We start from the raw sequence: 72,089 nt of genomic DNA, 5'->3' as shown, positions 1-72,089 counted from the left end.
CCACGCACATTCTCCACTTCCCGTTGGATTTTTTGACTAATACAACATTAGAGAGCCACTCGGGATACATAATTTATCTTATATATTCAGCTTTTAATAGCTTGTTAACTTCCTCAACAATTACATCACTCCTCTCCTTATTTACAGGTCTTCTTTTTTGCTTTACAGGTCGGAATGATGGGTCTATGTTGAGGCGATGCACCATGATCTTTGGGTCGATGCCTGGCATGTCCTCGTGAGACCATGCGAAGACGTCCGAGTTGGACCTGAGTAAGTTGATCAACTCTTCCCTATCAGTGGCCCCCAGCTTAGTTCCTATGCTTACTTGTTTTTCAGGGCTAAGCAAGGGAACAAGCTCGAGCTCCTCGGTTGGTGCAGAGAACTGCCTTTTGGCTTCTCTAGGTAGGTCGGCCTCGGACTCTTGCAACTCGTCCCGAATTGTTTGTTCTTCCAGGGCGCATACTGACGACCCTTTAAGCACGGAGGCATAACACTCCCTTGAAGTCTTCTGCTCCCCTCGGACCCTGCCCACTCCATTGGGAGTTGAGTATTTCAAGACTTGATGAAGCGTTGAAGGAACGACCCGGAACGAATGGATGATAGGTCTCCCGAAGATGGCGTTGTAGGCCGATCTTCCGTCGATCACGACGAACTCGGCCATCTGAGTTACCTGTGTATCATCTTGCCCAATCGAAACCGGCAAGTCGATACACCCTTCTGGAGAGACCGATTCTCCAGAGAATCCAACCAAGGGTGTCGGACTCTTCTTCAGCTGCGACCTGGTCCATCCCAAGGCAAGATATGTTGAAAGGGACAAAATGTTGGCAGATGCGCCTCCATCTACCAGTACTCTTCGGACCAGGACGTGATCGATGAGAGGAGCGATCACAAGCGCGTCATTATGGGGCAAATGGACCCCCTCCAGGTCAGCATCATTGAAGGCAATGAAGGAGGTCGGTCTTTGCTCCTTGATGATGCACACCTTGCGTTTGGCTTCGCGAGCTAGCTCCTTTCTTTTATTCCCAGACTGGCCCTCACTTGGGCCTCCGAAAATGGTATTGATGACCGCAGGTCGGTCATCTCGGCGAGGTGGCGTCCTCGAACGCTTCCTCTCTTCTTTCTTTTCTGCCGAGTTGGACCTCGGTTTGCCTACAAAATTTTTGAAGTAGCCATCTTGAATGAGGTCTTCAATTTGGCGCTTCAATTCCCATTAATTTGATGTATTATGGCCGTGATCACGATGAAAATGACTATATTTGTCTTTATTATGCTTTTCTGGGTCTCCTCGGAGCTTCTCTTGATGGTGGCGAGGTGAGTCGCTGTCTTTCTATCGTAATGCCGAGAAGAGAATTGGCTAATAAATTCTTTCCTTAGCTGGGAGTAGGTCGAGATCGACCTGGCCGGCTGTCTTCGATACCACAAGCGAGCGCTGCCGGTGAGCGCGATCTGGAAGGCGCGACACTTGATTGCATCTGTTGCCACTTGAAAGTCCATGAGGCCTTCGAAGACCTCAACATAGTCTTTTGGGTCCTTGGACCCGTCATAAGGCTTCATGGTGGGAGTTATAAATTTTGGAGGGATCGGAGCCTCTAGGATGTCCTAGGTGAATGGTGATTCTCCCAGGTCGCCATCATCAAACAGACTTTCTTTTTTCTCGCACCTAGCCTTCAAGGCCTCAACCTGGGCATCAAATTTGCTCTTTTGCTGATCGAACTCCTCCCTTGTGATCACTCCGTGAGTTATTGGATTGTAGGAGGACTCTGCCTGTTGATTGGAGCTCTTGTGTGAGCAGGACGAAGACTGTCCCTTTCGGAGGGACGAGCTTCTCTTTCTGTTGAGATGCTCGCGGAGGTCACCCTTTGGTGAGTGTACTCCTCGTCCTCACCTCCCTCAGGGTGCCCTTCCTCGACTGGACCGAGGTGATGACCCCTTTGCTCGCGCATGTCATCGCGTGCCACTCGGTTTTCAGACCGAGATCCAGCGCCCGCAGCTTGCACCATCTCGTTGTACATTTCTTCCATGGTGCACATCTGAGTGCGCATTGCCTCCATTTCTTTCTGGAGTGCATCGAAATTCTCCCTTGTTGAAGCTGGGGCTGGTCCTCTTCGAAGCCCTACCTCTGCCGCGATTGGCCTTGGATGGCTTTGGATGTGCTGGTGGCAGAACGGGCGTGATGATGCGTGCCGACCTGCGGAGAGGCTCTGTCCCCAGGCCTTCATGACCCTGTCCTTCTACCACCTCTGCCCCGACCTCCCTCTGGTGGCCATCATTGGCCGCTAGAGCTCTTCGGTCGGCCGTGTTGGTTGAGTTTGCTGGCTGAACCATTTTTGTTCACACTTTTAAATCAGGATGCTTAGATCGTTCTTCCCACAGACGGCACCAAATTTTTATGCAAAGATCTGCACAACGATATTTCTTGAACCAAGCTCGAACCCGGTCTCCGGTCTCGACCTGAACACTAGAGTGGACCTGCACAAGTGGGTAAAACACTCCGACGCTCAAGTCAGTATAGGTCGGACTCCGTATTTTGTTCGAGGTGAGATTCGATACCTGAGCGTGAAATGAGGCCCTCTATTTATAGGTGGTCGATCTGACAGTACTCGCGACCGGCGGTTATATGTTTTTTTTCATGTCGAACCTGTCAGGTTCCAAGCAGATCGAGCCCCAGCTAGGTTGAACCTTGGCATCTATACTTAGCCTTTTTCAATGGACGAACCCGGTCTCCTCGGCAGGGCCGAGGTGGACCTGGGTAATTCCTTTTATTTAATTCTTCAAACACCAATAAGTGTTCTCCACGTGTCCTAGGTATTTTTACCCCCAAACAGACTTCTTGTCATCAACAGGGCTATCTTTGTTTAACTGCACATTATATTGATGCTGATTGGAAATTATGCAAACAAATTATATCATTTAAAATGGTTGAGTCTCCTCATACTAGTTATATAATAGGAAATGCCATATTAGAATCTCTCAAAAAATGGAATATTGTTGATGAAGTTTTATCTTTAACTCTAGATAATGCTAGTAATAATGATATAGCTACCTCATTTTTAAGTCATTATTTGAAATCACCACTAGGCATTAATTTTCGTATTCGTTGTTGTGCCCATGTTTTAAATTTAATTGTACAGGATGGTTTGTCGATTGTTTTTTATTCTATTTCAAAGTTAAGATCTTTAGTTCGTAATATTAATAGTTCTCAATTTAGACATGAATTATATTTTAAATGTTGTAAACAATTAAACAAAAAGAGAAGAAATATTAGAATTGATTTACCTCATAGATGGAATTCAACATTTGAAATGTTGAAAGTGGCAATAGCATATAAAGAAGTTTTAGATTTGTATTGTATTGAATTGCATAATAGTTCTCGTCATGTTAATATTGTACAACTTACTGAGCTTGATTGGAGATATACATCAGTTGTTCGAGATTTTTTAAATGTTTTTGATACTTCGACAAAATATTTTTGTTCGGTATATTCTTCTAGTATTTGTCAAGTTATACCAAATTTACTTAATATTTGCTGTATGTTTAAGAATTATTCAATTGTAGACTTATTTAAATCTATGATTGAAAAAATGAAGAAGAGTTTAATAAATATTTTGATGATTTGCATATTACGTTTTTGCTTGGAATGTTTTTTTGATCCTAGATATAAAAATCATTTTTTTGATACTTATTTAGATTTGTTGTTCGATAGTAATACTGATAAAATTAATGATACTATAAATTCATTTAATTCTAAATTATATGAGATATATGATTTTTATAAGAAAACATAAATAATTCTACTGCTACTGTTGGTGCATCTTCTTCTTCATCTACATATTCAATAAATCTTGATAATTTCTCAACATCACATTTAAGTGTTGCCATGATACTTTCTAAAAAGAAAGAAAAAAAATTATATGGATTTACCCACAATATCTATGGATACTATTGAACCTTTTAATATTTTGGATTGGTGGAAATTATATGAAAATACTTATCCTGTACTCTCTCTTATGGCACGGGATATACTAACTGTTGGGATTTTCTCTACCTTTAAAAAGATTAGAGACTCGTGCAAGCGCACACGGTCACAAGTAATACTCTGAAGTAATCCAATGTCGAATCCTCAGGGACTTGTTGCTTTTCAAAATCAAGTAATGCAGTGAAATAGTTCAAATATGCAATTGTGATTTACGAAGAAAATAATTGTGAAATGTTGTTGTTTGGGATTTTAACTATCAAGCAATTTAATGAAACTCAACCTCCTTGTCTCCTACCTTAGTTTTGATGCAAAACATGGAAAACACACTATGTTAGGAAAATGCACCAGGCGCAATTCCTGACTTTTCTTGGGATTTGAGTTCTACTCTTTCACTACCGCTTTTGGTTGCTGCAGAGGCTAGGGTAACCTACAATCATATTCCTATGTGTGATTACAATCTTAGAGAATATCTACCAACTCATTTGCATTATGGATTAGAGGGCCTATTCCTAGGACCATATTTTATGCGCTTATTCCTAAGTTACATCCCATATTGGTTTCCTATTATTTTACCTAACTCACCTTTCCTAAGGTTGGACTTTAGTGTATAAATCAAGTTCCCACTGGCCAAATGGAAAAAAGACGTAAAGACAAGTTTTTAGAAACCAACCCAAAAAAGTGTCAGGTGCAATATGGCCAAAATCCCGAGCGTGTTGAAAATCAAATCATTTGACTAAGGCATTCCACAAGGAGGTTGATAACTAATTTAGAACATAATTAAATGAAAGTAAATGTACGAAAACATAAAGAAGGTATTTTTCATTGAATTTAAATGAATAAATAAGCCGTACACGGAGTTCTAGCTTGACCCTCTTCTTTCTCGAGCGTGAGAGGAGTTGAAACTCGCTAAAGAACTTTAAAATAACAGAATGAATAAAGAACGGAAGTAAGAAACTGAATTAAAAGCACTACGAAAGGTAAAAGCGTGAAAAACAAAGAAATGAACAACTAGAACATGAACATAAACCCTAAAAACGTGTTCTACAACTAGAGAGCATCTAAAAGAAGATGAAATGAAGTTTTGAAGGGATGATTTGCTGAGGGATGAATGGCTTCCTTTTATAGCACCATAGGTTGGTTGAAACTCCCCTCCATTTTAGGTGGAAAAGGGTTGAGATTCACCTAACCACCTCACTTGGACTTGGACTCACGGTTTTGAACATGTGGGAAATGTCCTCCTTGCCCTTCATTAATCAAAACGTGCGTTTTGACAAATTGCCCTCCAAAAATGCGCCAGACGCAATTCTGCAAAAGACAGAATTTTGTTATTTTCTTCCAACTTTGACCGCATTTATCTCATATTTTTCCTAAAGTACCATAGTTTGACTTTTATGCATAAATAATCTATGTATGTTCTACTTTAAGAATATATGGTTCTTTTTGACAAATAATAATGAGAAATGGGTCAAAAACATGGTCAAACAGGCCTACTGACACATGTTTCTACAGTAAAAAGTCAACCCTAACACTAACAATTCCTGCTTCGACTGTAGCATCAGAATCAACTTTTAGTGCAGGGGGTCGAGTTATATCAGACACTAGAAGCAGCTTATCACCTTCAACCATTGAAGCATTAATATGTCTAAAAGACTTGGGTTTAGCGGAGAAAAGAATGCACGAAGAAGAAAATATTAAAAAAGTGGCTGAAGAAATGGAAAAGTTGAAATCATCGGTGTTGGAATTTAAGGACAATAGTTCTTCTGAAGAATGATTTTTTTTTTTTAATATTAGATTCCATTGTATTTATTTATTTTATTTGAGAAAATGCACATGATTAGCAAATGAATAGGTGCCAACCTAGTTGGGGTGTACTCATATTGTAGTGATGCAATAATTCTCAAAACAAAATATAAATAAACAAATAATAAAAGCATCTATTATATTTTTTTGTGAATATTTTTGTAGTTTTGTTTAGATAGGTTTATATTAATAAAGTTAAAAATTATAAATTTAATTTTTAAAAATAAAAAATATAATTTTTAAAAATAAGGCAACTTAAATTGGTAACATATGACATAATAAAATTTATGAGTAAGATTATAAAAATAACAAAAAAAGTACCAAAAATTATATAATAACACATATTTTAGAATTTAAAAATAAAAAACTTAGTTTGGAAATTATTTAAATTTTAAAATTTAATAATTAAAAATATATTAATATACGGGCCGATCGAAGCCCGATCCAACTTTGGCTCATCAACTTAGGCCCATGGATTGGGCTATGAGCCTAGGTTTGAGTGCTTGGGCCGGCCCAAGCTCGACCCAAACAATACTTGAGGCCCGTAGGGCTTGAGCCTGGTCCAAACTTGGGCCATTACTTCTTTGGCAGGGCCGGCCCGGCCCAGCCCAATGATGAGGTTGAGGTAGAGTTTCAATTCCACCGCCCAATGTTAAACTCAAAAGAGAAAAAGGAAACGATGAATGAACAAATGTAATGGTTAGGGGATATAGTTATTTATCAAACAAGTCAATGGAAAATAATGGTATAAAGATAAATATTTATTTCTAAAATTCACTTGTAGAAACATGGCCTTCAATGACAATTATAAACTGTCATAGACTTCATTTATGACCGTTAGAAAAAATTGTCATAAATACAATTACAACAACTGCTATATTTTGTCAAAAATAAATCATTCATCACACTTAAAAACTGTCACAAATAATATATTTGATGACAATTTATATTTGTCATGAAATAGAGCAAAAAACTTGTATATCAGTCGAATAAGACGTTTCCACGACAGTTTTTAATTGTCAAGAAAACTCTTTTAACGACATTATATTCATTGTCATGAAAATTTGTATAACGACAACTAATAATTGTCATAGTATATGTAATAACGACGTGTTTTAAGAATCACAAAAAATTATTTGGCGACAATTTAAATATTTTTTGTTGACCTTTACAACTGTCGTAAAACCTTTAACCATGACAGTAGTTGACTTTGGACATTGTCAAAAAAAGTTTATCAATGACAATTTAAATATTTTTTTGTTGACATTTATTGAAGTTTTTTAACTGTCATAACTTGAAATTGATGACAATTTTCATATAAATGAACAAAACCTATGATGACACGTTTTTTAAAGTTATTTTCCACAACTATAGCTAGTACCTGTCCATTATGACATATTTCACATACAAAATCCTATATAGTCTTACATCAACCTCATGCATTATTAAACTATATTCAAATGTAGATGAACCAAGTATATAAATAAAGTATTCATATGTAGTAAGATAATATATTGAAAGTTCGAAGTATTAATACACAATTTAAACAAACTATTCAACTGTACATCAATAACCTAGTGCATGCTAAGCCAACCAAAGAATTGCCACAATCACAATCTTCGAATGACGGTTCTCCATAGGGCATCTCGCAATACCTAAACAATGAAACAAATCAGAAACATTTATCCATATTATAGTAATTGTGAAAGGGTCAAAGTATAGTATATAACTAACATATCATTCTATGGAGTATCAATTGTTACCACATATCCGTCTACGGTATGCAAAATTTCGAAGATAAACCAATAGAGCTCGAGAGGATTTGGTGAGAATAGTTTCTCGAAGGTACACCAAGTCACTAAAAAAAGCATATTCGATTTGATTAACCATGTGTTTACTCAAATGTGATTGAAAATTATTATTGTTGTATCTTTCAAAAAAAATAGTTTTATGAAAAGCGACTTTTTTCGCATCTTATCTGTCAAGGTTTACCACTAGTTTGAGTATAATTTACAAAATTTTAGAATAGCATGCTAAAATTCTCAACTAGATAACAGTTATAATTGAAAATTTTAATTTCATATATAATAGTTAGTCCATCGAAATCAAACTGATTACTTCATGCTTTAGATAAATTTGATTATATGTAATAAAGAAAAAAAAATGGATGCACGCGGATTCTTCAGCAATGAAACCTTAGAACATTCATAAGGATGCACGTCACTTCTTGATCAAATATATAAACTAAAAGCTACTTATAAAGGCTTAAAGTGGCACGGGTGTGAAGCACAGCACCTAGTCTTGTAACGCAATTTTTGTAAAGCTTCATTGGATTAGGCTTTAAGATTTCAAAGTCTGGAAAGGAAAACCAAAAGGCAAAACCTTCTACACAACGCTCACCCATGGCTTTGACAAATACGCAACAACTTAGATCCACTTCCTCCTCGCTTAGATTGAAGTAATTCTTATAAAGTTCCACTTGACACTTAATCACTTTTCATTATGGTTATACACGGTCTTAGAGTTATCCCTCTATCTTCGTCTATCCCATTCCATATCGGTGACATGTAGTACTAGTTCTCATCTACCGTTGTTGATGGGTTTCCCATCACCGACGATTTTACTATCAATAAGAGAACCAGCACTAGTACCGCTCCAATTGTATTACTCTCTTTTGCCATTTTCTTGGTTTGCATGTTTCCCTCTTTCTTCCTCTTTGTCTTTTTTCGTTTTAAAAACTTGTCTTCTATTTTTCAAATGCAAGTTCATTATTTATTTATAGCCGCGATAGTGTTGAAGTCTAAATAATAGGAAATTAATTGCTCAAATGGATGTAGTAAAGAGAAGTGAATAACATTTGTAACTTATATGCATATTGATGAAATAAGTTTTGTTGTGGTACTAATTAATAGATAAATTTTTTTATTAATGATATGACGTGAACTATAAGTTAAATCTACCATAGGAGGGATGTTATAATAAATACAAAATTAAAATTGCAACTCCCATTCTCAAATAGTAAAAATATTCTTTATCTTTTAAGCATTAAGAACTTTGTCATTCAAAAAAAAAAAAAGAAGAAAATATTATTTTTCTATTTAATAAGATTGATTTTTATCTAAAACTATCTTTAAAAATTAGATAAAAAATATAAAGGAATTTATAAACAATAATACAACAAAGAGTTGCTGACACTAACATAGTTAAACTATTCAATAAATAATTGAACTCCAAAAAAATTTAGAGTTTTAATTCCACAGTCCAATGTTAAACTCAAAAGAGAAAAATGAAACGATATAGGAACAAAAGTTATGCTGAGTGGATATAGTTATTTATTAAACAAGACAATTGAAAATAGTGATATAAAGACAAATATTTATTTCTAAAATTCGAAAATAATGTAGAATTAAAATTCACCAAAAAACTAAATTTAACCAATAGAGAAAATGTAACATTTCTTAATCTGATAAGGTATTGTAAACTTCTTCTTAATTTTGTCTTCCTTTTGAAACTAAGAAAAAGAAAAGTGTTCTTATTTTCCATGAAGAGTTAGCGATGGAGTAGGTCAATTTTGTTTTAGATAAAGGTACTAAATCTAAAAGGGTTTAGAATAAAAAAATGATAAGGAAGATAAAATGATAAAGGTACTAAATTTAAAAGAGTTTAGAATAAGAAAAAAATGATAAGGAAGATAAAATAGATAAAAGAAAAAAAAAATTAGATATTAAAAAAAAATCTTGAGTAAGGGCTATCTACCAGACACCTAATGAAAAAAATGGCCATAAGTTTTATAATTTTCAGTAATGGCCAATATTTATTTTACGAAAATTATGGAATTAGTCCATTTCTCTTTTTACCCCACCCACACCTCCTTCCCTTAATTAATAATGAAAATTAGTTAATAGGTTGATTCTCAAATTTACCGTGCCCACATTACCACAAATAACACGAGATTCTGTTTCAAAGTAAAATGAATCCTAAAATCTCTAGGTAGATAAACATAATTACAAAATAAAACTAACTAATTGGGATTTTGTTTAAAAAATCAAACTAATTGAAATTCTGTTTCAAAATAAAAGAAAAAAATAATCTCTTAAATCCCTACAAATTACAAAATTCTACTAATTAATTCCTTACCTATTTAATTCTACCTATAGCCCATTTTTAGTTCTTAAATATTCTTATACCGATTTCACTAATTATACTATTCGTTTTAGTTTTTCATCTATAGTTTGGAATTCTAAATGAATCATTCTTTAGAATTCTTAAGCAATAAATGGAATCGCTAATAGTTCAATTCTATAGGATGGAATTTAGGATGAACGGAACAACTGACCCTACAAAACTTGTTTGATGCAGCTCCAAATATCTTCATTTCCTATAAGAAAAGAAAATCTTGTGTGTATTATTCACTCTAATTTTGTTTTTTCACTCTAGATATGTCGAAAACTTGTTTGATGCAGCTCCAAATATCTTCATTTCATATAAGAAAAGAAAATCTTGTGTGTATTATTCACTCTAATTTTGTTTTTTCACTCTAGATATGTTGAAGAATAATTCGTTGAATTTTGTTTAATTTCTAATAAACAATAAATCGTAAGTTTTCTTTTAATTGTTATTTGGCATTTAGTTGTTTCTATTAAATAATAGATAGAAATTTTTTCCAAGTATTCTCTGAGTCTCTAGATATTTTTCTATTCATCCTTAGACAAGATTTTCTATACATATGGGTATATACGTACTATGACACTGACAATTTGTATTATTACCCCAATCATAATCATAGTTGGTAGAGTAATTGAACAATAATTACCTAGAAATTCTTAATTTCTATTGATTACATAGTAGATGACCTAAATGGATGTAGATCCTTTATAGGGAGAACAAAAAATCTGTGTCTATGATATCCAAAAATTTGTTCTGAAGTTATTGTTGGCTTATTTTGTAAATTTGAATTTACACTTGGCTTTTAAGAGAATTTACACTTAGTTTATTTGGTAAATTTACACTTGGTTTACACTTGTCATGTTCTCCTTTTCCTGTTGGATAGTTGTGTGGCTATCTTGCAGGAAAGATAGCCAATTAAGACTTTAGTGTTTATACGTGTCATGCGTATAGTATAAAGTCTATTTGGATAATTGTGTGGTTTAAAGTTTAGTTGGATAATTGTGTGGCTATTCTGCAGTCAATTAAGACTTAGTGTTTATATGTGTCATGCTTATAGTATAAAGTTTAGTTGGTATGCTAGCTACAAATCACAATTTTTTGAACGAGTATTCATTCTGCACAAACCAATGTACGAAGTTAGATTAGTGTTTTCTTAATTGTTTGTTTTGAATATGTTGTTCAGCATGTGGGAACGAGAGTTGAAGGAAGTAGTAGCGAGAGTTTCTGTAATATGTTAGCTACATTTTGTAGTTCAACATTTCACGTTTACACGGTATGAACTCTAACAACATATAATAGTAATATGTTAGCTACATTTGTTGTAGTTTGACCTTTCGCAGATACTATTGTGAATTATTTGAGGTTTTTTTTCCATTGCTTAGGTTTTCCAAGAAGAGCCTGGAGAACCATGGCGTGTAGCTACTTGGAATATTTAAAAAATGACTGTTGGGCCATTTTTTATTGGGTTAGTAGTTACTTGGTATGTAGTTTGTTTATTACAGGCTTGATAGACATGAAAAACGTTCGTTGATGTATATATAATTTACTATATGTATACACTTTATATTTGCAAGTGGGTTGGTATATTAATGGATATATATGTTTTTGTATGTAAAATACGTCACAATTGACAGGTACTAGGTACAACTATGGAAAGCGATTTTTTAAAACATTTCAAAATATATTTATATGTAAAGTTACATTCATAAATGTCAACAAAATAGATTTCGTGACCAAAAAAAAAATTCAAAACCGTTTCGTGACAATTAAAAAATGTCATTGAAGGCCTTCTATTGACATTTCTGAAACACGAAAGTTGACATTATTAAGTATATCATGATAGTTTTAAATTGTCCTTGTAAAGTTTTCCGTGACGTGTATCGAATGTTATTATTTAATGTTGCATGACAATTTTAAGTTGTCATTATACAAATTTTCGTGATAGTTAAAACTGACAATATTAACTGTTAAAACTATCATTATAAAAGTTTTCATGACAATTATAAATAGTCGGTGTTAAGTTTTTCTTGAGTATGTAATTAGTCGTTAAAAAAAATTCCTGTCAATCTTGAACTATCGTTAAATACTAGTTGATGACAATTTATAAAATGTTGTCAGGCCTTCTATTCACATTTCTGAAACACGAAAGTTGACATTATTAAGTATATCATGATAGTTTTAAATTGTCGTTGTAAACTTTTCCGTGACATGTATCGAATGCCATTATTTAATGTTGCATGACATTTTTAAGTTGTCATTATACAAATTTTCGTGATAGTTAAAACTGGCAATATTGACGGTTAAAACTATCACTATAAAAGATTCTATGACAATTATAAATAGTCAATGTTAAGTTTTTCTTGACGTTTGTAATTAGTCGTTAAAAAACATTCATGTCAATCTTGAACTATCGTTAAATACTAGTTCATGACAATTTATAAACTGTCGTCTTTAGGTTTTTATTGATAGGAGGATAAAAATTTTTGATTATTTTAGTGACACTTATAAATTGTATTTAAATGACTTTTTGTGACATTTATTAATTGTGATAGATAAAAAATATATTCATGACAAAGTATAACTTTAGTTGTAAATGCATTGATGTCAATTGTTCAAATTTGTCATCTTCCCCTCTTTCTTGATGCCTTAATAGATGACAATTAGATAATTGTCATGAATTATGTTAATAACATATTTTCACTGTCATTGAAGGCCGACTTTCTACTAGTGGATTTAGTTGAAATCTAAGACATAAGGTTTAAACTGTGGTTGTTTTAATATTGTTTAGATATGCCAATTTTTTAGTAAAGGATTACACAATCCCAAATCTTTCTTTTAAAACTACATGTTGTGTATATATTGGGTAAATCTAATTCATGTTATCTTGGAACCCTACCTTATTATCAAATATTTCTTTTGAGTAAAGTGTATAATTTTAAACTACACTATTTATCCCAGACCACTTTAAATTTTGAGATGTACTAATTTTTGTGATTAGATTTTGTCACCATATTTACTTTTAGTTATTGGTGTTGTCTAGTATGATGCAATGGATGTTGTTCAATTACTCTACCAACTATGATTATGGTTGAGATAAAAATACAAATTATTTAGGGTAATAGTATGTGTATATACTGTATGAATAGAAAATGGTGTTGTTTCCTGTAAGGATGAACAAAAGAATATCTAGAGACTCTAACAATAATTGGAAAAATAATTTTTTTATTTAATAGAAGCAACTAACTTTTCTAAATATCAATTAAAAGAAAATTCATTGTTTTATTGTTCAATGGAAATTAAAAGTTTCTACCAAATTATTCTACAATTACTACTCTACCAACTATAGGCCCTCTAACCCATAATGCAAGTGAGTTGCTAGATATTCTCTAGGATTGTAATCACACATAGGCATATGATTGTAGATTACCCTAGCCTCTGCAGCAACCAAAATCGGTAGTGAAAGAGTATAACTCGAATCCCAAGAAAAGTCAGGAATTGCACCTAGCGCAATTTCCCCAACATAGCGCATTACTTGATTTTGAAAGCAACAAGTCTCTCAAGATTTGACATTGGATTACTTTTGAGTATTACTTTTGACCATGTGAGCTTGCACATGTCTCTAATCTTTTTGAAGGTAGAAAAAGTCCCAACAAGTTTTTGACGCTGTTGCCGGGGAATTATTTTTCAAAACTGTTTTGTTTTCAAGTGAATTGTTTCATGTTGTGATTGTTGCATGCCTCTATTCCTCATGATTAAATGTTATATCTAACCTGAAAGGGCCAATTTTTTTTTAGCACAAATACTTTCTTGCAGGAGTCTTTAAGGAGGTCAAGGTGAGAATAGAGGTCAAGAAAACAAAAGAAAAACTAAAAAAAGAGAAATGAAAAAAAAGAAAGGTTACTTGTATTGAACCACCAACAAGCAGGAGTATTCAAAATGGAGTCTCAATTTATGTGTAATCTTCCAATGGGAAGTAACATGTTCATAGCTTCTGTTAATCAATTTTGTTTATATTGTGGTGATATTTGTCATTCAATGGAATATTGTCCATCTAATCCTTCATCTTTTTATTATCTAGGTCCGACAGGAAACCAGCAAGCCCTTATTCAACTCCATATAACCAAGATTTGAGGGATCATTCAAATTTCTATTGCGGAGAGCATCAAGCTGAGAGTATCCATCCATACGAGCATGCATTTCCACCAGAATTCCCAACACAACCTCACCATGAATGTGAATAACCACAGATGCCAGAGCAAATGCAATCATTCATTTCTAGCCTTGAAGAAAGAATGATAAATTTTATGGCAGGAACTAATGAAGCGTTACGTACGCTGCAAAGCCAAATTGAGCAAGTGGTCGATGAGTTGAGGAATAGTCCACCAGAAGCATTGCCTACCAATATGGAAGAGCAAGGTAAGGCATTCAATGAAAGGAGCGAGCTTGAATATGGCGAAACTGAGCTCCTAGTGGACAACGATGATTCACCAACCTTTGAAGTGATAAATGAGGTATGGAACAATAAGGATGTTGAACACGAGAAATCGGTAGAGGTAATTGAGCACGAGGTTGCAATGGACCTAAACCTATCACCTCTCAACATTGAACCACTTTCCCTTTCCCTCAACATTCTTTGGAGACCTATGAAGGCATCAAGAAGGGAGAGCTCACCAAATCTCTCAAAGATCAAGTAGAGGAAGAAATAGGAGAAGATGAGATAGGTTCAAATGACGGATTTTACGTTAAAGTTGCACCCCAAATTCCACTTTTTAACAACCAATACATACAAGTAAGTCGCCTCCCCCTGGAACTGGACCTTCAAGCATATTGTGCTTTGAAGAAGTGAAACTACAACATGGCAGTAGTAGAAGAGAGGTCCAATGAGCTTGAGGAGAATAATTGAAAGTTGAACGCCTTTAATGTTCTATAAAGACTGAAGTACATAAGAGAATAAATAAGGTTTGCATGATAAGAAAATCATGAATAAGAAGTTGGAACCTGGAGTGTAACGCCCTCAAATTTCAAACAACTCAAAGTGGGCACGTTACTAAAATGCCTCTATTCACTCAACACCATCAACAGAGAATAACTACATTTTGTCCAACAACATTAATTAAAGCAACTCAATCAACATTTTTACCACTATAACCTATCCACTAAGATAAACTTAAATACTCGAATGGCAATGGAACAAACTCATTTAATTAATGTCAACCTCAAAAGTTCAAATTCTCACAACTCGATCAAATAATCAAAACTAGAGTTCTCAAAATTGTTAACCGATAATTTTAAAGCATTCTTTAAGTAGGAAACTAAACAAACTAATCCATTATCCAAGCAACAACTCACACTAGAAAGTAACACTCCAACTATCCTATCCAAAAAGAAAAAAAATTCTAACGCAACACTAAATATGGTCTCTCTGGTAAAGTCTTCCCCTCGCCATCACCATTGTCGTGAGTGACCTCGTTACCTGCAAGATCTGGAGGGAAAAAGAAGGGGTGAGTACAACCACGGTACCCAGTAAGAAGTCCATACTTGAAGGTCGTGCACAAACAACATGCTTCACAAAAAGTTCGAACGACATGTTTATCAATTCACCATGCTTTACATAATAAGAAAATAAAGACATGTCTAAACATGCAACCTACATGCATAACCCATCATCACATCTCAACTCACTAGTTATCTTTCCCGTTTCTCCATGACTTTCTCCTTTGAGTCGTACCGACCCCTGACCACCTATAGCCAAGGCCTCAAGATTCTTTAAACTCACTAGTTCTCTTTTCTTTACCTCAAACACTCACTCATTCGAGTTGTACCGACCCCTGACCATGCATAGCCAAGGCATCGACACTCTTCTACAACGTTTGGCGTTCAACCCTTGACCATGCATAACCAGGGCCTCGAACTGTTGCAACGACCCCTAACCATGCATAGTTAAGGCATCGATGGCTTTGCAAGCCATTGGCCTTTGTCCATCTCTCTCAAGGCTCCAATGCTTGCCTTCAACTAAGACTCACTACGCCGATCCCTAGCCACGCATAGTTAAGGCCACGACACTCATATTTATCCAAAATTGGCGTATCGATCCCTGATCTTTGTACCCAGAGCTTTAGCACCCAACTAGTGACGTATCAGCCTACTAGCCCTGATACTCACCCTTTCACTTCATTACAAAACCAAACTCCCACCAGAGTCCCACTATATGCTTTCTAGGCTATGACCCGTGCAGCACAAAACTCACAATAAAACCAGCACGCTTCTAGAACCAAAAACGGTAAGCTAATAATGAAATGACATGTCCAACATACATGCACAACGTAACAAATTTGTCCCACATTATTTCAGTATGCTTTTATGAATACAACCATACAACAATGAAACCATTCATAATCCATAATGCTTTCATAAATACCAATAAGCATCAAATCCAACAACACAAAGCAAACCAGTTATAAACAACCAGAACCAACATGATTTCATTCAAACTACTCGTAAACATTAGCCAATATTCTCCAAGAGACAATCAACTTATGTATTAATGAATAATAAACACACCGATGGCACCAAACAATTCATACATATTCAAACAACAAACATCCCCGAGTAAGAACTACTTACACCAAGCTCCCTACGCGCTACTAAGCTCATAAGAGGGTTCCTAAAACAAAAGAGATCAATCGTGGGTTAGAATCCAAACGTAAACACTTAAATCGAAACCAAAAGTGGGTTTAAGCGAGTCAATACTTTATAAGTCACACCTAACCCAGTTGGGTTAAGAGTGGGTCGATATCGAAGGAGTCCGACGCTCCAAAACAGAGTTCGAAAACCTTCAAACTTACTGGTCCAACACCGAGAGGGAATGGGCAACACTGATTTTGGTCGTAAGAGGGGTGGGTCATTGTCGCACGTGCTTAAAAAGCTACTAAAACATGAATCGCTGCTGGAACATCACTGGTCGCTCGGGGGTACGTTCTGTTTGTTAAGTATAGTCGCGGGTCGTGAGCCACCGCCACCAATCGCCATCGACGAAAAGTCCTACCTACTACAAGACGCACCGTCGCAGTGATTCGCTGCAGATCTCGTCTTACTGCGTTGATAGCAATTGATATCATCAATTTCTGAAGGAGGTACGCTGCTCTAGGGGACTGGAGCTCGGACTGTGGTGAAGTATTGTAGGGGTACTACCGCGCCGCTCGTTCCGATAAGAGGTTGTCCCCGGCCGTCGAACTCGAACAAATCCTGTAAATAGCGCAGGTGGGGGCTGAAAACATGTGGGTTCCGTCGCACCCTGTGGAGAGGGACAGTGTAACGACCCAGAATTTCCCCCACACTTCTAGGTCACGTTAACTACCCAACTGATTAAACTTAACCCCAAACGCATGATGCCAACTCCCTATGCAACAATTATATAAAATCAAGTTCCACCTCTGGTCAATTCAACAATAAATCAATTTCATAGAATATCAATCAACAACATCCGTGGACAACCTCACGGGGCAATTTTATTATTCAAACTAGGCAAAACTCAATGAGTGGTAGAGAACTAAGATAGACACCTATCCTGAAATAAAATCAATAACAAGTGGGAACCTCCAAATTATTCAAATACGAACAAATAGTTTATTGACCATAACATAAGGTCTTAACTAATAACTTAAGCTAAGCAAGAGTGACTAAGCAGCCTATGGTCCTCCCTCGTCATGTCTCCTCCGTCTCATCACCATGGTCGCCCACGAGTCCTTCACCTGAAACAATCATTGTAGAGGGGGGGGGGGGTGAGTATATAAAATATACTCCGTAAGTAGCCCTCACCAACAACACACACATCATGCTCAACTAAATCATGAAACATTCATAGTCATGCCTTTCATCACATTATGCATTCAAACATATACACATTCCATAAAATTTGGTGACAACCACAACCAGGAACACGTTAACTACTGACTAGGCGTTTATGCTGAACGCACGCACTAAGCGTGGTAACAATTATATAGATGCAAGCGCACACCTGTCAGAGTAATATAAAATGGATGGAGTATCCAAGTATCGATCCTCAAGGACTTCTAAATAATTTCCAAACTCTGAAGTTTTAAAGAATAGTGAATGTTGAAATGAGTGATTCTTGTAAAATGGGAAGTGGTCACAAATAATGGTTTTGGATTTGGGATTTGGACTTATAATAATAAAACCTAGCCCGAATTACTTCAAGTTAGCCAACAAAGAATCAAGGACATGCTAAGGACAATATGCATTTTACTTTAGAAACCAACGACTACGCTTCTCACTTGACTTATGTCTAAGCAAGTTCAAAGTCCTAAGACATTCCCTAATATGTCTATTATGAGATATATCTTAGTTTTAGGATGGAAATAGTCGCAACCTCGGGTTAAGGTCCTATGTCTAGGCTACTTAAGCGGAACCCTTACGTCTAAGGCACTCCTCTCCTCGGTTTAACCACTCAACAATGCAAATAAGCAACCTTTTCAGTATTGACTTGTTAAGACTTACAGTGGCCTTCTCTAAATCCTAACTTTTTGGGAAAACATGTTGAGCAATGAATGGAAAGCAAAAACACTACTTCTTAGCAACCCTTGTTAGACATAAAAGGCTAACTATCCATAACCGGGCTAGAGACGGGAATTTAGAAAGACATATTGAAGAAAATATAGTAAGTAAAATGGTTGAAATTGGAATGCATGTGTGAAAAACAAAAGTTAACTAACGGAGAGTTTTTATCGGGGTTGAGAGCTTCGCCCTTCTCTTTCAAGCAAGGGGGAGTGTCACGTGCTCTTTCCTCCAAAAACACAACTCTCTTAACTAAAAATAAAGTAAAGGCAAAGGGAAGATAAGCAAAGTGCTAAATTTTTATATATTTGAATAAGTAGAAAATAACTAAGTACAAATGGAAACAAAACAAAGCTCAATAAAAGAATGTAAAGTACTCGGGATTTAAAAACCAAAAGTAACTAATGAAAGCAACTCAAAAGTACTTAGAAAGCAACAAAGAAACACTAAAAATGATCAAGAGAAGGAATCAAGGCTTGATGAATTTGGTGGAGAAGTTGCTGGAATTTATAGCTGTGCAGAATTGGTTAGGTAGGTCCTAAAACGATGGTGAATCACCCATTTCCAACTCTTTTGACTTACCAAATCGTGCTCAAACTGATAGTGGAACACTTCTTCTACACGTATGCATCGGTTGGAACCACCAAAACGCATTGGAAGACGCGTTTCATTAAGGGCAAAGTTGGAAGAAAACCAGTTTTTCTGCAGGCTTCCCAGGCGCCTGGCGCCTCCCATGATGCTTTTTTCGTCTTTTTGCTTCTTTTGATTAATTTGCACTCCCAAATGGTCCTAAAATGTCATAAATACAATATAAGCCAACCACAAACCATAATATATGAATTTTGCATGAATTGGAACTCAAACGACCGAGAAAAATCCGAAACAAAGCTGAAACATTGTAAAAACAGCATCTAAAACCTTCTTTTTACGCATGTAAACAAGCGTAATCAACTACCAACCTCTAGTCTCCCTAACATCTCAAGTACCTATACGCTTATCACAGCTATCCTAGCCTTCCACAGTTAACTCCTTCGAGTAGAGTCGGCCTCTGACCATTTTTATCCAGAGCCCCGACACTACTGCATCAGCCCTCGACCATTTTTACCCGAGGCCCCAATGACTTCACCATCTATTGGCCCTTGACCATTTTTACCCAAGGCCCCAATAGCCTTCCTTCTAAAGGACTCCTCGTATCGACCCTCGACCATTTTTACCTGAGGCCTCGATACTCAATTAGTGACGTATCAGTCCCCGACTATTTATACCCGAGGCCCTGACACTCACTCATTCATTTCCTCCAAGAATCCAACTCTCACCAGAGTCTTACTATATACTTTCTTAAGCCATTACCCCTGCATCTTTCTGTTGGGTGTGTTGCCCTAAACTCGTAGTTTGTATTTTGTAAAAACAAAAGTCTATTTAATAAAGTTTTATTCAATAAATTTGTTGTTGAATCATAGCTTTGCATTGTCCAAAATCCAATAAACTAAACATCCAAGGTTATTTGTGATGTAATTGGGACAGTATATATACTGAGTATATAGTTGATATACGGGGTATATATTTGATATACCCCTCATATATGAATGGATAATGTCCCGTGAATAACCTAAAGGGTCTATAGTATATGGATAAGGTTGGGTACCTTATCCTGGCAACACTATGGATACGGCCCACTCTGTAAAGGTTACAGACGACTTGATCCAGGTCGTTCGTATGGAGAATGCGAGTGGGGGTATCCTATACAATGAGTTTGTATAAGACCGGACCACGAAATAGGCAATCTTTAGATGTAACACCGTTAACTAATAGGTTGCTATTTCTTAGGATGACCAGGCAACTCATTCTCAATCTTGAGTGAGTTATGGACTCCTGCCCGTGAGGGCTCGTCCTTTGATCTGTATGGGTGAGAGTGGCCCGAGTCGCCGACTCAACATTCCTACCATTTTTTAGACGAGACCAAGTGGGGAGCTGGGAACATAACTTCACAAGATGAAATTCACTCCTCCCTGACTTTAGGGGAGTAGATGAGTGTTCCCTTAAATGCTGACTCCGGGACTTGAACAAGGGGCCCCACCCTCTCATTGGCCGAGAGGGACTTCCGGTTATTGGTTGGACCATAACCGGGTTGTTCATTAGAGCAGCAGTGGTGTTTAAGGAGTAAGATGTAACTCAGGGGTAAAACTGTAATTTGACCCAACTTGAGTTACGAACACTCGTGAAGGATTGACTCATCATTAATGGTCGAATATCCATGGACACGAAAACATTCTGCAGTGAGAAGAGTGCAACTGCGGGTCTTTAGTGGAATGACCCGTAGTTAACGAATCTAGATTAACTCGGTCAATGAGTTTGACTGATTAATCTTGCATCGTTGAAGCTTCGGATCTGTAGGTCCATTAGGTCCCCTTGCTAGCTCATAACGGGTAAAACGAGGATCAAGTTTTTGGAAGAATTTGAATTGTTCAAATTACTTAAGGGATTATATGTATATTCATACATTATAATATATAGTTAATTATAAATTAAAAACTATATAGTATGAGAGAAATTATTTGAATAAGATTCAAATAAAATTAATATGAATATGATTCATATTAAAACTATAGGTTAAAAATAATGTGCATAAGATGTACATTACAACTATAGGTTATGCGAGAGAAATGTTTTAGAATATGATTCTAATTTTATAATAAATAATTAAGTATTAATTATTTATTTGATTTATATATATATATATATATTAATTAATATGATTAATTAATAAATTAATATATATAATATTAATTATTATATATATATTAATTATTATTATTAATTAATATATAAATTAATAATTAACTCCCCTGCAAAATTGCAGGGGTGGGCAGCTAAGTGACGTGGGGTAACTCCCTACGTCACTGCTTTTTGTTCTTCTTCCTTTGCAGTTCTGCAAAACAAAAGAAAAACAGAACAAAAAAAAGGGACTGCCAATTTCTTTCTCAAGCTCACTCTCTCAAACTCTCCCCCTCATTCCAAACAAGGTGCTCCCACAAGCACGATTCTCGAAATCCAAGAGGATAGCAAGGGAGATATTTTGGTGGTGTTCGTTGGGAAAAAGTTGAAGAAACGTTCTTCTAAGGTAATGGTTTCCCCTGTATTTTCCCTCTTTCAATTTCGATTTTGTATCCCTAAAATCAGCAATGAAAATCCGCTTCTGCTCCGGGAATCACATCCCTTCACTTTCAACTCACAAATACAATTCAGCATGCTTCCACAACATAAACAACATTCTAATAAATGAAATAATAAACCAATCATGCTCTCACAATATAACTTTTCTTAACAATGGCTCCACAATGAGTTTCGTCGCAACAAAGCATAATCAAACAAATTTTAAACCATTGGAGTCCGACATAGTTCACCCAAAACACTTAATATCCGGCATCAATATTCAATAAGCATTACTAAGTATAATAACACACAAGGCACGCCGAACAACTCATGCATATTCAGACAACAAAAATTTCCATAGCAATACTCAGCAGTTTAGCAAAGCAGAAACCACACCATTTTCACCGACACATATCCAACACTACTCCAAGTATACCGATTAACACAACGAGAGTTATTTATGTAACGACCCAGAAATTTCCGCGCACCTCTAGGTCACATGAACTACCCAACTAATCAGTTTTAGCCCCGATTACAACCTGCCAACTTCCTGTGCACATAAACTTATAAAATCAAGCTCCAAACCTCATCAAATTAACGATAAACCAATCTAAAAAAAAACATGCAACAACCTTCGTGAACTACTTCACGAGGCAAGTTTATTATTCAATCTAAATGAATCTAAACAAATGGGATAAAGCTCAAATAGGCACCTAACCCGAGGCATAACTAACAACAAGGGAAAAATCTCCCAATTATTCAAAGGTACATAATCCGTTTATTGGCCACAACATAAGGCCCTAACAAAAGAATTAGACTAAATAAGGAAAACTAAGCAGCCTATAGTCCTCGTTTGTCAGGTCTCCCCCGTCCCATCAGCATGGTCACCCTCGAGTCCTTCACCTGAAACAATCATTGTAGCAGGGGGGGGGGTGAGTACATACAATATACTCCGTAAGTAGCCCTCACCAAGCACTCACAAACATCATGCTCATAACCATAAAGGAAAAACATGCATCGTCATGCTCTATCATTACAGTATGCGAACAACCATAGACATGCTTTACTGGTACATTATATATTCATCCATAAACATGCTCTATAATACCCAATACTAACCACAAACTTTATAAAAACAATTACCGTCCACCTGGCTTCCCGACACCTCAAATACAACTATGATCACCTCAGTTGTTCGAGCTCTTCGAAACCATTCTTTTGGTAGTGTCAGCCCCTGACCATTTATACCCAGAGCCCCGACACTAGTGCATCGACTCTCGACCATTTATATTCGAGGCCTCGATGTCTTACAATCTATTGGCCCTTTACCATTTATACCCAAGGCCCCAATAGTTCTTCTTCCGAAAGACTCCTCGCATCGACCCCCGATCATTTATACCCGAGGCCTCGATACCCAATTAGTGACGTATCAGCCCCCGACCATTTATTCCCGAGGCCCTGACACTCACCCATTCACTTCATAATTTGCAAAACTCCACATATCGTTTCTAGCCTCCAACCAAGATTCCAGTACTAACCCCTTAATAACACCAACCACCACAACGCCCATCAACAACACCACCACTAGTATGATTTCAATGCATCTCACAACTCACCAACACATTTCAGCATGCTTCCACAACATAAACATCATTCTAATAGCAAAACAATAAATCAAGCATGCTTTCACAACATACCAAATCCTAACAACAACGCCACAGTGAGTTTAGTCATAACAGAGCATAGTCAACAAATTTCAAACGATTGGAGCCCGACCCAATTCATCCAAACTCTTAATATCCCACGTCCAAATTCAATAAGCACTGCTAGATATAATAAATATTAATGAGACACACCAAACATTCCATACGAATTCAGACAACGAACATTTCCAAAATAGATTCACTTTAACGAACATTCCCTACAATCATACATCATTCTACAACAGATCTCAGTAGCTCAACAACACAAAATTCACACTATTATCACTGACGGACATTCAACACTAACCAGACATACAAAACTACATAAACAGGAGTTAACTGCACAACCACGCATCAGAACCAATATTACGCATCATAAACAGTACATCGGCAACCAAATAACAAACATCAACGCACGCACCCGCCCCCGTGCTACTTACAAACACTTGTCCTAAAGCTCCTAAGCTCGTTGAGCACTTCCTACTACAAAAGAGCATGATCTCGAGGTTAGTAACCAATTAGAAACATTTAGTTATAAACGAAACCGAGTTTAGGTAGAGTCGTTACCTACTAACCCACACTAAAACAACTTGGGTTAGGAGTGGGTTGACGTCGAAGGGGTTCGGGCTCCCAATCTAAGTTCAAAAGGCCTTAAGCTTGCTGTCCCGACGTCTAAAAGTGATGAGTAATGCTGATTTGGGTCCGATTAGAGGTGGGTCAACGCCGAACCCATGCCGAAAAGAGTGGGTAAATAGATTGAGCTTCGGTTGCGTGTGAGGCAGCGTCAAACTTCACCAGATGGCTACTGTTCACGTTGAAGGGAGTGCTGTTGGGCGTCGGATTTCGGAGGCTGTTCTGCTGCCGCCGTTCGTGGTTCGTGGAGCGTGCCGGCCGATCGTGGAGTCGTCGGAGAGTCGCCGCGCCGTGGTTCGTGCGAAGACGCTGCGCCGCCGTGGAGAGCCGATTCGTGCGCTGCTATTCGCGGAGTCGGGCCGCCGGCGTGGAGCTGTTGTGCCGCTAAGCCGGAGAAGAAGGGGCCACCGGCGTGGGCTGCTCCAAGAAGAAGAAGAAGTTTGGGGGGGGGGGGTTGTCGGTTAGGGCTAGGAATGGGGAAGAAGAAAAAAGGAGGGAAAAGGAAGAAGAAATGAAGGAATGGGCTAGGGTTTTGTCTTTGTTTCCTTCCTTTTTCCCTTTGTTTTAAAAACAAAATAACCCAAAGGGGCCCAATAAGTCCAAGCCCAAAGATAAGAAATCTACCCCCCTCCTAAACGAGACCCATCACACGGGATCCATAAATTATTAATTTAATTGGATTTTATAGCCCCATAAAAATAAATAAATTCAATTAACGTTCACTTTGAAAATTAAAAGAAAAATCTCCCGATTCGAGACTAACTAACCTGAGGGACTCGGGGCTCTGGATAAAAATGGTCAGAGGCCGACTCTACTCGAAGGAGTTAACTGTGGAAGGCTAGGATAGCTGTGATAAGCGTATAGGTACTTGAGATGTTAGGGAGACTAGAGGTTGGTAGTTGATTACGCTTGTTTACATGCGTAAAAAGAAGGTTTTAGATGCTGTTTTTACAATGTTTCAGCTTTGTTTCGGATTTTTCTCGGTCGTTTGAGTTCCAATTCATGCAAAATTCATATATTATGGTTTGTGGTTGGCTTATATTGTATTTATGACATTTTAGGACCATTTGGGAGTGCAAATTAATCAAAAGAAGCAAAAAGACGAAAAAAGCATCATGGGAGGCGCCAGGCGCCTGGGAAGCCTGCAGAAAAACTGGTTTTCTTCCAACTTTGCCCTTAATGAAACGCGTCTTCCAATGCGTTTTGGTGGTTCCAACCGATGCATACGTGTAGAAGAAGTGTTCCACTATCAGTTTGAGCACGATTTGGTAAGTCAAAAGAGTTGGAAATGGGTGATTCACCATCGTTTTAGGACCTACCTAACCAATTCTGCACAGCTATAAATTCCAGCAACTTCTCCACCAAATTCATCAAGCCTTGATTCCTTCTCTTGATCATTTTTAGTGTTTCTTTGTTGCTTTCTAAGTACTTTTGAGTTGCTTTCATTAGTTACTTTTGGTTTTTAAATCCCGAGTACTTTACATTCTTTTATTGAGCTTTGTTTTGTTTCCATTTGTACTTAGTTATTTTCTACTTATTCAAATATATAAAAATTTAGCACTTTGCTTATCTTCCCTTTGCCTTTACTTTATTTTTAGTTAAGAGAGTTGTGTTTTTGGAGGAAAGAGCACGTGACACTCCCCCTTGCTTGAAAGAGAAGGGCGAAGCTCTCAACCCCGATAAAAACTCTCCGTTAGTTAACTTTTGTTTTTCACACATGCATTCCAATTTCAACCATTTTACTTACTATATTTTCTTCAATATGTCTTTCTAAATTCCCGTCTCTAGCCCGGTTATGGATAGTTAGCCTTTTATGTCTAACAAGGGTTGCTAAGAAGTAGTGTTTTTGCTTTCCATTCATTGCTCAACATGTTTTCCCAAAAAGTTAGGATTTAGAGAAGGCCACTGTAAGTCTTAACAAGTCAATACTGAAAAGGTTGCTTATTTGCATTGTTGAGTGGTTAAATCGAGGAGAGGAGTGCCTTAGACGTAAGGGTTCCGCTTAAGTAGCCTAGACATAGGACCTTAACCCGAGGTTGCGACTATTTCCATCCTAAAACTAAGATATATCTCATAATAGACATATTAGGGAATGTCTTAGGACTTTGAACTTGCTTAGACATAAGTCAAGTGAGAAGCGTAGTCGTTGGTTTCTAAAGTAAAATGCATATTGTCCTTAGCATGTCCTTGATTCTTTGTTGGCTAACTTGAAGTAATTCGGGCTAGGTTTTATTATTATAAGTCCAAATCCCAAATCCAAAACCATTATTTGTGACCACTTCCCATTTTACAAGAATCACTCATTTCAACATTCACTATTCTTTAAAACTTCAGAGTTTGGAAATTATTTAGAAGTCCTTGAGGATCGATACTTGGATACTCCATCCATTTTATATTACTCTGACAGGTGTGCGCTTGCATCTATATAATTTTTACCACGCTTAGTGCGTGCGTTCAGCATAAACGCCCAGTCAAGTTTTTGGCGCCCAGCGAATCGTCCGGTTCCTTAACAACTTGGTTTCTTTTGCCAAAATTTCGACAGGTACCTCTTCGTAGCACAAGGACTCATCTAGTTGTAATGGTTCAGGGTCCAAAACGTGCGAAGGGTCATGAATGTACCTCCTCAGCATAGACACGTGAAACACATTGTCAACCGCTGCCAACGATGGTGGCAAAGCCAACCTATACGCGACTGGGCCGATACGTTCCAAAATTTCAAAAGGCCCAATGAACCTTGCACTGAGCTTCCCCTTCTTCCCAAATCGTAAAATTCCCTTCACGGGTGCCACACGAAGAAACACCCGCTCACCTACCACAAACTCGAGCTCCCTTCGCCTGAAGTCTGCGTAACTCTTTTGACGGCTCTATCCAATTTGCATCCTTCCCCTGATCTTTTGAATGGCACTGTTAGTCGCCTGCACCAAATCCGGTCCCAAGAGAACTCTTTCTCCGACTTTGTCCCAATTAACCGGAGACCGACACTCCTTGCCATACAGTGCCTCGTATGGGGCCATCCCAATTGTGGCCTGAATACTGTTATTATAAGCGCTCTATTAGGTAGAGGTACTTGTCCCAACTACCACCAAAGTCTAACATGCAAGCTCTGAGCATGTCCTCTAAAACCTGGTTTACACGCTCCGTCTGGCCATCGGTTTGGGGGTGAAACGTCGTGCTAAAGTCCAACTTAGTGCCCAGGGACTTGTGTAAAGTCCGCCAAAAAGTCGAGGTGAAACGCGGGTCGCGATCGGACACTATGGATACCGGTATACCATGTAGCCTGACAATTTCCTGTAAATACAGTTCCGCCCATTTTTCTACTGTATACGTGGCCTTGCCGGGAATAATGTGAGCAGACTTGGTCAAACGATCTACAACTACCCAAATCACCGTGAATCCCTTAACCGTCCTTGGTAGTCCTGTAATGAAGTCCATAGCCACATCGTCCCACTTCCAAACTGGTATGCTCAAATGTTGTAGCAATCCAGCAGGTCTTTGTCTTGAAGCCTTTACCTGTTGGCATGTAAAACACTTGCTAACAAACTGAGCTATTGTAACGCCCCGAGTCCCTCAGGTTAGTTAGTCTCGAATCAGGAGATTTTTCAATTAATTTTAAATTGATTGTTAATTAAATTTATCTATATTTATCGGGCTCTAAACTCCAATTAAATTCTTAATTACCGGACTCCGTGTGGTGGGTCTTGTTTTAAGGGGGGGATGGACTTCTTTTCTCTTGGGCTTGGGCTTGTTGGGCCTCTATTTAGGTAATATGGTTTTAAAACAAAACAAAAAGAAAAAGAAAAGGAAAACCCTAAGCTCCCTCTTCTCCTTCATTCTTACTCTAGCTCCCCACCACCCCTCTCCTTCTCGTTGTAAAGTGCGGCAGCCACCAGAACGTTTCCCGGCAAAGTGCAGCGGTGGTCGATGACGACACGATGGTGGAGCAGCAACCCACGAGCGGCGGCGCTTCTTCGGATCGGACCGCAACGGCGGCGGCTCCTTTGGATGGAGCAGTGGCAGCGGCGGCGCGACTTCCCCGACGTTCCGGTGGTCTGCAGCAGCGGTGATGCGTTCCCCGGCAGTCTGCAACGAACCAGCACCGCTCCTCCTCGCGGTGGCACACGGCGACGGGCCAGATCCGCGGCAGCGCACAGCGAACGGGCTGTAGAACCGGCGTCGACCTGCTGCTACAATCCGACGAACGACAACTCCAGCGGCAGGGTTTGTGCGTTACAACAGTGTTTAGGACATTTGGAGGTGACCCACATCCGTTCGAAGCTCGATTTAGGCTACCCACACCTTGGCGGGCTAGATCTAGGTGACCCACATCTATACGAAGTCGGTTTTGGTGGTAATGAGTCATTCGAACTCTTTTAGAATTGATTTCGAAGGCTAAATAGTGTACGTAACTTGCTGTATTTTTCTGGTGTGAGGTTGACGCAAAACTTAAAGGCGCGGTTGTGAGTAAGTAGACAAGGGGCGTGTGCGTGCGTTAATGTATGCTAAATGATCTCTAACATGCTGATTTTGTGGCGTTTAATGCTAATTTTGTTACGTCATTGTGCTAAATAATTCTCGTTGTGTTAGTCGATATACTTGGAGTAGTGATGGATATTTGTCGATGAAAATGGTGAGTTTTCTACTTTGCTAAACCGTTGAGTATTGCTGTGGTAATGTTTGTTGCCTGGATATGCATGAATTGTTCGGCGTGTTTTGTGAGCTATTATCCTTAGTAATACTTGTTAAACAATGATGTTGGATATTGAACATGATTAGGTTATTATCTCGTTATTAGAAAGTTGTCTATGTCGTGGAAGCATGCTGAATTGTACTTGTGAGTTGAAAGATGCAGGGTTAGTGGTATAAGAAAGTATATAGTAAGACTCTGGTGAAAGTTGGATTCTTGGAGGGAATGAAAGAGTGGGTGTCAGGGCCTCGGGTATAAATGGTCGGGGGCTGATACGTCACTAATGGAGTGAATGAGTGAGTGTCAGGGCCTCGGGTATAAATGGTCGGGGACTGATACGTCACTAATTGAGTATGGAGGCCTCGGGTAAAAACGGTCGAGGGTTGATACGAGGAGTCCTTTGGAAGGAAGGCTATTGGGGCCTTGGGTAAAAATGGTCAAGGGCCAATAGATGGTGAAGTCATCGGGGCCTCGAGTAAAAATGGTCGAGGGCTGATGCAGCAGTGTCGGGGCTCTGGGTAAAAATGGTCAGGGGCCGACTCTACTCGAAGGAGTTAACTGTGGAAGGCTAGGATAGCTGTGATAAGCGTAGAGGTACTTGAAATGTTAGGGAGACTAAAGGTTGGTAGTTAATGTGTTCTTGGTTGTGGTTGTCACCAAATTTTATGGAATGTGTTTATGTTTGAATGCATAATGTATTGAAAAGCATGACTATGAATGTTTCTTGATATAGTTGAGCATGATGTGTGTGTGTGTTGGTAAGGGCTACTTACGGAGTATATTTTATATACTCACCCCCCTCTACAATGATTGTTTCAGGTGATGGACACGTGGGCGACCATGGTGATTGGACGGAGGAGACATGACGAGCGAGGACCATAGGCTTCTTAGTCACTCTTGATTAGCTTAAGTGATTAGTTAAGACCTTATGTTAGGGTCAATAAACTATTTGTTCGTATTTGAATATTTGGGAGATTCCCTCTTGTTGTTAGTTTCATTTTGGGATAGGTGCCTATTTTAGTTTTATTCCATGCATTGAGTTTTGCCTAGTTTGAATAATAAACTTGCCTCGTGGGGTGGTCCACGAATGTGGTTGAATGATATTCTATGAGATTGAGTTATCGTTAAATTGATGAGAATTGGAACTTGATTATATATATATTTGTTTGTATAGGGAGTTGGCATGACGTATTTGGGGGTTAAGTTTAATTAGTTGGGTAGTTAACATGACCTAGAATTGTGTGGGAAATTCTGGGTCGTTACAATTGGTATCAGAGCGGAGTTGTTCCTGTAGACTGTCCTAGAACCTAGGTCGATAGGGTTTGGTCCTTGTCAGTCTCCTCGTCATCACCAGGTACGTTTCCTAGTTCTGTTGTTCGATCGTGAATATCTTACATTACTTATGATTGAGATGTCATTGTTGTCTGATATTAGATAGATTGGCGTGTTTTTCCTTGGTTCGTTATATAGACTTGTTTGAACTTCGCACTTGTGTTGTGCCCTGGTTAGTGCATTAATGACCTTGGTGCTCTGTTCTTTTAGACAATGGCTTTTCGGCGGAACATGAGAGCTCACATGAGGAACCGAATCCTAGGGGTGAGGGAGCAGCGGATTCGAATGTTCCCCCGGCAGTTCCTTGAGGGGTAGCACCCCCGGGCCCTCAGGCAGCTCCTGAGGGAGTTCCCAACGTGAATCCCCAGGTGGCGTTGCTAGCTGAGGCTTTGCAAGTATTGCTGGATAATGCGAATGGAGCCGGTGGAGCTCAGGTGCAGCAGCCTCGCCGGGCACAAATTTCGCAAGAGGAGGTTCAGTTTATCAGGGATTTCAAACGCTTTGGGCCACCCGTTTTCAACGGGGTGAGTGAGAGGCCTACGGCGACCGAGGAATGTGTATTTGGGATGCTCCGACGATTTCAAGGTTCGGGGAGCAGTGTTTATGCTTCGGGGAGAAGCAGTAAATTGGTGGGAGTCGGTGGCGGCAGCGGAGGATCACGCCAACGTACCCGTCACATGGGCAGGTTTAAGGACCTACTGTATGAGTACTATTTCCCCGTGACTGTCAGGAATGAAAAACAGGCAGAGTTTCTCCGTCTCATTCAAGGAAGCCTAACTGTGGCCCAATACGAGAGGAAGTTCACGGAGCTGTCCCGTTTTGGAATGCAATATATTTCTACTGAGCAATTAAAGATTGACAAGTTCATTGACGGTTTGCATAGGGAGATCAAGGGGCTACTTGTTCTCAAGGAACCAACTTCATATGCAGCGTAGTCAGGTGTGCGTTGGTTATGGACAAATGTCTCGAGTAGCCTCAGTCTCAGCAGGTGATAGGCTCCAGCTCGGGGTTCAAGAGGAAATTTGCATCGTTCTCCTCTAGTCAACCCTCAAGAGGACACCAACATCATGTGCAAAGGCAGATTTCTTCTCCGATGTGCCCCTCTTGTAAGAAGAGCCATGCTGGGCCATGTTGGGCGGGAAAAAGAATATGTTACAGGTGCTAGAAAGAAGGACATTTCACAAGGGAGTGTCCGATGACCGGCTCGAATACCCAAGCCTTTGGCTAGAGGATCCCTGCGACAGCGGCAGCTGAAGGTGGGACCCATAGGGCGCGCGTCTTCGCTCTCTCCAGGGGGGATGTTGAACATGCCGAGGCGGTGGTCACAGGTACCTTTTCTTTGCGAGTCTTGAGCTGTGTGTATATGCTTGTGCTTTATTGCATACGTGTTACTTTTGCAGGGACTGTTTTAGTGCTTAGTATGCCTGCTTACGCATTATTTGACTCTGGATCTAGTCATTCTTTCATTGCTTCTACCTTTGTTCGACATGTGGACCTAGAGCTAGAATCGTTAGGCTTTTTGTTGTCGGTATCCATACCGTCAGGATCTGTATTGGTCACTAGTCAAGTGGTGAAAGGAGGCCAACTCTCTTTCGATGGTCAGACCTTGGAAGTAAAGTTAATCCAACTGGATATGCAGGATTTCGATGTGATACTAGGCATGGATTGGTTGGCGGCTAACCGAGCTAGTATTGATAGCTCGAAGAAGGAAGTAAGCTTCCGCTTGCCCTTCGGACAAAACTTTACCTTTAAAGGAGTCAAGGCCAGGGTTCCGAGGGTGGTGTCGGCATTGAAGGCCAGCCATTTTTTCCCTACGTGGTGCTTGGGCCTATTTGGCTAGCATTGTGGATGCAAGGAAGGTTGTGTCGAGCATTGAGGCAGTTCGTGTGGTTAATGAGTTCACTGACGTGTTCCCTGAGGACCTCCTCGGCTTGCCTCCGTCTCTTGAAGTGGACTTTTGTATAGAGTTGCTGCCAGGGACGACTCCCATCTCGAAAGCACCTTATCGAATGGCTCCGGCAGAGCTGAAAGAGCTGAAGCTACAGTTGGAAGAACTACTCGACAAGGGTTTCATCCGCCCAAGCGTGTCCCCTTGGGGTGCGCCCGTGCTCTTTGTCAAAAAGAAAGACGGTTCTATGCGACTTTGTATAGATTACAGGGAACTAAACAAAGTTACGGTTAAGAATAAGTATCCCCTACCTCGCATCGATGACCTTTTTGATCAGCTTAAGGGAGCGAAGGTGTTCTCGAAGATAGACTTGCGTTCGGGGTACCACCAGTTAAGGCTAAAGGAGGCTGACATTCCAAAGACAGCGTTTAGAACAAGGTATGGGCACTATGAGTTCATCGTGATGTCTTTTGGACTCACAAATGCTCCGGCAACCTTTATGGATCTAATGAATCGAGTCTTTAGGGAGTATTTATATTCATTTGTCATTGTGTTTATCGATGACATCCTGATATGCTTCAAGACTGAATAGTGTCACGAGGAGCATCTCAGACAGGTTCTGACTACACTACGGGAAAATAAATTGTATGCAAAGTTTTCAAAGTGTGAGTTCTGGCTGGACAAAGTGGCTTTCCTAGGACACATAGTCACCAGGGAGGGTATTGCAGTAGACCCCGCCAATGTAGAGGCTGTTAGCAATTGGCCAAGACCTAGTTCAGTTACAGAGATTCGTAGTTTCCTCGGCTTGGCTGGTTACTACAGGAAGTTCATTCAGAATTTCTCTCGGATAGCGGCACCGTTGACGCAGTTGACTCGTAAGAACGCTCCCTTCACTTGGAGCAGCGAGTGTGAGGAGACTTTTCAAGAACTAAAGAGGCGTTTGGTGTCTGCACCGGTGTTAACTGTCCCCGATGGGATGTGAGGTTTGGTGGTTTACAGCGACGCCTCGCGAAAAGGCTTGGGATGTGTGCTGATGCAACATGGGAAAGTTATAGCTTATGCTTCTCGACAATTGAAAGTGCATGAGCTTAACTACCCCACTAATGACTTAGAACTAGCAGCAGTTGTCTTCACCTTAAAGTTGTGGAGGCACTACCTTTACGGAGAAAGAATTCTGGTCTTCACGGATCATAAGAGTTTGAAATACCTTTTCACTCAGAAGGAGCTTAACTTAAGACAGAGACGGTGGCTAGAGTTGGTGAAGGATTATGATTGTGAGATTAGTTACCATCCAGGTAAAGAAAATGTGGTGGCCGATGTTCTTAGTAAAAGGGCGGCAAGTGTGGCATCTCTTGTAGCGGTTTGCAGTCCAATACATAGCGAGTTGGAACGTTTGGAGGTAGAGCTGACGGTGGATGATGTCTCCGCGTTGTAGGATCGACTCTCAGTGGAACGTAGCCTGAGACAGAGGATCATTGTTGCCCAAAAGGAAGACCCTAGCTTGGCCAAAGGCTTTAGTATGGTGGGCCATGGGGATTTCACTCTCTCGGGTGACGCAGCTTTGCTTTTTCTCGGAAGGTTGTGTCTGCCAAAAGATTATTCTTTGAGGAAGGACTTACTGGGAGAGGCACACAATATTCTATACTCGGTCCATCTAGGAAGCACCAAAATGGACCAAGACCTTAAGAAACATTACTGGTGGCATAACATGAAGAGGGAAATAGCTCAGTTTGTTAGCAAGTGTTTGACGTGTCAACGGGTAAAGGCTTCAAAACACAGACCTGCGGGATTGCTGCAACCTTTGAGCATACCAGTTTGGAAGTGGGACGATGTGGCTATGGACTTCATTACAGGACTACCAAGGACGGTTAAAGGATTCACGTGATTTGGGTAGTTGTAGATTGTTTGACCAAGTTTGCTCACTTTATTCCCGGCAAGGCCACGTATACAGTAGAAAATGGGCGGAACTGTATTTACAGTAAATTGTCAGGCTACATGGTATACCGGTATCCATAGTGTCCGATCGCGACCCGCGTTTCACCTCGACTTTTTGGCGGACTTTACACAAGTCCCTGGGCACTAAGTTGGACTTTAGCACGACGTTTCACCCCTAAACCGATGGCCAGACGGAGCGTGTGAACCAGGTTTTAGAGGACATGCTCAGAGCTTGCATGTTAGACTTTGGTGGTAGTTGGGACAAGTACCTCTACCTAATAGAGTTCGCTTATAATAACAGTTTTCAGGCCACGATTGGGATGGCCCCATACGAAGCAGTGTATGGCAAGGAGTGTCGGTCTCCGGTTAATTGGGACGAAGTCGGAGAAAGAGTTCTCTTGGGACCGGATTTGGTGTAGGCGACTAACAGTGCCATTCAAAAGTTCAGGGGAAGGATGCAAGTTGCACAGAGCCGTCAAAAGAGTTATGCAGACGTCAGGCGTAGGGAGCTCGAGTTTGTGGTAGGTGAGCGGGTGTTTCTTCGTGTGGCACCCGTGAAGGGAATTTTGCGATTTGGGAAGAAGGGAAAGCTCAATGCAAGGTTCATTGGGCCTTTTGAAATTTTGGAATGTATCGGCCCGGTCGCGTATAGGTTGCCTTGCCACCATCGTTGGCAGTGGTTCACAATGTGTTTCACGTGTCTATGCTGAGGAAGTAGATTCATAACCCTTCGCACGTTTTGGACCCTGAACCATTACAACTAGATGAGTCCTTGTGCTACGAAGAGGTATCGTCAAGATTTTGGCAAATGAAACCAAGTTGTTGAGGAACTGGACGATTCGCTTGGTTAAGGTTTTGTGGAGAAACCACCAAGTGGAAGAAGCTACTTGGGAGCGGGAGGACGAGATACCCTGAACTGTTGAGACAGTCAAATTGCGGTGACGAAAGTTATTGAAGGAGGGAAGTCTATAACGCCCCGAGTCCCTCAGGTTAGTTAGTCTCGAATCAGGAGATTTTTCATTTAATTTTAAATTGATTGTTAATTGAATTTATCTATATTTATCAGGCTCTAAACTCCAATTAAATTCAAATTACCGGACTCCGTGTGGTGGGTCTTGTTTTAAGGGGGGAATAGACTTCTTTTCTCTTGGGCCTTCATTTAGGTAATTTGGTTTTAAAACAAAACAAAAAGAAAAAGAAAAGGAAAACCTTAAGCTCCCTCTTCTCCTTTATTCTTACCCTAGCCGCCCACCACCCCCCTCCTTCTCGTTGTAAAGTTCGGCAGCCACAAGAACATTTCCCGGCGAACTGCAGCGGTGGCCGACGACGACATGACGGTGGAGCAGCAACCCACGAGCGACGGCGCTTCTTCGGATTGAGCAGCAGCAGCGGCGGCGCTGCGGCGCTTCTTCGGATCGGACAACAGCGGCGGCGGCGCTCCTTCGGATCGAGCAGCGGCAGTGGCGGCGCGACTTCTCCGACGTCCCGGCGGTCTGCAGCAGCGGCGACGCGTTCCCCGGCGGTCTGCAACGAACCAGCACCGCTCATCCTCGCGGCAGCACACGGCGACGGGCCAGATCCGCGTGTTTTGTCGTAATGTTTGTTGCCTGGATATGCATGAATTGTTCGGCGTGTTTCGTGAGCTATTATCCTTAGTAATACTTGTTAAATAATGATGTTGGATATTGAGCATGATTGGGTTATTATCTCGTTATTAGAAAGTTGTCTATGTTGTGGAAGCATGCTGAATTGTACTTGTGAGTTGAAAGATGCAGGGTTAGTGGTATAAGAAAGTATATAGTAAGACTCTGGTGAAAGTTGGATTCTTGGAGGGAATGAAAGAGTGGGTGTCAGGGCCTCGGGTATAAATGGTCGGGGGCTGATACGTCACTAATGAAGTGAATGAGTGAGTGTCAGGGCCTCGAGTATAAATGGTCGGGGGCTGATACGTCACTGATGGAGTATCGAGGCCTCGGGTATAAATGGTCGAGGGTCGATACGGGGAGTCCTTTGCAAGGAAGGTTATTGGGGCCTTGGGTATAAATGGTTAAGGGCCAATAGATGGTGAAGTCATCGGGGCCTCGGGTATAAATGGTCGAGGTCCGATGCAACTCGAAGGAGATAACTGTGGAAGGGTAGGATAACTGTGATAAGCGTAGAGGTACTTGTGATGTTAAGGAGACTAGAGGTTGGTTGTTAACGTGCTTCCTGGTTGTAGTTGTCACTAAATTTTATGGAATGTGTTTATGTTTGAATGCATAATGTATTGAAAAGCATGACTACGAATGTTTCTTGATATAGTTGAGCATGGTGTGTGTGTGTGTTGGTGAGGGCTACTTACGGAGTAGATTTTATATACTCACCCCCCCTCTACAATGATTGTTTCAGGTGAAGGACTCGTGGGCGACCATGGTGATGGGACGGAGGAGACATGACGAGCGAGGACCATAGGCTGCTTAGTAACTCTTGCTTAGCTTAAGTGATTAGTTAAGACCTTATGTTAGGGTCAATAAACTATTTGTTCGTATTTGAATATTTGGGAGATTCCCCCTTGTTGTTAGTTTTATTTCGGGATAGGTGCCTATTTTAGTTTTATTCCATGCATTGAGTTTTGCCTAGTTTGAATAATAAACTTGCCTCGTGGGGTGGTCCACAAATGTGGTTGAATGATATTCTATGAGATTGAGTTATCATTAAATTGATGAGAATTGGAACTTGATTTTATATATATTTGTTTGTATAGGGAGTTGGCATGACGTATTTGGGGGTTAAGTTTAATTAGTTGGGTAGTTAACCTGACCTAGAATTGTGTGGGAAATTGTGGGTCGTTACAGCTATTTCCCTCTTCATGTTATGCCACCAATAATGTTTCTTAAGGTCTTTGTACATTTTGGTGCTTCCTAAATGGACCGAGTATGGAGTATCGTGTGCCTCTCCCAGTAAGTCCTTCCTCAAAGAATAATCTTTTGGCACACACAACCTTTCGCGAAAAAGCAAAGCTACCTCACCCGAAAGAGTGAAATCTCCATGGCCCACCATACTAAAGCCTTTGGCAAAGCTAGGGTATTCCTTTTAGGCAACAATGATCCTCTGTCTCAGGCTAGGTTCCACTGAGAGTCGAGCCAACAACGCGGAGACATCATCCACCCTCAGCTCCATCTCCAAGCGTTCCAACTCGCTGTGCATTGGACAGCAGACCGCTACAAGAGATGCCACACTTGCCGCCCTTCTACTAAGAGCATCGGCCACCACGTTTGCTTTACCCGGATGGTAACTAATCTCACAATCATAGTCCTTCACCAACTCTAGCCACCGTCTCTGTCTTAAGTTAAGGTCCTTTTGAGTGAAAAGGTACTTCAAACTCTGATGATCCATGGAGACCTAAATTCTTTCTCCGTAAAGGTACGGCCTCCATAACTTTAAGGCGAAGACCACTGCTGCTAGTTCTAAGTCATGAGTGGGGTAGTTAAGCTCATGCACCTTCAGCTGTCGAGAAGCATAAGCTATAACCTTCCCATGTTGCATCAGCACACATCCGAAGCCCTTTCGCGAGGCGTCGCTGTAAACCACCAAACCTCCCGTCCCATCGGGGACAGTTAACACCGGTGCAGACACCAAACGGTTCTTTAATTCTTGAAAAGTCTCCTCACACTCGTTGCTCCAAGTGAAGGTAGCATTCTTACGAGTCAACTGCGTCAACGGTGCCGCTATCCGAGAGAAATTCTGGATGAATTTCCTGTAGTGACCAGCCAAGCCGAGGAAACTACGAATCTCTGTACCTGAACTAGGTCTTGGCCAATTGCTAACAACCTCTACCTTGGATCCAGAACACGTCAGTGAACTTCAGTGAACTCATTAACCACACAAACCGCCTCAATGCTTGGCACAACCTTCCTTGCATCCAGAACGCTAGCCAAATAGGCCGAAGCACCACGCTGAAAAAGATGGCTGGCCTTCAATGCTGACACCACCCTTGGGACCCCGGCCTTAACTCCTTTAAAGGTAAAGTTTTGTCCGGAGGGCAAGCGAAAGCTAACTTCCTTCTTCGAGCAATCAATATTAGCCCGGTTAGCAGCTAACCAATCCATGCCTAGTATCACATCGAAATCCTGCAAATCCAGTTGGATTAACTTCACCTCCAAGGTCTGACCATCGAAAGAGAGCTGGCCTTCTTTCACCACTTGACTAGTGACCAACACAGATCCTGACGGTGTGGATACCAACAACAAAAAGCCTAACGATTCTAGCTCTAGGTCCGCATGTCGAACAAAGGTAGAAGCAATGAAAGAATGACTAGATCGAGAGTCAAATAATGCGTAAGCAGGCATACTAAGCACGAAAACAGTCCCTGCAAAAGTAACACGCATGCAATAAAGCACAAGCATATACACACAGCTCAAGACTCGCAAAGAGAAGGTACCTATGACCACCGCCTCGGCATGCTTAACATCCCCCCTGGTGAGAGCGAAGACGCGCGCCCTATGGGTCCCACCTTGAGATGCGGCTGTAGCAGGGATCCTCTGGCCTAAAGCTTTGGTATTCGAGCCGGTCATCGGACACTCCCTTGCGAAATGTCCTTCCTTCTGGCACCTGTAACATATTCTTTTTCCCATCCAACATGGCTCAGCATGGCTCTTCTTACAAGAGGGGCACACCGGAGGAGCAGTCTGTCTTTGCACATGATGCTGGTGTCCTCTTGAGGGTTGACTGGAGGAGAACGATGCAAATTTCCTCTTGACCTCCGAGCTAGAGCCTATCTCCTGCTGAGACTGAGGCTCCTCGAGACATTTGTCCATAACCAACGCACACCTGACTGCCGCTGCATATGTAGTTGGTTCCTTGAGAACAAGTAGCCCATTGATCTCCCTACGCAAACCGTCAATGAACTTGTCAATCTTTAATTGGTCAGTAGGAATATATTGCATTCCGAAACGGGACAGCTCAGTGAAGTTCCTCTCGTATTGGGCCACAGTTAGGCTCCCTTGAGTGAGACGGAGAAACTCTGCCAGTTTTTCATTCCTGACAGTCACGGGGAAATAGTACTCATAAAGTAGGTCCTTTAATCTTGCCCATGTGACGGGTACGTTGGCGTGATCCTCCGCTGCCGCCACCAACTCCCACCAATTTACTGCTTCTCCCCGAAGCATAAACACTGCTCCCCAGACCTTGAAATCATCGGAGCATCCCAAATAAACATAAAGGGCTTCCAACTCCCTGACCCATTCCTCGGCCGCAGTAGGCCTCTCACTCACCCCGTTGAAAACGGGTGGCCCAAAGCGTTTGAAATCCCTGAAAAACTGAACTTCATCTTGCGGAATTTGTGCCCGGCAAGGCTGCTGCACTTGAGCTCTACTGGCTCCGTTCGCATTATTCAACAACACTTGCAATGCCTCATCTAGCAACTCCACCTGGGGATTCACCTGGGGAACTCCCTGAGGAGCTGCCTGAGGGCCCGGGGGTGCTACCCCTCCAGGAACTGCCGAGGGAACATTCGGATCCGCTGCTCCCTCACCCCTAGGATTCGGTTCCTCATAGTTTTGAGCTCTCGTGTTCCGCCGAAAAGCCATTGACTAAAAGAACAGAGCACCAAGGACATTAACGCACTAACCGGGGCACAACACAAGTGCGAAGTTCAAACAAGTCTATATAATGAACCAGGGAAAACACGCCAACCTATATAATATCAGACAACAATGACATCTCAACCATAAGCAATGTAAGATATTCATGATCGAACAACATAACTAGGAAACGTACCTGGTGATGACGAGGAGACTGACAAGGACCAAACCCTATCGACCTAGGTTCTAGGACAGTCTACAGGAACAACTCCGCTTTGATACCAATTGTAACGACCCAGAATTTCCCCCACACTTCTAGGTCACGTTAACTACCCAACTGATTAAACTTAACCCCAAACGCATGATGCCAACTCCCTATGCAACAATTATATAAAATCAAGTTCCACCACTGGTCAATTCAACAATAAATCAATTTCATAGAATATCAATCAACAACATCCGTGGACAACCTCACGGGGCAATTTTATTATTCAAACTAGGCAAAACTCAATGAATGGTAGAGAACTAAGATAGACACCTATCCTGAAATAAAATCAATAACAAGTGGGAACCTCCCAATTATTCAAATACGAACAAATAGTTTATTGACCATAACATAAGGTCTTAACTAATAACTTAAGCTAAGCAAGAGTGACTAAGCAGCCTATGGTCCTCCCTCGTCATGTCTCCTCCGTCTCATCACCATGGTCGCCCACGAGTCCTTCACCTGAAACAATCATTGTAGAGGGGGGGGGGTGAGTATATAAAATATACTCCGTAAGTAGCCCTCACCAACAACACACACACACATCATGCTCAATTAAATCATGAAACATTCATAGTCATGCCTTTCATCACATTATGCATTCAAACATAGACACATTCCATAAAATTTGGTGACAACCACAACCAGGAACACGTTAACTACCAACCTCTAGTCTCCCTAACATCTCAAGTACCTCTACGCTTATCACAGCTATCCTAGCCTTCCACAGTTAACTCCTTTGAGTAGAGTCGGCCTCTGACCATTTTTACCCAGAGCCCCGACACTGCTGCATCAGCCCTCGACCATTTTTACCCGAGGCCCCGATGACTTGACCATCTATTGGCCCTTGACAATTTTTACCCAAGGCCCGAATAGCCTTCCTTCCAAAGGACTCCTCGTATCGACCCTCGACCGTTTTTACCCGAGGCCTCGATACTCAATTAGTGACGTATCAGCCCCCGACCATTTATACCCGACGCCCTGACACTCACTCATTCATTTCCTCCAAGAATCCAACTCTCACCAGAGTGTTTACTATATACTTTCTTAAGCCATTACCCCTGCATCTTTCAACTCACAAATACAATTCAGCATGCTTCCACAATATAAACAACATTCTAATAAATGAAATAATAAACCAATCATGCTCTCACAATATAACTTTTCTTAACAACGGCTCCACAATGAGTTTTGTCGCAACAAAGCATAACCAAACAAAACACAAGGCACACCGAACAACTTTTCTTAACGACGACATACTTCACCCAAAACACTTAGTATCCAGCATCAATATTCAATAAGCATTACTAAGTATAATAACATACAAGGCACGCCGAACAACTCATGCATATTCAGACAACAAAAATTTCCACAGCAATACTCAGCAGTTTAGAAAAGGAGAAGCCTCACCATTTTCACCGACACATATCCAACACTACTCAAAGTATACCGATTAACACAACGAGAGTTATTTAGCACAACGACGTAACAAAATTAATATTAAACGCCACAAAACCAGCACACTAGAGACCATTTAACATACATTAACGCACGCACACGCCCCTTGTCTACTTACTCACAACCGCGCCCTTAAGTTTTGCGTCGACCTCACACCTAAGCACTAAAACAGAAAAATACAGCATGTTACGTACACTATTTAGCCTTCGAAATCAATTCTAAAAGGGTTCAAATGACTCATTACCACCAAAACCGACTTCGTATAGGTGTGGGTCACCTAGATCTAGCTCGCCAAGGTGTGGGTAGCCTAAATCGAGCTTCAAACGGATGTGGGTCACCGCCAAACGTCCTAAACGCTGCTCTAACACACAAATCCTGCCACTGGAGTTGCTGTTCGTCGGATCGTAGCAGCAGGTCGTCGAGGTTCGCCGCGGATCTCATCCGTTCGCCGTGCGCCACCGATTCGCCGCGGATTTGACCCATTCGCCGTGCGCCGCCGCGAGGAACGCTGCTGGTTTGTTGTAGACCGCTGGGGTTCGTGGAGGACGCTGGGCCGTTCGCCGGAGAACACGTCGCCGTAGGAAATCACTCCGCCGCTGCTGTTTGGGTCGAAGTCGCGCCGCCGCTGCTGCTGCTACGAACGTGGTCGCCAGCCGCCGCTGCTGCTGTTTCGAGAAGGCGCCGCCGCTTCCGTCGCAGCCGTGGGGTGTGGTCGCCGGTGAACAAGAAGAAGAAGAGGGGTGGGTGACGGCTAGGACAACAAGGGAGGAGAGAAGAAGAAGATGAAGTCCTTTTTGTTTTCTTTTTCCTCTTTTCCTTTGGTTTAAAACCAACTTAACCAATAAAGGCCCAACAAGTCCAAGCCCAAGAGAACAGAAATCCATTCCATCTTAAAACAAGACCCACTACACGAAGTCCGGTAAATATAAATTCAATTGGAGTTTAGAGCCCGATAAATATGTATAAATTTAATTAACAATTAATTTAAAAATTAAATGAAAAATCTCCTGATTCGAGACTAACTAACCTGAGGGACTCGGGGCGTTACAGACGGGTCTGCTGCTACCGTCGTGTGCCGCTGCCAGTGGAGTCGTCCGCCGCCACTGCCTTGCCGGGGAAGAATAGTTGTGGGTGGCGACTGGTAGGGAGGAAGAAGAACGAGAAGCAGAATAGGATGAAAGGTTACGATTATGATTTCATGTTTTCCTTTTGTTTTGTTTTCTTTATTTACTAACCTTATTTTAAAAAACAAAAACCTTTTTCCTCAAATTTTAAAGAGGCCTAACTAAATAAAACTAACGGCCCAAAACAAGGAGTCGAAAAATTATATTTTATTAATTACAGTAAATCCCAAAACAACCCAAAATAAGATAATTTTCCTTAACTCTAAAACCCATGAATTAAATCCGAAAAAGTAAGAATCAAATATCCCAAAAACCTCGGATCTAAGATTTAACTAAAGGTATGCTACAAACTCGAAAACTTAATTTATGTTAATCCATAAAATTTACTTGAATCGTAAATTAAATTCCAACTTACCCAAAATTGGAGCTATAATATCTAGAAAATCCAATAACTTAAATTATCAGCTTAGGGGGAAAATCAAAACGCACTATTTATCTCTTAAAATAAACGGGCAGAGAATGCTGGGCGTTACAGACTACCCATCTTAAAAAAAACTTTCGTCCTCGAAGTTGACCGGTCGCACAACTCTAACACTAGGGCGTTACAGACTACCCACCTTAAGAATTTTCGTTCTTGAAAGTTGACTAGTCAATGATCCTTAGTGCTTGTCCAAAATCTTCTTAGACTGCTTAGTTACTTCCTTGCAACAACCTTACTATAGAAAATTTCTTGCCTCCTTAGAGTTTTAGTTTCTCTAACCAAGATCTTAATAGGTCTCCCTAGGCCGAAGAGTTTCCACCTTTCTATGCTACTAGCTGCCCTGCTCCTCTTTTTGCCTTTCAAGAAGTTGCTTGATTCTTCATAACTGCATTTACATAGAGCTTTCACCCACTTCACTAATTAACTACTAGCACCGATTCCGACGGTGTGAGGGCCTACAACGAACAACCCAACAGTTCCAACTAAAGGCTCACTTAACAAACAAAAGTAGAGAGAATCAATGAATAAATCACAAAGTCAAGAACACTCAAAGCTATGGTAATTCCAATAATATCACTTTCAAGAGGGGAGAGCATAAACAAGCGAGGATAGGGTACGAGTACCTGTAACAATAGCATTCTCTACTTTTTCCTGAGTTAGGGAAAAGACGCGTGCCTTCCGAATACTTTCCGTTACTAGTGCCTTCGGAGCTAACCTTTGAGTGTTTGAATTAGGCATTGGACATTCTCTATAATAGTGACCTTCATTTCCGCACTTAAAACAAACCCTTTTTCGATACCAGCATAGACCAAAGTGATGCCTCTGACAAGTGGGAGACAATGGGGAATCAACGTGCCTTTGACTCTTTTATTGAGGGGTGGTCTTTAAAGGTTGACTATCAGATGATGGAGGAACCTTTCTTTGTACTCCTTAGGAGGACCCGACTTCCTATTGTTGTTGAGCCTTATCAGTGTTGTCCTTATCCATAACCAAGGCACCCATACTATTTCCGCGTAAGTGGTTAGCTACCGAAGGTCAACTGGTCCTTTAATCCCCTTACACAGGCTGTTAATGAACCTTTTAATCTTCCTCGCCTCGGTGGGAATTAAATCCAGGGCAAAACGAGAGAATTCCACGAACTTCTTGTCATACTGGGCTACCGTCATAGAGCCTAGAGTCAACTGGAGAAACTTTGCCTCCTCAGCGTCCTTCATTATCTCCGAGAAGTAATAGTCATATAGCAAGTCCTTGAATCTCGCCTAGGTGATAGGTACATTAGCATGGTCTTCTGCAATTGCCAGTGAATCCCACCATTTAAGAGCTTTTCCTCTTAACATAAAGACTGCACCTTTGACCTTGAACTGATCATTGCAGGCTACATACGCGTACAGAGCTTCTAATTCCCTGACCCACTCCTCTGCTGCTGTAGTTTTCTCGCTTCCTCCGTCAAAGGTAGGAAGTCTATAATGCTTGAAATCCTTGATGAACTGGGCCTCATTCTGAGGAGCTTGAAATTGTTGGGGCTGCCGAGCTTGTGAACCACCGCAAGGCTACTTGAGGGTTCGCTTGAGGAACTACCGGGGGAGTTGGAGGAACCACCTTCTCTGAGCAACTACCAGAGGAGTTGGAGGGTCTGCTACATTCTCGCCTTCGAGAGCTGGATTAACGTTAGTGCGAGTTCTCATGCTACGACAGGGAGGCATTATCTACAAAGGAAAATAATACTAGAGTCACTAGCTAAGTTATTAACACCCTAGGCTAACATGAACCCTACGTACAAGGTACAACCCAAAACCACAACAGAGAATAAGCACAAAGTTAGGCAAATCTATTTCGTGAACCAGGGAGCATCCCAAGCCTAACTCACAAGTGATTACGCTGGTTTACATGCGTAAAAAGAAGGTTTTAGATGTTGTTTTTACTATGTCTTAACTTTGTTCAGACTTTTTCTCGGTCGTTTGAGTTCCAATTCATGCAAAATTCATATATGATGGTTTGTGGTTGGCTTATATTGTATTTATGACATTTTAGGACCATTTGGGAGTGCAAATTAATCAAAAGATGTTAGTGACTCCGACTCTAGAACAGCTCGGTGAGGCTCTAGAATGTGTTGGGAAGCCCTCTGCCACTTGGGATTTGACTACTCATGGCAAGGTACGACTAAAATCTGAGGATGTTTCACTAGCTGCTGCAGGATGGTTATATATAGTCAAAAACAGAATTCTGCCAACGGAGCAGGATGAGCATGTCACTCGGGATAGAGCACTGCTTGTTTATGCCATGCTAAAGGGATGCTAAAGTCGGAGAATTATCGCCCATGCGCTACAAAGAAGGGATGGTACCGGGACGTCTCCTACATCGGAGATCCACCGTCTCCAAGAGGAGAACCAATAGCTGCGAGATTAGGTTCGAGAAGTCGTGCAACATATCTACAACTTGAGGGCTTCATTGGATTTTGCGGTTTTACCTTCATGGCCTCCAGCACTAGCTGCTATCCTTGGTCATCCATCTTCCAGTACCGATACTGATCCTAGTCCACAACCTCCAACTTCATGAAGGGGAGGTTCCTTCTTTCCTATTTTTTTGTGTATTATTCTTTTGGTTAATGACGTAGTTTACATATTCTAGCCTTACTACGCATGTTTTTTGTATTGATTATGTTTCGAGCTCAGTTGAAGCATGTATAAATTAGTATCGTTTATCTTTTGATCACTTAAAGTATGCCTTCACTTAACCTTAGTTTAGCTTTTCACATGCCTACTTTGAAGCATCTGTGCTATGCATGTGATTTCATGTCAATGATGATTCTAAGAGATTGTTGAGTTTTTTGTTCTATGCCTGACTAAGCTTTGAGCTATTTCCTTCGTTTATGTGATAAACTCATTTTCTTTTATGTCTTTTTGATCTTTACAGACTTTAAGCTTTTTCTTTGCCCCTATATAGGAAGTCCTTGTCGTTTTTACTGTTCAGCCTTTTTCATCCGATGCAAAAGTCTTTTCCCAGTGAGGACACTATCTCTCTTAAGTTTTGGGGGACAGTCGTTGTGTCAGTCATTGTTTCAGAAAGATAAAGTGTTATTTATATTTGAAAAATCATGCTATTTTCTTTTGAAAAAGAGTCAGTTGGAAAGAAAGAAAGTGTTGAAAAGCACTTAGTTTAAAAAAAAAATAAAACAAAAAAACAAAAGTTGCAAAAGAGTAAAAAGAGTCTTGTTGAGAGAAAATAAGAGTGGGGAAAATACTTGTGTTAGAAAGAAAAGAATGGTAAAAACAATGAGAGTTAAAGAAAATGTATTTATGATTTCCGAGTCCTACTGTAGACACCCATTTAGTTTTAGGTTGGGTGTTGATTTTGAAAATGGCAGTAAGGATGGTGATAAGTGACTTCGTGTTTCTCATTGTCGTCGTCTTATGACCTAGCTGTTAGTTTCAAAGTCTTTCTACGAGTAGCTGTGGTTGAAACCGATGTTAGTGTGTGGAAACCTCAGGGGCTAGTAGCCGGTCTTTCAGATGTAAAAGTTCGATGTAAAAAGGGAGTGTGCAGATTCCTTAGGAGTATTTGAAAACGTTTTCTGTTTTTGAAAGGAAAAAGGATTTTGAAAGAGAAAGTTTTTATCATTTCAAACTTGGTTTATAGTTACTAAGCTTACAAAGGCAATAGAATGGTAGGCTTTGACATCTTTTCCCTGAGACAATTTATGATTGAACATCTCGGTTGCTTTTGCTTTACCTTGTCCATGTGTTAGAAAGCTGATTAAAGTTGCTAAGTTTTGCTTGAGAACAAGCAAAAAGTTAAGTTTGGGGGTGTGATTACGCTGGTTTACATGCGTAAAAAGAAGGTTTTAGATGCTGTTTTAACTATGTTTTAACTTTGATTCGGACTTTTTCTCGGTCGTTTGAGTTCCAATTCATGCAAAATTCATATATGATGGTTTGTGGTTGGCTTATATTGTATTTATGACATTTTAGGACCATTTGGGAGTGCAAATTAATCAAAAGAAGCAAAAAGACGGAAAAACCACATGGGAGGCGCCAGGCGCCTGGGAGGCTGCAGAATTCCTGATTTTCTTCCAACTTTGCCCTTAATGAAACGCGTCTTCCAATGCGTTTTCGTGGTTCCAACCGATGCATACGTGTAGAAGAAGTGTTCCACTATCAGTTTGAGCACGATTTAGTCAGTCAAAGGAGTTGGAAATGGGTGATCCACCAGTGTTTTAGGACCTACCTAACCAATTCTGCACAACTATAAATTCCAGCAGCTTCTCCACCAAATGGATCAAGCCTTGCTTCCTTCTCTTGATCATTCTTAGTGTTTCTTTGTTGCTTTCTAAGTACTTTTCAGTTGCTTTCATTAGTTGCTTTTAGTTTTTAAATCCCGAGCACTTTACATTCCTTTATTAAGCTTTGTTTTGTTTCCGTTGTTACTTAGTTATTTTCTACCCATTCAAATTTATAAAAATCCAGCACTTAGCTTATCTTACTCTGCCTTTACTTTATTTTTAGTTAAGAGAATTGTGTTTTTTGGAGGAAAGAGCACGTGACACTCCCCCTTGCTTGAAAGAGAAGGGTGAAGCTCTCAATCCCGAGCAAAACTCTCCGTTAGTTAACTTTTGTTTTTCACACATGCATTTCAATTTCAACCATTTTACTTGCTGTATTTTCTTCAATATGTCTTTCCAAATTCCCGTCTCTAGCTCGGTTATGGATAGTTAGCCTTTTATTTATAAAAAGGGTTGCTAAGAAGTAGTGTTTTTGCTTTCCACTCATTGCTCAACATGTTTTCCCAAAAACTTAGGATTTAGAGAAGGCCACTGTAAGTCTTAACAAGTCAATACTGAAAAGGTTGCTTATTTGCATTGTTGAGTGGTTAAACTGATGAGAGGAGCGCCTTAGACATAAGGGTTCCGGTTAAGTAGCCTAGACATAGGACCTTAACCCGAGGTTGCGACTATTTCCATCCTAAAACTAAGATATCTCTCATAATAGATATATTAGGGAATGTCTTAGGACTTTGAACTTGCTTAGACATAAGTCAAGTGAGAAGCGTAGTCGTTGGTTCCTAAAGTAAAATGCATGTCGTCATTAGCGTATCCTTGATTCTTTGTTGGCTAACTTGAAGTAATTCGGGCTAGGTTTTACCATCATAAGACCAAATCCCAAATCCAAAACCATTATTTGTGACTACTTCCCATTTTACAAGAATCACTCATTTCAACGTTCACTATTCATTAAAACTTTAGAGTTTGGAAATTATTTAGAAGTCCTTGAGGATCGATACTTGGATACTCCATCCATTTTATATTACTCTGACAGGTGTGCGCTTGCATCTATAGAATTGTTACCACGCTTAGTCCGTGCGTTCAACATAACCTTAGTCAACAAGCATCAACATAACAAATCACAAGGCAAATATGTTACACATATGCAACTAAGTTAAACATAAGAGAATGATTAGCCCATAAATCTATGTCTCAAGTCAACGTACATGGTGATGAGGAGGAGACTAAGAAAGACCACAACAATAAACGACCTAGTTTCTAGGCCAATTTAGAGAACCAACTCCACTCCGATACCATATGGCATGCTTTGTCCTCACTCACATGCTTCCTAGTAAAGCAAGTAGGAGGTCACCCAACCCAAGATTGCTCCAATCCAAGCACGCTTAACTTTGAAGTTCTTATGATTGAGTCACCGAAAAGGAAGGTGCGCCTTGTTGGTATAGGTAGTGACCATCCATTCTTTTAAGTTCATTCATGTACTCCTCCTCTCTAGTCGGGCGTCACATGCCCACCAGCTTTCTTCTTGGTTCGTCCCCAAACCACATCATAAAAGAAATGATAGTCACTGTTTATACCAATAAGGTGCACTTTCTTTTTTGGTGGCTCAATCGTAAGAACTCACAGATTAAGTGTGCTTTGCTTAAGGCAATCTTGGGTTGGGTGACCTTCTAGTTACTTTACTAGGAAGCATTTGAGTGACGACAAAGCATGCTGGAAGGACTCGTGTTGGTCTGTAGCGGCAGTCTACGCTCTTCTAAGTGGCTCAGAGTTTGATGGTGGCACGGCCAGGTCGTAGGGGAATGTCGGGGCAATGAGCTGATTCCCACAAGGACCATAACGAGTTGGTGTATTTGTATGGATTACAAAAAATTGAACAGGGCAACCAAGATTGACCACTTTCCACTACCATTCATTGATTAGATGTTAGATCGCTTGGTTGGGCAAGAATACTATTGTTTCTTGGACGGATACAGTGGCTACAACCAAATTACCATAACCGCTCAAGACCAGCAAAAGACTACATTCACTTGCCCATATGGTACGTTTTCATTTAGGAGAATGCCCTTTGGATTGTGCAATACTCCATCAACATTCTAGAGATGTATGATGGCAATCTTCTCGAACTTAATAGAAACTGTGGTTGAGGTCTTCATGGACGATTTCTCAGTCTTCAGAAGGGACGTCAACGAATATTTGAGCAATGTGGAGCAAGTGTTGAAGAGGTGTGAGGACACCAATTTAGTGCTCAACTAGGAAAAATGCCACTTCATGGTGAAGGAAGGAATAGTGTTAGGCCATAAAGTACCCAAGAATGGAATAGAAGTGGATAGAGCCAAGATCGAAGTCATAGAGAAGCTGGGCATGCAGGGTTTTACAGGGGATTCATAAAAAATTTCTCAAAATTCTCTAAACCTTTATGCTCTCTATTAGGAAATGAACAATTTTTTTACTTTTCTTCCGATTGTTTTCAGGCTTTCACTACGTTAGAAGCAACTCTTGTCCAGGCCTTCATAATGACAGCTTCGAACTAGAAGGAACCTTTCGTGGTCATGTGTGACGCTAGTGATTATATGGTAGGAGCAGTGTTGGGACAAAGGAAAGGGAAGCTAATTCACCCAATTTATTACGCCAGCAGAACATTGGTGGAAGCTCGACTCAATTACACTACCACTGAGCAATAGCTACTACAGTGGTCTTTGCGTTCGAAATTCAGAGCTTACCTTATTGGAAAGAAGGTAGTTGTATACACAGACCACGTAACTATCAAGTTTTTGCTCGCCAAGAAGAACGCCAAGCCAAGGCTAATTAGATGGGTGTTCCTTCTACAAGAACTTGATTTAGATAGAAGAGACAAGAAAGGTATAGAGAATCAAGTGACAGACCATTTATCGAGAGTGGAAGGGCAGACGGCTATACGAGATGCATTCCCTGATGAGCAGTTGTTAGTGGTGACAGAAAAGAGGAAAGAATTGGAGCCATGGTTTGTTGATATGGCCAACTACGTGACTAGTGTAATTTTACCACCGGACATGAAGAAGCAGTCGCTAAAACGGTTCATTCATGACAGTAAGTTTTATTACTGGGATTACCCTTATCTGTACAAGCTATGCCCAGAATGCAAGATCGACCGGGGCAGAAGTGGAAAAGATATAGAAAAGGCAGATCCCAAGTCCAAGGACAAGGGATCCTTTTCCAGCGGCCGAGCTGAGTATCGGAGGGCGGAGAACGGACCTACCAGGAGCCGACCTTACGAACGCTTCACCCCGACCACGATTCCCATTTCCGAGATCCTAACGAACATCGAGGAGTCTGGAATGGAAAAACTACTCAAACGTCCTGAGAAGCTTCGGGGAGCCCCGGAGAGGTGCAGCAAGGACAAGTATTGCCGCTTCCATCGGGAGCACGACCATAACACGTCGGACTGCTGGGAGTTGAAGCGCCAAATTGAGGATCTAATTCAAGATGGCTACTTCAAGAAATTTGTGGGAAAGCCGAGGACCAGTTCGGCAGAGAAAAAGGAAGAGCGGAAGCGTTCGAGGACGCCGCCCCGGCGCACTGACCGACCTGCGGTCATCAATACCATTTTCGGAGGGCCAAGCGGGGGTCAGTCCGGACATAAAAGAAAGGAGTTAGCTCGTGCAGCCAGGCGCGAGGTATGCATCATCAGGGAGCAGAGGCCGACCTGCTCAATCACCTTCGACGGTGCAGACTTGAAGGAGGTCCACCTGCCCCACAATGATGCACTTGTGATCGCTCCCTTGATTGATCATGTGGTGGTCAGGAGGGTGCTGGTAGACGGAGGCGCATCTGCTAACATCCTGTCCTTACCGACCTACCTCGCCCTGGGATGGACGAGGTCGCAATTGAAGAAAAGCCCAACACCGCTGGTTGAATTCTCTGGAGAATCGGTCATCCCAGAGGGTTGCATCGACTTGCCGGTCACGCTTGGGCAGGACCAAACTCGGGTCACCCAAATGGCCGAGTTCGTGGTGATTGACGGTAGATCGGCCTATAACGCCATCTTTGAGAGACCCATCATCCACTCATTTCGGGCCATTCCCTCGACACTCCATCAAGTTCTGAAGTATTCCACCCCCAATGGCGTGGGCACGGTCCGAGGAGAACAGACCGCTTCAAGGGAGTGCTTTGCCTCTGCACTCAAAGGCTCATCGGTCTGCGCCCTTGAAACTCTCGCCAGTAGGGATGGGACGCTCGAGTTCAAGGCCGACCTGCCGAGGAGGGAGTTTGCCGCACCCACTGAGGAGCTCGAGCTTGTTCCTCTGCTTAGTCCCGAGAAGCAAGTAAGCATAGGAACCAAGCTGGGGGCCACGGACAGAGAGGAGATAATCCACTTCCTCAGATCCAACTCGAATGTCTTTGCATGGTCCCATGAGGACATGCCTGGCATTGACCCGAAAATTATGACGCATCGCCTCAGCATAGATCTGTCATTCCGACCTGTAAAGCAAAAAAGAAGACCTATAAACAAGGAGCGGGGTGATGTAATTGTTGAGGAGGTTAGCAAACTTTTGAAACCTGAATACATAAGAGAAATTTCATATCCCGAGTAGCTCTCCAATGTTGTATTAGTTAAAAAATCGAAAAAGTGGAGAATGTGCGTAGATTTTACGAACTTAAATAAGGCATGCCCGAAAGATTGCTTCCCACTGCCGAGGATTGATCAGCTCGTGGACGCCACAGCCGGGCACGAACTGCTCACCTTCATGGACGCCTACTCTGGGTACAACCAAATCAAGATGCATGTCCCAGATCAAGGTCATACCGCATTCATAACAGACCAAGGTCTCTACTGTTACAAGGTCATGCCCTTCGGGTTAAAGGACGCAGAGCGACCTACCAGAGAATGGTGAACAAAATGTTCGCCAAGCAGATCGGCCGGAATATGCAAGTGTATGTGGACGACATGCTTGTCAACAGCAAGCAGTCTAAGTCGCATCTCTCCGATCTGACCGAAGCCTTCGAGGTTCTGAGGACATATCAAATGAAGCTCAACCCAGCTAAATATGCCTTTGGAGTCTCTTCGGGAAAATTCCTTCGCTTCATGGTGAACAACCGGGGAATCGAGGCCAACCCCGAAAAGATTAAAGCCATGCTCGAGATGGAGGCACCTAAGACGCTGAAGCAGCTTCAGTGCCTCAATGGCAGGATTGCGGCCCTGAACCGGTTTGTTTCAAGATCGACAGATAAGTGCCTTCCTTTCTTCAAAGTCCAACGGAGGAAAGGGCCGTTTGAATGGACAGCGGAGTGCGAGCAAGCATTTCAGCAGTTGAAAAGCTACCTCTGTTCGGCACCTTTGCTCGCCAAGCCCATGCCGGGGGACAAGCTTCAATTGTACTTAGCAGTGTCTGACAGCGCCGTCAGCTCGGCCCTAATCAGGCAAGAGGAAGCGCGGCAAAACCCGGTCTACTACACAAGCAAGGCTATGACCGAAGCCGAGACCAGATACCCTCAAATGGAAAAGTTGGCTCTGGCTTTAGTCACCTCGGCCCGACGGCTTAGACCATACTTCCAAGCCCATACTGTGGTGGTGCTCACTAACTTGCCTCTAAAAAACATCTTCCATAAGCCAGAAGCTTCTGGACGCCTGATGAAGTGGGCAATGGAGCTAAGTGACTACGACATGCAGTTCGAACCCATAACTGCGTTGAAAGGACAAGCAGCGGCATATTTCATAGCCGAGCTCACACCACCTTCCGAGCTGAGTGAGTCCGACCTACCGTGGACAATCTATATCGACGGATCCTCCAATGAGAAAGGGTGCGGGGCCGGGGTCCTCTTGCTCGGACCAGGAGGCGAGCGATTTGAGTATGCCTTGCGGTTCGACTTCCGGACTTCTAACAACGAGGCTGAGTATGAAGCATTTATTGCCGACCTGCGAATCGCTAGAGCATTGGGGGCCTCTTGTGTTAAGGTCTTCAGCGACTCCCAACTGGTTGTGAGCCAGATCAAGGAAGAGTACCAAGCCAAAGACTCCCGAATGGAGAAGTATTTGGGCAAGGTCAGATCGTACCTCGCCCAATTTCGAACTTACGAAGTAAGTCGGGTTCCCCGAGCAGAAAATTCTAATGCTGACGCCTTGACCAAGTTAGCGTCGGCGTACGAGACCGACTTGGCCAGGTCGGTCCCCGTCGAGATCTTAGATAATCCCTCGATCTCAGAGCCAGATCTGATGGAGATCGGCGCTCCAGAGTCCTCATGGATGGACCCGATTGCGGACTTCATTAGGGGCAACTCACCACAAGATCCCAAGGAGCGCAGAAAGTTGGCAAGGCGAGCAGCTCGGTTCGTGGTCCGAGGTGGAGCATTATACCGACGCGGCTTTTCCCTCCCTCTATTGAGATGCCTAACCCCTGAAGAGGGCTTGTACGTCCTCAAAGAAATCCACGAAGAAGTGTGCGGCAATCACTCAGGCGCCCGGTCACTGTCAGCCAAAGTGATCCGACAAGGATACTATTGGCCGACCCTCTGACTGGGATGTTTATGCTGAACGCACGCGCTAAGCGTGGTAACAATTATATAGATGCAAGCGCACACCTGTCAGAGTAATATAAAATGGATGGAGTATCCAAGTATCGATCCTCAAGGACTTCTAAACAATTTCCAAACTCTAAAGTTTTAAAGAATAGTGAATGTTGGAATGAGTGATTCTTGTAGAATGGGAAGCGGTCACAAATAATGGTTTGGATTTGGGATTTGGACTTATAATAATAAAACCTAGCCCGAATTACTTCAAGTTAGCCAACAAAGAATCAAGGGCATGCTAAGGATAATATGCATTTTACTTTAGAAACTAACGACTACGCTTCTCACTTTACTTATGTCTAAGCAAATTCAAAGTCCTAAGACATTCCCTAATATGTCTATTATGAGATATATCTTAGTTTTAGGATGAAAATAGTCGCAACCTCGGGTTAAGGTCCTATGTCTAGGCTACTTAAGCGGAACCCTTATATCTAAGGCGCTCCTCTCCTCGGTTTAACCACTCAACAATGCAAATAAGCAACCTTTTCAGTATTGACTTGTTAAGACTTACAGTGGCCTTCTCTAAATCCTAACTTTTTGGGAAAACATGTTGAGCAATGAATGGAAAGTAAAAACACTACTTCTTAGCAACCCTTTTTAGACATAAAAGGCTAACTATCCATAACCGGGCTAGAGACGGGAATTTAGAAAGACATATTGAAGAAAATACAGCAAGTAAAATGGTTGAATGTGGAATGCATGTGTGAAAAACAAAAGTTAACTAACGGAGAGTTTTTATCGGGATTGAGAGCTTCGCCCTTCTCTTTCAAGCAAGGGAGAGTGTCACGTGCTCTTTCCTCCAAAAACACAACTCTCTTAACTAAAGATAAAGTAAAGACATAGAGAAGATAAGCAAAGTGCTAGATTTTTATATATTTGAATAAGTAGAAAATAACTAAGTACAAATGGAAACAAAACAAAGCTCAATAAAAGAATGTAAAGTACTCGGGATTTAAAAACCAAAAGCAACTAATGAAAGCAACTCAAAAGTACTTAGAAAGCAACAAAGAAACACTAAAAATGATCAAGAGAAGGAAGCAAAGCTTGATGAATTTGGTGGAGAAGTTGCTGGAATTTATAGCTGTGCAGAATTGGTTAGGTAGGTCCTAAAACGATGGTGAATCACCCATTTCCAACTCCTTTGACTGACCAAATCGTGCTCAAACTGATAGTGGAACACTTCTTCTACACGTATGCATCGGTTGGAACCACCAAAACGCATTGGAAGACGCGTTTCATTAAGGGCAAAGTTGGAAGAAAAACTGTTTTCTGCAGCTTCCCAGGCGCCTGGCGCCTCCTGAGGTGTTTTTTCGTCTTTTCGCTTCTTTTGATTAATTTGCACTCCCAAATGGTCCTAAAATGTCATAAATACAACATAAGCCATCCACAAACCATAGTATATGAATTTTGCATGAATTGGAACTCAAATGATCGAGAAAAATCCGAAACAAAGCCGAAACATAGTAAAAACAGCATCTAAAACCTTCTTTTTACGCATGTAAACAAGCGTAATCACCCTCAGCCAGGACGCCAAGAAGTTCGTTAGAACTTGCGACAATTGCCAACGCTACGGAACCATAATCCACCAACCCCCCGAGCTGCTCACCCCCATCTCGGCCCCGTGGCCATTTGCGCAGTGGGGGTAGACATCATTGGTCCTTTCCCTTTGGGCAAGGGCCAGACCAAGTTCGCTGTGGTTGCTGTGGACTACTTCACAAAGTGGGCCGAGGCCGATGCGCTCTCCCACATAACGGAATCCAGAGTCACGTCCTTCGTATGGACAAATATCATATGTCGCTATGGTATACCGCAGGCCATTGTGACAGACAATGGAAAGCAGTTTGACAACGCCAAGTTCAAAGACTTTTGCAGCAAGCTTGGCATAAGTCACCTTAGCTCGTCCCCCACACATCCGCAAGCAAATGGACAGGTGGAGGCAGTCAACAAGATCATCAAGCGAGGCATCAAACTTAGACTGGACTCCAAGAAAGGCAGGTGGGCCGAGGAGCTACCAGAGGTTCTATGGTCGTACCGGACCACCCAAAGAGAATCGACAGGTGAGACCCCGTTCTCCCTGGCCTTCGGCTCCGAAGCTGTAGTCCCGGTTGAGATCGACATGCCATCTGACAGAGTAGAGCATTACGAGCCTACGACAAATGAGGAAGAGCTGCTCCTCAACCTCGACTTGTTGGAAGAAAGAAGAGCAATGGCCCAGCTACGCCTGGCGGAATATCAGGGCAGAATGGCCAAACATTACAACACCCGCGTTCGACCTCGGGCCTTTCAGGTCGGACATCTGGTCTTAAGGAGGGTCCAAACCCATGTGGGTGCCCTTGATCCGACCTGGGAGGGCCCGTTTAAGGTCAAGGGCATAGTCCAACCTGGGACGTACGTATTGGCCGATCTGAAAGGAGACGTCATCGCGCACCCGTGGAACGCGGAGCACCTGAAGCGTTATTATCCTTGAAATACCAAAAGGGTTTTCAATGGATCTGTAAAAACTGTTTCAAAAAAATTATGATCGGAATAAATGTGATGATTTAATTTCATGATTACGAGTTCGACCAGAAATTAAATTGGGCCCACGGACTCCCACGCGATCACATTCCAGTAGTCGGTTAAAATTCAATCCTCCAAAACCAAAGGGTACGATGTGCGATGCCAAAACCACTGATGAACTTAAAATTCAAACCTTCAAGGTAAAGGGACGATGTGAAAAGTTCAAAATGATCAAGCCTCTGAACCTGAGGGTGTGATGTACGATATGAAGGATAGCTACGGACTTAGGATTTTAGCCTTTTGACGTTTTTAAGTTAAGGGTGCGATGTTAAAAAATCCAGAGTTGGTGCAATGCATTGAATGCTAGACAGAGATTCAAAAGTAAGAGGTGCGAGGTGACATTGGCTGCAGTTCAAAGAAAAAGCAAAGAAAGGAAAGATATTGCAAACAACAAAGTAAAAACAAATGAGAGCTTATTTATTGAATGGAGAGCAGAGCCAAGGCTTCTAGACCTCGCAGCTCTGCCCTGACACTTACAAACAAAAAACAAAAGAGAAGAGAAGAAAGACAGCGAAAAGCCTCTTGAAGGGTGGTCGCCTAAGAGCCTGCTTGAGGAACGCCCTCTTGAGTGGTGCCGACCTGATCCTCTTCGAGGTCGGAGTAGTCAGAGTCCAGATCTCTGACGTACTTATCCACCAACGCTTGGGGGCCAGGGGTGCCGCTGGGCCCAGACGCCCACTGCTCAGCATACCTCTTCTTTAGACCACCGAGATCGATCTGAAGGTCAGACATGTCGGAAGCAATGCCCTTCATGAGAAACTTGAAGCCCGCGTCAGAGAAGTCTTTGCCAAATCCATCGAAGTCAGGATGTTGCCTAAACGATTCCTCCAATAAGGCTCCATTGCTGAGACGCTCCTTCACCGTCTCTAGCTCGGCAGTCGCATGCTTCAGCTCCTCCTCCTTCGCTTCAAGCGCCTGGAGCATGTCGTCCTTCTCCTTGAGGAGTTGGAACTTCTCCTTCTCCAAGCCCTTGGTTATAGCATTGGCAGCTCGGAGCTGGGCCTTGCGTCTGTCTTCTTCCTTCTTCAGCAGCTCGGCCTTGGTCTCCACCTCGGCCTTCAAAATTCCCACCTCAGAGTGAGCCTTCAGCAGCTCATCCTTCATGGCGGAGGAAGCAGCCTCCAAGGCAGCAGAGAACTCCTCTTTCTCCCTCGCTGCCATAACTTCCCTCCCATCCAGCTCGGCCTTCACGGCCAGAGCCGATTGAATGGAAGCAACGAACGCCTGAGAAAAGGTACAAATAAGAAGTTAGACCGAGCTACCTGTTAGGTAAATTGAGCAAAAACACCAATCTTACCTCAGCGGCGTAGTCGATGGTCCTCTGTAGAACGGACCCCGGGTCACTTACCAATTTGGACGCCCTCCTTAGGCAGCGGTCCAAACTTGCAGCCGAGATGCGAGACACCTGGTCCCGCACCCCAGAACTTGACGGCTCAACTCTGAACCGTGCCGTCACATCGGACGTCCCGCCCATCCTGGCCTCAGGATCGTCGACCCGATCTGTGAAGCTCGCAGGCAAGACCCCACGAGCTCCGGCCTCCAAGGGGGAGGTGGTCTTCTTCTTCTTCCTCCTTCGCTTCAGAGGGACTTCCTCCCTCACCTCCTCGCCCAAGGGCGAGACGTCCACCGCCTCGGTCTGATCCCTGGGGCGCTTCTCCCTCGAAGGACCCCCAGAAGACTCCAGCTCGATCACTGGGGCTGGATCTTCCGAGGCTAGCCCTACCACAGCAGGGGTGGCAGGTTTCGAACTCTGGGCGGCCTCAAGAGCATGGGATCGGCCCTTGGACTTGCGCTTCACGTTGCATGCAAATCCGCAAACCATGACTGCAAAATAAAAACAGGGGTCAACACGAGGTTAGAGGAAAAAAGAGGGAAGCAAGCTCGGCATACCAAGTTCGGAGTTCGGCCTTGAGGATTCAATGGGACGAACTGCGGGGTTGTAATCTAGCAGCCCGGACTCAAGCAACAGCTTGTCGGTCACTAAGGTTCCGACCTTCCTACCCCTCGGAAAATGGTCCTTGTAATATTTCAGCGTGTCGAAGGAGGCTTGCGTAAGCTCGGGGACTGGTCGGACTGAAACTGCACAAAGACAAAATTTGAGTTAGACCTCAATAACAAGAAAGAAAGTTATCACAAGATGTAAGAACTACTCCGTACCTAGGTTCCCAAACCTAGTGGGAACGTCAAAGAAGGAACGACCTGACTCGTCCTTTGCAAGCCATTCCCCAGAAGCGTAGAACTACTTCCTCACCCATCCCTTGATGGAGGTCGGCCCCTTAACTATACCGCCTGCGCCTTTCCTTGCGCACATATAGAACCGACCAGGCTTCTTAGCTATCATTTTCGCTTCGAAGCACGCGAGGAGCCGGTCTACGTCTAACAGCTCGGCCTCTTCATTATCCCGAGCTCGTAGCCAAAAAAGGATGACCAAAGCGAAAGTGACACCCCACCCATTGGGGGCCACTTGAGCCGGAGCCAACCCAGTTCGGAAAAGAAACTCTTGGACGAAAGGGTGAAGGGTAAATCTGAGGCCGTACTCAAACATTTTGAAGTAGAGAGTGACCCATCCCTCTGGAGGATTGTCAGCTCTCTCCCCCTCATCCGGAATCCTAAGGAGGATGTTCTCAGGGATAGAGAACCCCCTACGAAGGGATCCGAGGTAGTGCTCAGGTATCCTAGAAGGGTATTCCAAACCCTGACCCGAGGTGGAGGCATCACTATCCTCCCCGTCATCGGAGAACCTAAAGTTTTCTATCTCCTCGAGCTCGGACTTTAACCTACGAGCTAAATCCTCATCGAATCCTAAGTTGCTGCTAAAAGAGGACGACATGGCAATCACGTTCGAAAGAGAAAGTGAGGGAAGCGACCGACCTACCAAGGGTTCGAGCTACCTTCAGATCGAACTCCAAGAATTCAGGGAACGTAAGGTATGACCTAAAGGATTGGGGGTATTTATAGCTCGTCGGAAAAATTTCCCCACCGTACACGTGTAATCAACGAGCGGCTAGGATCCTCCCTAAGATCCGAAGCGTCGGAATATTTGAATATTCCGACGATAAATCTACTGCAACAGTTATATTTTCCCACGAATAGGAAGTCGCCACGCATCCAAAGCAAGTCGAACGAACTTCTCTGCCAGGTCGAGATCAGACCAGACAGAGAGGGGCCAATGTTTGGGAAAGAGAATACCCTGGACACGCGGATGACCCCTATTGGTGCTCCAAGATGACTCATGAGTCATGCCCAGCTCAGACCGCCGAGATCACCACCACTAGCGTTGACAGAGGCTAAGTATGAGGGCCGAGGTGAACCTGGCCGAGGTCCGACCTACTGGGAAGCTCGGTAGGGGCCGATATGAGCTACTGTCGGCTGCGTGATTGTCGGGTGTAACCGTCGGTCCCGAGATTACCGGGTGTAACCGACGGTCCTGAGATTACCGGGTGTAACCGTCCCGAGATTAGCGGGACTACCACCCATAAGTAGAGGACCTCACTCCACGATCAGGTACGATGATTTCTGACCTCGAACTAAACTGGGAATCCGACCTATACTGACTTGATCGTCGGAGTGCTCACCTTTTTGTGCAGGTCCGCCCAAGTATTCAGATCGGTCTGGAAGCCGAGTTCGAGCTGCAATCTGAAATACACTGTTGTGCATATCCTTGCATAAACAATAAATAAATATATATATATATTTAAACCGCTTTCATTTCGACGCATTTTAGCCATTATTCATAAGAAAGATCACTTAGTTCATTGCATTGAATTCTTACGTTAATATTGGGTGTGTGGGCATTTAGACTATGTGGATTCGAACTTTTCATTACTTGTTGCGACGATTGTGTATACGTGCACATAGAAGAATTGGTAGCATAATCTGAACGAACATGCCCCCCATCACAACGGCCGTACGTATTGACAACTGATCCGCACAGTCACAATAACCCGCGAGCCCCATAGATTGATCAATGAGATACGAACAAAACGCCTATGTGCCCTATTCGACCCCAAACGCTTTTGGGCCCAGTGCACTTATTGACACGGTGGCCTGGCCCTAAAAAAGGGCTAACTGTTATGGATAGCTTCCGAATAGGACACGTGTTCGCCCCTTCACGGACGCGGGCCCACTGGGAATCAATTATCATTGGAGATATCACCAAGCAGAAGGCGTATCTGCTCACGATGGGACGAATACCCTAAACAGTTACGCAACATACGTATCCACAGTTGATGGCGCATGCTGTTGGTACGATGGGCACATCCAACAGCCCTGGGCGACATGCTCAGGTAACACAGGTAGCGAGTCTACTCTGCACTGTCGGGGATGTGCACCTCTCTGTCCTACCGTACCGCGTGCGATGTCCCTACCACTTCCAACTGTTGTCCTTCTTGGTCGGTCCTTCAGGGCCATAAAAGGAAGGGCGATCCTCCACACCAAGTAAGTGAAAAACATCGAACCCTCTGGTGTCTTATTCTTATTTTTACTCTGATTACTAACTTGAGCGCCGGAGTATATTAGGCGGGACACCGCACCGGCATTGAGTTTTTTGGTTTCAGGTTTGGTGGATCCATCTATGAACTGGCTCATTCGGAAACCACGTGGCCTTAACCAACATTCGCCGTCAACAAGAGAAATGAGACTTTCTTATTTTGAAGACGACCTTTCTTTCAAAATTTTGTATTATGCAGTTACAATTTTTCCCCGTTGATGTATTGCTTGACTTTGGCCCAGTTTGAAGATTTTAATCATTTGAAACTGATGTTGTTGATTTATGTTGATTGCCGTAGTCATTGACCTAAAGCACTGTCATAGCCTTAGAAAAACATTTTTTCTATTTTTTTATCTTTCTTTTTTCTTTTTCCTTTTTTCTTGTTCTTTTTCTTGTTTTCTTTTTTTTTCTTTCTTTTTTTATTTGGCCAGACACAACCTTTTTACAAATAAAATAAAGTGCAATCACATATAAAAAAGTTGATCATGTGTAGTCACCTTTTGCAACACTGGCTGTTGTTCCAAATTATTTCTTTGCTAGTACTTTTGTAACATGATGAAACTGTTCTCAATCAAAACTCTTTAAAGGAGATTGAGATCTTGAGACTATTTGTCAAGTTGTTAACTTCTCAATTCTCAAAATTATTATCCTCAGTCTTGGAATGATTTTTTTACTTAAAAGAAAAAAGTGGATGGAGGATTAAGTTTGAAGAACGAGGATGAGATAGATTTAGGAAGAAAATTTTTAAAATGAATAGAAGAAGTCAAAATAGGGAAATACTTGTGCAATCAAAAGTACTAATTCATGAAGTAGCAAATCATAAGAGTTCAATGTTATTTCATTGCCTTCAAAGTTCTTACTATTCCATGGATAAGGATGTGGTAGGCTTAGCAAAAGGCTTTTTATGATGAGTAATATATGGATATTTCTCACAAAATTGTATGTGACAGGCTATTAGGATTTTTGTGCAGTAAACGACCAACTCCCTTACTGTATTTACAGCATATCTGGTAAGGCTAGCTCAAAGTAGGTTAAGCTAAAAGTAGGCTAAGCTCAAAATTCTACATGGAGTGAGTAATTTTGGATTCTCACCTTAATAGACATATTTGCCCCATCATGGAAATTTAGTGGTTTACTGGTTTGCACATGAGAAGAAATAAGAAGGTCATCATAAAGCTGCTTTGAGTTAGAGATAGCCTCACAACAAAGCTTGGAGAAATATGTTTTAAAAAAGGAAGTAAAATGGTTGAGTTTTGAAAAAAGATTATATTTCATTTTTCGTTTCTTTTTTCACAGCTTTTTTTTCACCTTTTTTTTTTCGTTTCCTCCAAGTGACTTACTATGGTTGGTTTATGATTTTTGCTAAGGTCTCAACTAACAAGAACGATAAGAGTAGACCATATAAAAAATATCATTGAAAAATTCCAAAACATGTAATTTTTTTTGTCAAGAGGATTTTCAAAGAATTTTTTATTTTTTTGTTTTTTTTTTCCAACCATTGATATGATATTAGTGATGCATAAATGAATGTATGACTTTAGATTTTTTTTTCTTTAAGAAAAATAGCTCAATTTTCACATACTCACATTATTTTTTACAAGTACTTAGCTAAATCATGGATGAATAAAACTTCATTGTTGTTTTAACATTAGCAAGCTAGGAGTCGTTCGTTATCTTTTAATATTAGCAATCTCAAAGATGACTTCAAAGAACAAATAGACTTTATTGATAATGGAAAAATTAGATCCACATCGATCTTCATAGTCTCGTGAACTCATGATTCTAGTGCTTCATGTGTGGGCCATCTTCCGTTGAAACCCTAAGCCATCCTACCTTTATTAGAATTTGAACTTTATGCTTCAGTGAGGTATAGTTTTCGGTTGAATGACCTACAACCCGTGCATGATAATCACAACAAATTTACGAGTCGTACCACTTTGGATAAGGTGGTTGCAATGGTTCTATGGGTACTGGAGCTAATAGATGACTTTGGAATAATTGTGATAACAGCCAGGTATATGATATTGGGATCGAATGAAAATTCTCTCACTTTAGTTGCCTCCGACTATTATGATTGTCTGGTAATCCTGGCAAATCTTAGATGTGGGTCATTCTACAGAGTCAATGAGTTTATGTGTACCGTAGAAGGATTGCATGTCATGAATCCTTGTTAGTATTCCACTTACGCTTCGAAATTACTGCTTAGACTTTATGTGTTTTCTTAGTAGAGCCATTATTATTTTCAAGGATTGATCAAACTTTCGGCTCTTTATCAATTGAAGGCACTAGCAATTGTTCGATTACTTCTTTCCATCTTTGAGCATATATTTTTCTTGTACTTTTCTTTTCCATTGTCCGCTGAGCATGAGTCATACCTATGTCATGCTTGAATCGATTTAGAACAAAAAATTCCCCAGTTTCTTCAGCATTTCCATTGGTAGCATTCTCTTTTTCTTTACCTTGTAAATTATCTGAGTAATTGGCCTTTGATGTTTGTCCATCTTGGAATGTAAGTTAAACCTGACAGATTGTAGGAGCTTGTTGGTCTTTCTTGGAAAGCTGAGCATCATGTTACAATTTATGCTGGGGGAAGCCTTCTATTGGTTGAGAAAGAGGTAGGTTCACTCTATGTGATAAATTATTATGAGATTCGACTAAATTGTTAGGTTGAGAAATGCCCCCAACTGTAACAATATTCTTTAAGACGTTGAAAATTTCTGTGATTTGCCCCTGAATCTTATCAATATCTTGTCTCATTTTCTTTTGCTCAACATTATGTATCCCTGTGACATGTTCTTCGACCTCATCTCTCATTTTCTTTAGCTTAGTATTCAATTCTTCCATGACTTGTTCGTGGATTTCGTCCCTAATTTTCTTTAGCTCAGCATTCAGTTCTTCCATGTTATGTTGGTTTATGTACCTTGTATATAAAGAATGGTAAATATGTGGTTGTTGAGCTATTTTTCTAAGAGTTCGTGTTGATGATGTGGTGGAGAATGCACACATTTTGATTTTTTCAAGATAGAATTTGATATGTATGTGACGATGTTATGCAAATGTTGGATTACCAATTACGGGGAATTTTAAATGATTATAAACATATGTAATGATGCATGTGAAATATACACCTTTTTTATTTATATGTATATATATAGAGACCTATGAAATGATTCATGTGGAAAATAGATGTTTTTTTTTTAATTTATGATATGGACATGTAAAATGATGAATGCAAAATATAGATATATTCTCTTAGTTTATGATAGAGTTTTTTTTTTTAGTTTAATTTTCCTTAAGGGAATAAAAAAACTTATTTAAATATGCTACAATGTGCCTTGATTATAAGATAAATATTTAATGTAATTATTATTATTTTTTCTTAAACAATATTTCATGCAATTATTAGTGCATGCAAATGCAACCCTAGACTCTAACTCAACCTAAGAGAGAGACATGAATATGCATGACATTTAATTCTAGGGTTAAGGTTTAACTACTAAGTTTTGGAATAAAAAAACGAATTAGTTTGAAAGTCTTTGTTGGGTCTACATAAGGACGGTCAAAATCCCTTTGAAAGGCAACACTTCTAAATTCGTTTATAAGTAGGCGAAATATGTGATTAACAAAAAGTAAAGTAAATGTGATGTAGATGCATGTTGAAAACAACGAAACAAATTTGAGTAAATAAAAGGTAAATGATTTTTTCTTCATTTTTATTATTTTAAAAAGAGGTTAATCTTATAACTTTATGATTAAACCCCAAACTGACCATAATCTTTTTTTATATTAAATATATATATATATATATATATAGAGAGAGAGAGAGAGAGAGAGACCATGAATGACGTAACAATACAACAAAAATAAAATGTAATATGAATACGGGTGTGAAGTTATATTCTAATGCGTCCTATAGGATAATGGGCCCCAAATCTCTCATACACTTTTGTAGTATGGTCTACTTGAGTTGGCAATTTCATCTGCCTATACGGGAACCAAAATTCCACGAAGGTCACACTACTCAGTCTCCGATCTAATCCTAATGCTAGGGTCCGGGTAGGAGAATCGTGAACGTGTGTGGAATGCATGATGATGTAAAAAATTAGTACATTATACAATAGAATATTTAAAATAATACGACATAAAAAAAACAATGTGGACCAAAAAGAAATATAATAGGATAACAAATGACAAAATAATGGCTTGACTCTCTAAAGTCCCTAGTGGAGTCGCCAAGTTGTCGTCACGTCATCGAGAAGCGGAGCGGCCAACGTCATCCCTTGAACGGTCTCCTTTGAGATAAGAATTTGGAGTTGCCACCAACCATCCACGAGGTGTGAGTGGTCACCTATTTTAAAATATTTTGTTTGCGAAAAACAGATTGTTGGTTCGAGAGTCGACTGAGCGTAGAGAAGGTGTTAGCACCCTACGACACACATTCGAAAACGGTACCATATTTTATCAAAAATTATCCTATTATTTTATTTGGTCCAAAAAACAGTATTTTTATGTTTTGATTGAAATGTTCCATGTTATATTAATTCACAGTTTCTTATAAGATATGAATTAATAGGTTCAGTGAAACGAAAGCCATTAGAAAAATTTTATCACCTCGAGAATATTGGAAATCTCCAATCTCCGTCATTAGAGTTTTTGAAATAATTATTAGTTTAAAAAAATTCTATCTAAAGGCATCAAGGGCTTGAACATGGGTTATGAGTGTTACCACTCATGTCACTTATCACCATGTCAACACCCAATCAGGTAAACCTAATTTTCTTTTCTAAAAACAAATTCTTTTTTATATTTAAACTTTATTTTAAAGCCTTTATTTAAATTCTTTTATTTTAAAACAAATTATTTTAAGTGAACTTTTTGTTTTTTAGGAAAAAAAAAATGCTTAAAACTTAAAATATATCTTTCCTTTTCAAACTAATGATTTACCATGGAAAATCTTTTTGTTTTAAAACATAAATCATTCCTTTTAAAACTTACCTTGATTTATCTAGGAAATTTTTTTTTGTTTAACTAATTTTATTTACAAAATTTTATTTTGGTCTGAAACCTTATTTAAAACTTATTTTGAGAAGGTTCTTTCTTTAAAATAAAAATAAAAATCTTTCATTCCCAAAAACGTTCTCTCCTTTTAAAAATCATTTTTCTCAAAAAAACATTCCTTGTTTAAAACAAATTTTTCTTATCAAAAATAAATCTTTCTTATTTTAAAAAATGTCATTTCGAAAATAAAATCTTCCTTATTTATAAAAAAAAAAAAACAATTCCAAAAGCATTATTTTCCATCAAGCAGTGCAGGGAGGGAAGTCATCGGTGTGCTCGCGAGTCTGAAACCGTGAAGGAGCACTGCAGTTGCTGAATTGGTGGGAGTCGGGTTGCCGGAGATTTGGCGTTGGTCGCTAGAGTGCCACACTCGCGCCAAAGATTATCAGATATTTCTGTGGGAATGTTGGGTTCAGGGATGTCGGATCTACTATGTTCATACCGGATCTGGTTTCAGATCTACTCGCCCTTGTCGGAGTCTAAGGTCGCCGGAGATATGTGAGTGTTCCATGCCAACAGTCCAAGAGTTAGTCGCCTTCGAGTTCGCCGGGATCGCTGTTGTGTTGAGTCTGTGGTGTCGTTTTTTTCTGGATGCCACCGGAGTTGGTAGTCGAATCTGTGCTGGTGGGAGTCGGGTCGCTGGAGTTTGGTATAGATAAGTTAGAAGATGAAGGGTTTTGGTAGAGAGCGAAAAAATTAAGAGGGGAATGAAGAAGTGGGGTTTTAGAGAGAGAAAAAATGGAAAGGTAAACAATGGTGGTGCGGTACCTATTCTTACCCAATAATTTCGATAATCACAATAAATCTTCGAGAATACTACAAGATAAGATACCTGCAAAAAAAAAAAAGAAATTAGCATTCCGAAGCTTTTGTTACTAGGTAAAAAAACGTTGAATCTTAATAATAAAATTCACATACCCCCCCCCCCCCCCCGGCTTCATGTTTCAAAAGTCTTTATAAGGTCTCAAAGTGACTGTTGTCTTGATGTGGGAGTGATTTTATTTTCAAATTCAAATGGGTGATTTCTCTCCCCCTGATTATAGGAAGTGGTACGCACGACTGGGGAATTGATTACTTTCTCAATGACTCTGAGTAACCGCCCTTATCGAACTGGTCGTGTGCCTAGTTCGGTATTCATCCGAACTCGTAGCAATGCGGTATATTGATGACGTGTGTAAAGAAGAAATAACTGACTGGTGGTTATGCTGAACGCACGCACTAAGCGTGGTAACAATTCTATAGATGCAAGCGCACACCTGTCAGAGTAATATAAAATGGATGGAGTATCCAAGTATCGATCCTCAAGGACTTCTAAATAATTTTCAAACTCTAAAGTTTTAAAGAATAGTGAATGTTGAAATGAGTGATTCTTGCAAAATGGGAAGTGGTCACAAATAATGGTTTTGGATTTGGGATTTGGACTTATAATGATAAAACCTAGCCCGAATTACTTCAAGTTAGCCAACAAAGAATCAAGGATATGCTAAGGACAATATGCATTTTACTTTAGAAACCAACGACTACGCTTCTCACTTGACTTATGTCTAAGCAAGTTCAAAGTCCTAAGACATTCCCTAATATGTCTATTATGAGAGATATCTTAGTTTTAGGATAGAAATAGTCGCAACCTCGGGTTATGGTCCTATGTCTAGGCTACTTAAGCGGAACCCTTATGTCTAAGGCGCTCTTCTCCTCGGTTTAACCACTCAACAATGCAAATAAGCAACCTTTTCAGTATTGACTTGTTAAGACTTACAGTGGCCTTCTCTAAATCCTAACTTTTTGGGAAAACATGTTGAGCAATGAATGGAAAGCAAAAACACTACTTCTTAGCAACCCTTATTAGAAATAAAAGGCTAACTATCCATAACCGGGCTAGAGACGGGAATTTAGAAAGACATATTGAAGAAAATACAACAAGTAAAATGGTTGAAATTGGAATGCATGTGTGAACAACAAAAGTTAACTAACGGAGAGTTTTTATCGGGATTGAGAGCTTCGCCCTTCTCTTTCAAGCAAAGGGGAGTGTCACGTGCTCTTTCCTCCAAAAACACAACTCTCTTAACTAAAAATAAAGTAAAGGCAAAGGGAAGATAAGCATAGTGCTGGATTTTTATAAATTTGAATAAGTAGAAAATAACTAACTACAAATGGAAACAAAACAAAGCTCAATAACATAATATAAAGTGCTCGAGTTTTAAAAACCAAAAGCAACTAATGGAAGCAACTCAAAAGTACTTAGAAAGCAACAAAGAAACACTAAAAATGATCAAGAGAAGGAAACAAGGCTTGATGATTTTGGTGGAGAAGCTGCTGGAATTTATAGCTGTGCAAAATTGGTTAGGTAGGTCCTAAAACGATGGTGAATCACCCATTTCCAACTCTTTTGACTGACCAAATCGTGCTCAAGCTGATAGTGGAACACTCCTTCTACACGTATGCATCGGTTGGAACCACCAAAACGCATGGGAAGACGCGTTTCATTAAGGGCAAAGTTGGAAGAAAAATTGTTTTATGCAGCCTTCCCAGGCGCCTGGCGCCTCCCATGTAGGTATTTCCGACTTTTTGCTTCTTTTGATTAATTTGCACTCCCAAATGGTCCTAAAATGTCATAAATACAATATAAGCCAACCACAAACCATAATATATGAATTTTGCATGAATTGGAACTCAAACGACCGAGAAAAATCCGAAACAAAGCTGAAACATAATAAAAACAGCATCTAAAACCTTCTTTTTACGCATGTAAACAAGCGCAATCAATAACATCCGACAATAGCCCCTACTTCGGGAAGATTCGAGGATATATAATTCGATGTTTCTGGAGTAGTGTCTAGTTCCGAAGTAGAGCTCGTTTACATCGTGGATTTAAATTCGTCTCCTTATTCCGTTCAGCTGGTGCTTCCCAACATCGGATATTTATCTCTTTCCTACACGTGCTTTCCTTTTAATCTTCGCTTCCTTATTTTGCACTATTAGGGCAAGGGGTTTTAATGTTTACCAATTCGAATCTAAAGAGTCGGTTGCCTTTGTCGTCTTCCCTAGTAGATAATTTGACTCGAAAACTTAATTCAGGGCTTTTTTTCTTTTGTTGGACACAGTCAATAGATGGCTAGGGCTAAATCGTTCAATCGTGAGTCAAATAGACCATCTTCTTCTCAATGTTTTCCTTCAGAGAGTCTGCACCTAATAGTAGAAAATCCCGCCGCCGCCACGAACGGGGTAAATCCCTAGAAAGCAGCAGCAATAATTCAGATTACTTTCACTCCAACTACCCTGAGGAATTATTGGGATTTCTCAAATTCAATTATTAGATCCCAAAGGTTGTCGAATTAAGGGTTCCTGTAGAAGGCGAAACTATTGATAGGTCCCCGGTAGGTTGTGTTAGCTTTTACCCACAAACGTTTGAATACAGGGTTAGGCTACCTTTTCATCTATTTGCCCAACTCTTCCTTGATGCCACAAAGCTGGCCCCTGCTCAGTTGACCTCAACTGGTTGGGCCACCCTAATGGGATTTTGGTACCTCTGGTGGCGCTTCTGGTGGGACAAGAGTTGTATCCTCACTATTGAGCAAATGTTGGCTGTTAATACTATTAAGAAATCTTCTACGGCCCCTGATCGTTTCTATTTGAGTTGTTTTCCTTGGCTTGCCAAGTTGGTGAAAGAAAAATTTCACCTTCATTGTCAACGGCCTATGTTACATAAAGAATTGGAGCAAAAATGGTTTTACGTTTTTGGTAACTGGTTGATGACTACCATCAAAGGGGCTGCTTATCGTGAACTTCCTATGAAGTTTAGTAGACTAAATAAGCTCTTATAACTTATTCACTTTCTCTGTGTATTTACTGATTGGATTGACTGAGTATTATTTTGTCTTTGCTTCTTCAGTGTTGATTGATCCGCCACCGGAATTAACTAAAGAAACTAGGGTGGTTTTGGCCAGGCGCGTTGTTTTATCAGCTAAGGACTGTTATGACCCCGACCTGGTATCCAACAAGAATTTGAGAAGTTGTGGACTTGCTCTTGCACTTACTGAAGGTTATGCCTCTCCTTTTCTTTCAACTTCTATTTGTTGAGGTTGGCTTTCTAATATTTAATACTGAAATGCAGAAGAACTGAACCCACGACCTTCGAGATTCGCTAGTAGTCGCCATAGAGATACTCCCCTTGGGGGGGGGGGGGGAGGGGGAACAGCAGCTTTTCTGGACAAAAGAATGAGGCTCATGAGCTCTTCTCAACCAACAAGTGATTGGGAGGAGCGCCATCCTAACGAGGAGATTACTCTGCCACCAATCTCCACTTCGTCTAAACCAGTTCACCAAAAACGTGGTCAACCTCTTAACGAAGATAGTCCAGCGAAGATTGACACCTTCTGTCGATGATGACTAGACAATGAGGGTTGAAGCCCCTGTCGCTTGTACAGGTGTTCTAGCTTCACCGGTTGACGAGTCCATACGTAGCGAAGAAGAGGAAGCACAATTATTAAGAAAAAAACGAGTTGCTAGCGATGACAACCCTACTATCTCATCTTCCAAAAGGCCTCCTTCAGCTGACTTTCCAGCTGGGCAATCTGAGGGTGCCAGTTTATCCTATCATCCTGACAATCGACCCCTCATCTCCACAGGAGCTGAACTTCAATTTTGATGCTCTAGGCGATGATGTTTTGGGCGAAGGTCCCAGGATTTCTTTTCAATAACTCAAAGAGGTTCAATCACGTACTCCTCTAATTAACGCTACTGGACCATCAGACGTCAAAGAAACCTCTTTCGATGTCTCTAGATCTCCAACTGAGTTCAGGTTCAAAGTTTCACCTTTTTTGACAAACTTGGGAGGAGAAGAAGTTTTGTCTCTTCCAGACAAAATCTGCCCGCTCTTCTTCGAAGAGCGTAATCCCTCATCAGCCAATGAACTCTTTAAAGCAATTCTTACATATATTACCAAGGTATGTTTTCGTTTGAACTTTCTATCTCAATCATGTTGATTTTCCAATTAATCAATCAATCAATTATTTTTCACTCGGGCTTTAACCCTTTCATGTTGGGGAGTCGCTTCAATTGACATTGAACTTTCTCAACACGACACGGCTAGAAAGAGAAATGAAATCAAGCTTGATGAAGTCAGCAGAAGAGCCGATGCTTACTCTGCCCAACTGACCCAGTACAATTCCTTTTTGGATGAATTAAAAAAGAAGCAGGAGGCACTGATCAAGGATAAAGAATAGTTTTTCATCTTGAAGCACAAGAACACTAATGTTTTGGCTACTGCTGAGAAAACCGTCCTTGAGAACGATGAATACAAGGCTCAACAAACTCAGTTGAAGACACCTCTTCAATGTAGACACCAACACCACCACAAAGTCTTCCTCGCTGTCATAATTTTGAATTAATTCAAAATCAACTTTATATTATAATGTAAACATACATTATATTAATTGCATCTCATACAATTAACTTTAATTCACTTTAACAAATTTGAACAATTCAAATTCTTTTTAAGACTAAATATTCTTAACTATCCTTTATGAGCTAGCAAGGAGACCTAATGGATCTACAGATCGGAAGCTCAAACGATACGAGATTAATTGATTAAACTCATTAACCATATTAACCAACATTCGTTAAGTGTTGGTCACTCCACTAAAGACCCACAGTCACACTCTTCTCACTGTAGAATATTTTACGTCCATGGATTTTGACCATTAACGGTAAGTAAATCCTTCACGAGTGTTCGTAACCAGATCTAGGTCAATCTAACCATTTTACCCATGTGTTAAATCTTGTACCTTAAATACCACTGATCCTCTAATGAACAACCCGGTTATGGTCCAATCAATAATCGAATGTCCCTCTCGAACAAGTGAGAGGTTGGGGCCCCTTGTTCAAGTCTCGGAGTCAGAACTCAAGAGAACACTCATCTACTTACCCTAAAGTCAGGATGAAGTGAATTCCATATTGAGTAGTTATGTTCCCAGCTCCCCGCTCCGTCTCGTCCCCAAAATGATAGGCATATTGAGTCAGCGACTCGAGCCACTCTCACCCATACAAATCAAAAGACGAGCTCTAACAGGCAGAATTCCATAACTCACTCAGGATTGAGATCGAGTTACCTGGTCATCCTATTGAAATATTAATCCATTAGCTAACGGTGTTATAGCTAAAGATTAATTATTTCGTGGTCCGGTCTTATACAAACTCATTGTATAGGATACCCTCACTCGCATGTCTCCACAAAAACGACCTAGTTCAAGTCATTCGTAACTATTACAAAGTGGGTCGTATCCATAATATTACTAGGATAAGGTACCCAACCTTATCCATATACTATAGACCCTTTAGGTTACTACTGGAACATTATACACTTATATATCGAATATATACTGTATACATATACACTGTATATCAAATATATACGCTGTATATTAAATAT

General features: G+C 41.1%; 1 pseudogene; it reads left to right on the top strand.

Annotated features, from left to right (window-relative positions):
• The first annotated feature begins 44,497 nt into the window (after positions 1 to 44,497).
• Positions 44,498 to 70,045, top strand: LOC148211809 (uncharacterized; annotated as a pseudogene).
• Positions 70,046 to 72,089: the final 2,044 nt, after the last annotated feature.

This window comes from Momordica charantia, assembly GCF_013281855.1.
Source record: "Momordica charantia cultivar OHB3-1 chromosome 4 unlocalized genomic scaffold, Mcharantia_2.0 BLBB01000004.1, whole genome shotgun sequence".
Taxonomy (NCBI): Eukaryota; Viridiplantae; Streptophyta; class Magnoliopsida; order Cucurbitales; family Cucurbitaceae; genus Momordica; species Momordica charantia.
Note: the sequence above shows the minus strand (reverse complement) of the source record. Positions and strands in the feature narration are given on the sequence as shown.